At 42.6% G+C, this 72,089-nt stretch overlaps 1 long non-coding RNA gene across 1 annotated transcript; it reads left to right on the top strand.

Annotated features, from left to right (window-relative positions):
- Window positions 1–24,849: 24,849 nt before the first annotated feature.
- On the top strand, window positions 24,850–71,658 carry LOC117360837. Its single transcript, XR_004539533.1, has 3 exons — window positions 24,850–25,073; window positions 30,198–30,258; window positions 71,538–71,658. It is a non-coding gene; the product is annotated as an uncharacterized LOC117360837 (long non-coding RNA).
- Window positions 71,659–72,089: the final 431 nt, after the last annotated feature.

Below are 72,089 nucleotides of genomic sequence, written 5' to 3'. Positions count from 1 at the left end.
ACGATCGGGGTAAGAGGGAGCTCAAGCCCTCTTGCCCCCCGACTCCCCGACATGATCGGGGCAAGAGGGAGCCCAAGCCCTCTTGCCCCGCCGACTCCCGAACTCCCCGACAATATCGGGCCAGGAGGGAGCCCAAGCCCTCCTGGCCATGGAGACCCCCCCCCGCTAGTTGTTCAGGCCAGGAGGGAGCCCAAGTCCTCCTGGCCCTGGCGACCCCCACCCCGCTAGTTGTTCGGGCCAGGAGGGAGCCCAAACCCTCCTGGCCCAGCCGATCCTGCCCCCCCGACAATATCGGGCCAGGAGGGAGCCCAAACCCCCACACTACATTACAGGCAGGAGGGATCCCAAGCAGTGTTCCCTCTAAGCTGAGCAGGAGTCCTCCACCCACAGTCTCACCAATAGAGGGTGCTGTTTTACTGTCACATTTTTCAATTGTGAGGGACAGGCAAGTTCTGCAGGACTCCAGGGAACATACCTGTCCTTAGCGACTGAAAATATTCCACCCCCTAGTGGTAGCAATGCAGCTGGAGGACACCTGCTCAGCTTAGAGGGAACAGTGATCCCAGGTCCTCCTGCCCTCGACGTAAACCCCCCTCCCCCCAATGACCGCCCCCCCAAGAACCTCCGACCGCCCCCCAGCTGACCCGCGACCCCCCTGGACGACCCCCACGACACCCCCACCCCCCTTCCCCGTACCTTTGTTTAGTTGGCCAGACAGACAGGAGCCAAACCCGCCTGTCCGTCAGGCAGCCAATGACAGAATGAGGCCGGATTGGCCCATCCGTCCCAAAGCCCCGCCTACTGGTGGGGCCTAAGGCGCCTGGGCCAATCAGAATAGGCCCGGGAGCCTTAGGCCCCTCCTGGGAGCGGGGCCTGAGGCACATGGGCCCAACCCAACCATGTGCCCATGGCCAATCCGGCCTCATTCCGTCGTTGTCTGCCTGCCGGACAGGCGGGTTTGGGCTCCCTCCTGGCCCGAACAACTAGCGGGGGGGGGAGGGTCACCAGGGCCAGGAGGGCTAGGGCTCCCTCCTGGCCCAATAATGTCGGGGAGTTGGGGAGTCAGCGGGGCAAGAGGGCTTGGGCTCCCTCTTTCCCCGATCATGTCGGGGTGTCGGGAGGGCAAGAGGGCTTGAGCTCCCTCTTGCCCCAATCATGTCAGGGGTGCCGCGGTTGGCTGGGGCATGAGGGCTTGAGCTCCCTCTTGCCCCGATGTTGTGTGTGTGGGGGGGGAGTGATGCATCACGGCAGGAGAGATGCCTCATCTCCCCTACCGCGATGCCATCACTCCTCTACCCGAACTGCCGCGGGTCGCGGCAGTTCGGGTAGAAGAGTGATGGCATCGCAGTAGGGGAGATGAGGCATCTCTCCTGCCGCGATGGTTAGGTTGCCGGGCCGCTGAACTGATGGCGCCAGCGGCCATCAGCTCAGCGGCCCGTTTTTCGGCACTTAGACCTGGTTTTATTTTGTCTAAGTGAAACAGGTCTAAGTGCCGACTAAATTGTTTTGGTTATACCTGTTGTACGACTAGGTGTAGGTCGTCCCACCTCCCGCCCACTGCCCGCCCTTTCCCCTCCTCTAAACACACCTCTTTTCTCTCTGTGCGTTTAGTGGCAGGGGAAAGGCCTAAGTTGGTTTTAGATACATGTACGTCTAAAAACCAGCTTTGGTTATGGGTACTTGGACGATCAGGCTTTTTGATCGTCCAAGTAGCCACTTAGGACACTTTTTAGACTTTTTTTTTTTTATTATTATGAGCCCCATAATGTATAACACATATATTATTAGAGGTGATATAGCACATATATTATCACAGAGGTGATATAGCACATATATTATCAGAGGTGATATACATGTAAGTATACAAGCATATAAGAGAGCTTCCAATAAGCATTACATATTTTATTTAATTAAATTAAATTAAGGGTAGATGAGCAGTATAATCTTTATACATTATGGGCTCCTTTTATCAAGGCGCGCTACGGGGGTTAGCGCATCGGACATTTCATCACACACTAACCCCCGCGGCAGCCTAAAATCCTAACGCCTCGTCAATGGAGGTGTTAGGTACTAGCGCGGCATGCGGTTTAACACGCGGTATTCCGCGCGTTAAACCGCTACCGTGCCTTTGTAAAAGGACCCTTATATTCTAAAATATTATTTGTCAAAGGTCTACAGTGCAATATGATTGGACTGGGCTCCAGATTTTATGAAATGTCCTGGTGAAATGATGTTTTTCTGCAATTACACTTTCAAATTTGATAGTAATGCATACTGTGTTCCACCAGACCATGAATTCTACCTTGTATAGATTCTTCCAGCAATGCAAAATGTTTTTGATAGCTAGAAACAGTAGGATATTCAGCAGGCGAGCATTGACTTCCGAGAGGGGTTGTGTGAGACCTTTTGTCCTAAAACAATAATTTTGAAATTTAACATTTCTTTGATCTTTAGTATAGAGGAAATAGTGTTCCAAACCCTCTCCCAATATATCATAAGCTGAGAGCACTGAAATATCATGTGAAGCAGTGTACCTACTGATTTCTCACAAGACCAACATAGATTGGAAACTTTATGGGAATATTTGGCAAGCTTCTGCGGAGTCTTTGTAATTTTTGATGGAGAAAAAAATTGATTCACTTGTACCCATTCTACACCACTCAGGATTTTATAGACTTCAATCAAATCTCCCCTCAGCCATCTCTTTTCCAAGCTGAAGAGCCCTAATCTCTTTAGTCTTTCCTCGTATAAGAGGAGTTCCATCCCTTTTAATCATCTTGGTCACTTTTTTGAACCTTTTCTAATTCCGCTATTTCTTTTTTTGAGAAACTGTACAGTGACCAGAACTGAATGCAATACTCAAGGCGAAGTCACATCATGGAGTGATACAGAGACATTATAATATTTTTAGGGTTCCTTTTATTAAGGTGTGCTAGCGGTTTTAGCGTGCGCTTATCACGCACTACAATACCGCACACGCTAAACGCTAAACGCTAATGCCTCCATAGAGCTTGCGTTAGTATTTTTCATTTAGTGCGTGGTTAGCACGCACGACAAATGCTAGTGCACCTTAGTAAAAGGAGCCCTTAGTCTTATTTACTATCCCTTTTCTAACAATTCATAGCGTTTTTTGTTTGCTTTTTTGGTTGTTGGCGAACATTGGTAAAACAAAAGGATTCCAAAATGAGTCATCCTCCCTCCTGAAATTTTCTCACACCCAAAATCTCTGCATCCAATAGGCATCAAAGGAGGGAACAATCTCGAACCAGAGGATGAGCCACAATCATTGTGTTAAATCATACTGTACAGAGGAAATTTGGACTCTTATAACCTGTTGCATTATATGATTTACACTCATTCAAGCCTTCCCACCCCTATAACCCTTCTTCCCACCTCATTCGTGGAGTCAATGGAGAACATCCCAAAGCCATTACTTACCTATCTCATATCAACTTAAGTCCTTCTCTGCATTTATTTATTTACTTTTAGTATTTATGTACCACTTATAGTCTAAGTGGTTTACATTCAGGTACTCAAGTATTTTTCCCTATCTGTCCTGATGGGCTCATACTCTATCTAATGTACCTATTTAATTCTGAGTTCTTAGTAGAGTAACACAAGGTGCCATTCTACTTCAGGAGACTTTCTGGAGATCTTTGGGATCAGAGTTCACAATGACATCAGCAGAAGCAGGCAGCAGTGGAGATTCAGCAGCTCCAGAAACAGTAGTAGTCTCAAACAAGCATCCTGTGGCGGGACAGCATGAGTAACAAAAGTCATCCCAATCCATACTGCTGGCTATCTTCTTCCTCATGAGGTGGGCTGCCCTTTCAAGATAGCCTGTGCTGACATCAATAGGGGGTTCACAGCCAGTCAAAATGCATTCAGACAATGACTAAGACGTTTTCCGACTTGAGGGCTTCTTAAGATATTTCACAGTTTGGGGGAAAACACTTAGGGCTCCTTTTACAAAGATGTGGTTGAGGTCTCTATCGCGGGCCAGTGAGGTAAATGCTCTGATGCTCATATGAATTCTACCTCACTGGCCCACAGTAGAAACCTCTACCGCAGCTTTGTAAAACTCTGCGTTAATTTCTTCTGAGTGTATTTTTTTTTTTCTTTTTGGCTATTTAACGTATTTTTCCTTTTTAAGTTTTATCTTGAACTAATGTCATGCTAGGAGAAGGTTATCATGCCGCTGTACTGGGCCATAGTACGCCCTCACCTGGAATACTGCATCCAGCACTGGTCACCGTACATGAAGAAGGACACGGTACTGCTCAAAAGGGTCCAGAGAAGAGCGACTAAAATGGTTAAGGGGTTGGAGGAGTTGCCGTACAGTGAGAGATTAGAGAAGCTGGGCCTCTACTTCCTTGAAAAGAGGAGACTGAGAGGGGACATGATCGAAACGTTCAAGATAATGAAAGGAATAGACTTAGTAGATAAAGACAGGTTGGTCACCCTCTCCAAGGTAGAAAGAACGAGAGGGCACTCTATAAAGTTAAAAGGGGATAGATTCCATACAAACGTAAGGAAGTTCTTCTTCACCCAGAGAGTGGTAGAAAACTGGAATGCTCTTTCGGAGTCTGCTATAAGGGAAAACACCCTCCAGGGATTCAAGACAAGGTTGGACAAGTTCCTGCTAAACCAGAACGAACGCAGGTAGGGCTGGTTTCAGTTAGGGCACTGGTCTTTGACCTAGGGGCCACCGCGTGAGTGGACTGCTGGGTACAATGGACCACTGGTCTGACCCAGCAGCGACTGTTCTTATGTTCTTATAAAAATGAAATCAAACTCAGGAACTGCAATAAGATCAAAGTGGATTATGTATTGAAGGAGAACCTGTGTAGAGGTGGTGTGGATACAGCAGATTATCTTGTGGAGCACTTTACATTTGCCAACTCTAGAGGTCTGCAACGCTCTCTTACATTTTTTGCTTTTCTGTCAGTATAATAATAAAAAAAAATACTTCCACAGACTTTTCTCATTTCAAGCAACAATAAGAGATAAAGAGTTCAATCATTTAATTGTTAGTTCTGTATCCTATCAACACTTCAGGAAATTATTGAAGACTTAATTATATGAAACATTTTTGTAATTTACAACTTTTGGATTTCGCTGCAATTGTTCAGTCTCTTTGAATTCTAAACCACATAGAACTGGAAGGTACTGCGGTATATAAATACATTTTTATGTTATGTTATGACTACATTCAGAGACAACGCAAAATAAAACCCATCGAGTAATGAACGTACATATGGGTCACTAAGCAAAAGCTCTTTATGCATTTACAAACCTTTTCCATTTATTTCTGTCAGAGTAAAGCACAGTTAGAGGAAAATGTTTTCTTCTGAGCTATAAACAGCCAAAGCAACATAAGCTTGTGTCAGCAGCAGTCATCACCAGGAACACGCAGCCATGCAGTCACACTGCCACAACAGGATGCTACATTTTAATTTGGATTTCCCCGAACCAAGCAATGTGCTCACAAAGGTGAAAACAAAGACATATTTTTGCACAGAGCAATGCTTAATGTTTGATTTGCAGCTGTTTTAGATATGTATTTTCAAATCTAAACCAAAGAATGAAATAAATCTTTCAAAAAACTAGTTAAAAAAAAAAGAATAAAATAAATGATTCAATTTGAACTTCAGGGAATAAAAGGCTGTTCAAGAGCGGGCCAACCTATCGTCAAGCCATCTGTGTTCTCTACATATGGCCCTGCTTAATGCACAAAAGGCCCTATAACAAGTCTCTCTCTGTACGTGATCTGACCTGGCATGACTTTTCTTATGATTTTATAATGGATTTCTGGATATCTCCATAAATCAGCTTTTCACAAAAAAAAGTTCAATGTTTCTATTCTATTTGGTTCAGAGGAAAGCTACAGTCAGTGATCAGTGATCAAGCTACAGTGGTCAGTGATCTTCAGCATAAGGAGGAAAGGAAATGGGGCTTGTATACTACCTTTTTGGTGGCTTTGGCATTTCAAAGCTGACATTCAAAGTGGTGGGCACGAGAGGATTAAGTGACTTGTCCAGGGTCAGAAGGAGCAGTCCTGGGATTTGATCTCACAACCTTTGGGTGCAGAGGCAGCAGTGAGCCACAACTTCCACCTAGCAGACATATGATAAAGATGTTTAAATACTTTACGTCGCATAAATGCACATGAAGTGAGACTCTCAATTGAGCAAAAGCTCTAGAATGAGGGGGCACAAAAAGGGTAGTGAATGCTTGGAATGACCTCCCATTGGAGATGGTGGAGACGAAGATGTGTCTGAATTTGGGACAGTTTGACACAGGTACATTGGATCTCTAAGGGAGAGAAAAGAATAGTGGATGGTATGGTTGGGCAGACAGGATGGGCTATTTGGTCTTTATCTGACTTCATTATTCTATATTTCTACTCCGTATCTAGAAATCTTAAATGTAGCAGTCAATAAATGCACAAAATCAAGCCAAAGTAGAGCCAATTGATGTGTAGGGACCAAACATGGTCCATATTTCGCAGGAGTCCAGTCTTTTATAATTTCATATCAGATTGATAAAAAACTAGCATAAGATTGGTAAAAAAAAAAACCAACCCTAACATAAGAACATAAGAATAGCCTTACTGGGTCAGACCAGTAGTCCAGTAGCCATTCTCACGGTGGCCAATCCAGGTCCCTAGTACCTGGCCAAAACCCAAAGAGTAGCAACATTCCATGCTACTGATCCAGGGCAAGCAGTGGCTTCCCCCATGTCTTTTTCAATAACAGACTATGGACTTTTCCTCCAGGAAATTGTCCAAACCTTTCTTAAAACCAGCTACGCTATCCACTCTTACCACAACCTCTGGCAATACGTTTCAGAGCTTAATTATTCTCTGAGTGAAAAAATATTTCCTCCTATTGGTTTTAAAAGTATTTCTCTGTAACTTCATTGAGTGTCCCCTAGTCTTTGCAATTTTTGATAGCGTAAAAAATTGATTCACTTGTGCCCGTTCTACTCCACTCAGAATTTTGTAGACTTCAATCATATCTCCCTTCAGCTGTCTCTTTCCAAGCTGAAGAGCCTTAACCTTTTAGTCTTTCCTGTTATGAGAGGAGATCAATCCCCTTTATCATCTTAGTTGCTCTTCTTTGAACCTTTTCTAGTACCGCTATATCTTTCTTGAGATAAGAAGACCAGGATTGAATTCAATACTCTAGGTGAGGTCGCACGATGGAGCGATACAGGGGCATTATAACATTCTTAGTGTTGTTAACCATCCCTTTTTAATAATTTCTAGCATCTTGTTTGCTTTTTTGATCGCCACCGCACTTTGGGCGGAAGGTTTCATTGTATTGTCTACGATGACACCCAGATCCTTTTCTTGGGCGCTAACCCCCAAAGTGGCCCCTAGCATCCGGTAACTGTGATTTGGGTTATTCTTCCCAATGTGCATCGCGTTGCATTTGTTCACATTAAATTTCATCTGCCACTTGGACGCCCAGTCTTCCAATTTCCTAAGGTCTGCCTGCAATTTTTCATGATCCGCATGCGTTTTAACAGTTTAGTGTCATCTGCAAATTTAATCACCTCGTCGTTCCAATTTCCAGATCATTTATAAATAAGTTAATAGCATCGGTCCCAGTACAAATCCCTGTGGCACTCCACTGTTTACTCTCCTCCATTGAAAAAAACGACCATTTAACCCTACCCTCTGTTTTTTATCCAATAACCAATTCCTAATCCATAACTAAACTTTGCCACCTATCCCATGATTCTTTAATTTTCTCAGGGTGCCTCTCATGAGGAACTTTGTCAAAAGCTTTCTGAAAATCTAGATCCACTACATTAACCTTTATCCACATGTTTATTCAAATCTTCAAAGAAGTCAAGCAGATTGGTGAGACAAGATCTCCCTTGGCTGAATCCATGCTGACTGTCTCATTAAATCATGTTTGTCTACATGTTCCACAGTTTTATATTTTTATCATTGTTTCTACCATTTTGCCCGGAACTGAAGTTAGGAGACGGAGTAGTGTGGCCCCGCAGTTTGTTTTTCTGTATACAGAAAGAGGTAGATGCTGGATGAGGGGGAGAGAGGGAGTAGATGCTAGATGTCGGAGAGGGGAAGAAAGGGGGCAGATGCTGGATGTAGGGAGGAGAGAAAGGACAGACGCTGGATGAGTGGGAGAGAGGAGACAGATAATGGATGGGGGCAGGAGGAGATGCTGGATGTGGGAAGAGAAAGGGGGTAGAGGCTGGATGTGGAAGGGGAGAAAGGGGTCAGATGTTGGATGAGGAGGAGAGAGGTGACAGACACTGGAAAAGGAGAAGAAAGGGGACAGATGCTGGATGTGGGGGGGGCGGGATTGAAGAGAGGGGCCAGACATTGGATGGAAGGGGGAGGAAAGGGCAGACAATAGATGTGGCAGGAGGATAGAGGATAGAGGATGTGGCAGGAGGATAGAGGAGGCAGACATTGGATGGAAGGGGTGATAGAGGAGGGAGATGCTGGGTAAAAGGGAGAGAAAGAGAGAGGGGCAGATGCTGGATAGAAGGGAGAGAAAGAGCAGATGGATAAGACACTGGATGGAAGGAGAAGGGAGAGGAGGGGTAGATGCTGGATGGAAGTGGGAGAGAGAGAATCAAATGCTGGATGGGGAGAAAGAAAGAGGATAGTTAGTGAAAGACTGGGAAATAAGAGGAAGCAAAATAGGAGAACCAGAGTAAGAGAAAAAGATGGCAAGCTGGAGGTAGAAATCTCCTATTCAAATTACTATCTATGTTATAAGAGTTGTTGGACTTTCATACATTCATATAAAAGACTGAAAATAAAAGAAAATCATAAAGTGAAATATGAAGAAAAACAGATCTCAATACACGACTCTTGAATTTACATAATATTCATTAGAGCACAGGTCTGAAAAAAACTCCACTAACATCACAAACAAAATCATTCACCTACAGCTTCAGTCCATGTTCTTTAGTGAAAGTCTACAAGCAACTGACTTATGAATATGTAATGGCAACAGTTGTGCATTTTTCAATCTAAATGGGTGAAAAAGTGCAAAAAGCTGTAGTGAAGTCTTGCAACAGCGTTATATCAAACTAAGCAGCATACAAGTAAAAAAGTAAATTACCCTGCTTATCTTCATTATTAACTTCACAGATTTGTGCTGCTTTCAAGTAGGCTACATCAGGGGAATGGCATGAACACTAACTTCACACAGCATCCAAAATACAGCAAACTTTCAGATCACAGCTCTCAAAAATCACAAGCTGTAGGTAGACACAGTAAAAAAAAATAAAAAAGGGGGGGTGCAACTGTAAACTGTATAGTAGGAAAAAATTTAATCTGGACAGAGGCAGAAAAATAAATTGAAGAAAGCTGAGTGATAAAGGAGAGAAAAAATGACAAATTTATCAGAAATTTTGGCTAGAGGGTTAAGAGAAAGACAAGGAAAGCAGAAACCAGAGACTGGGATCAACATGATTAGAAAAAGTAAATGAGCAAACAACAATGGTAGAAAAATATAATTTTATTTTTAGTTTAGAATAATGTAGTGCTGTGTCTATGTTAATAAATGTTAATAAATAATGAAATTGGAAATAGGGCAATATCTATTGAAATCATTTTAATACATTTGTGACCCACTTTCCTCAGGTCAGAACAGGATACCATAACAGCTGTATATTGTCCTGACCTGAGGAAAGAGGCTGTGGCTTCTGAAACCTAATTGCAAAATGTATTTAGTCCAATAAAATGGTATCATCATGTTATCCAAAGTTTGTTGTTAACTTATGGAGTAATGATTGGAATATGTCAGTTATTGAAATTTACTTCTGCTACATTTTTTCTCTTTCTCCATTGTCACATTGTGGCTTCTTGGGAGTTCAGTTTAATATTTGTTTTCATATTTCTATTTTTAATACTGCATGAGGGTCTAATCTAATCTAATCTTCTATTTCTGCATCACTCATACCTAGATAGGCTCAAGGTGACTTATAGAGAGGGGTGAGGAAGGAGAAGGGGGAGGAGAGGAGGGAGAAGAGAAGAGGAAGGTAGGAGTGGGTAGGGAGAGGGGTGAAGGGGTAAAGGGGGAAGGAGAGGATACAGGTGATTAAGTGTCAAATAGATGAGTTTTCAGTTTCTTCCGGAATATGGTGTGGTTAGGTTCTGTTCTGGTCGTTTCAGTAAGGTCATTCCAAGGTTTTACACCTAGGAAGGTGAGCATGGAGTGGAAAACATATTTGTATTGATGATTTTTTTGTGGAAGGGAGATTTAGAAGTATTCTGTTGAGGGTTCTGTGGGAAGTAGACCATGCCTTGGAGAAGAGCTGGATGAGAGGAGCCGTGGAGTTTCCGTAAAGTATATGGTGAATGATGCATGAAGTTTTGAAGGTTATTCGTGATGGGATGGGCAGTGGAGTACCTAGGATATATAGCACCCGGGGCCCATCATTTTTTGACACCCCCCCCATCTATATGAAAAATATGATTCTTAGTAACAATCCACATATCGCACAACAAGAGCATACCTAGGAAAAGGCAGCATCTTAAACACTGCAGTGAGCACTAGAACACCAACACATACATTGTAAAACTAAACAAGCCAGATCCCACACAGTCAATTGATCCTGTAGTCAATGCCAACTGAAAACTCTGTTCTTTTCATACACACAGAACAGAGATACACCCTCGCCCAATATGGAATAATCACAAACTAAAAATAGAAATATGTAGACAAAAGTTAAACTGAACCGCCAAGAAACCAGACCCTGGATACAATGCAACACCACAAAAACTTTAACACATGTCATCTAATACAGTGCAAAATATAAAGACAGTAGATGTAAATTTGAAAAAACTGATACATAACAATCACCACTTTACAAATTAAAAAATAAAATAAAACAAATAATGAGAAATAAAAAAATACCATTTTATTGGACTAATCCCTGTAAGCTCGGTCCTCATCCCCAGAAACCACCTGATTCCATCCACACAAGCCTTGAATTGTTTATATTAAAGTATAAAAAGAAACAATATTCTGTACAATTGTCAATTTATAAATCAACGTCTTCTCCCCACTCTCTCTTCCCCATTTCAACAAGCAAGTAATTTTATATCATTTTCATTCTATTCATTCATAGAAATTAAAGTCTAAATAATGCCAGTCACATAACAAAACATGATTTTACAAAAATAATTTCCTGCAAGGATTACTAGATGTCTTTCAGCAGCTCCCCTCCCTCCCCCTTACCTTTGTGGCCAAGTCAAAATGATCTACCAACAATAAAATTTTAAAAACACAAAGCACGCTGTACGCAGAGAAAATGTTAATTATCATTTATATTCCGTGGGTTTTCAAAGAGGTCAAGGCAGATGACTTTATGCAATGTCACCTCAGTAACAATTATACAAAAATAGACAAATATTCCCCCTCCCTTTTTACTAAACCGCAATAGCGGTTTTTAGCACAGGGAGCTGCGCTGAATGCACCACGCTGCTCTCGATGCTCATAGGCTCCCTGCGCTAAAAAACGCTATTGCGGTTTAGTAAAAGGGGGCCATAGTGCAAAATATAGACAGCATATATAAATTCTCAAAACGGACACATTTTGATCACTAATTTGAAAAATAAAATCATTTTTCCTGCCTTTGGTAATTTCATCAGTCTCTGGTTGCACTTTATTCTTCTGACTGTGCATCCAATATTTCTTCCCTTCTTTCAGCCTCCTGTGTGCTTCCTCTCCTCCAGACCTCATTCCCTCCCCAAACTTTTTCTTTGTTTCACCCTGCCCCTTCTTTCTTTTTCTCTCTCGCTCCATACCCCCTTTCTTTCTGTATGTCTGTCTTTCTTTCTCTCTCCGTGCCCCATTTCTTTCTTTGTTTCACCCTGTCCCCTTCTTTCTTTCTCTCTCCATTCCCTCTTTCGTTCTGTTTTTCTCTCTCTCTCTCTCTCTCCCTCCGTGCCCCATTTTTCTTTGTTTTACCATGCCCCCTTTCTTTCTTTCTGGCTCCCTGTCCCCCCCTTTCTTTCTTTCTTTCTCCCTGCCCTCCACTCCCCCATACCACCACCATTGGGAAAATGCTGCCACTGCCGCCATCGGGAACAGGCCGGCGCCGAATTCTCTTCCCCGCGGGGCTGACCATCTCTCACCGCCCGACATCAATTCTAACGTCGGAGAGGACGTTCTGGGCCAGCCAGGCAGCGATTGGCTGGCCCAGAATGTCCTCTCTGATGTCAGAATTGATGCGGGCGGCGAGAGTTGGTCGGCTCCATAGGGAAAAGCAGGGAGAACTCGGCGCCGGCCTGTTCCCGATGGCGGCGGTGGCACTCAAGTGGCTAAAGAGCCGCAGTTTGCCGGCCTAGGGAAAACACTGGAGGGTGGCCAGCTGTGCACCCCCTTGGGGCGCCCCCCACCGCCACCTTGGTATGCCACTGTCTGTACCTCACTCCCTCTCTAGGACCAAAAATTTTCCATTCTTCCATTCCTGTGTACACAACCATCTCTTTCCCTCCCTTCCTCTCTCCCAAGTCCATGCCTTCTGTGTCCTAAAACGCATTCCCTCCCCCACCTCAGCACCTCTTTCCTTCCCTTCCTCTCTCCCAAGTTCATGCCTTTTGTGTCCAAAAATGCACTCCCTCCCCCCTTTTGTGTTCCGCGTTTGCCTCCTAGCCCTCATCTTAGCAACTTTCTCAGCCAAATACAACTCGAGCCGCGAGGCTCGTCTTCTGCTCCTACCTGCCCTGCCACGCACACATAGCTGACCAGAAGTCTTCCCCGATGTCAGCGCTGACGTCGGAGTGAGGGCTTAAGCAAAGACTGCCCTCCGACATCAGCGCTGACATCGGGAAAGACTTCCGGTCAGCTATGTGTGCATGGCAGGGCAGGTAGGAGCAGAAGACGAGCCTTGCGGCTCAAGTTATATTTAACCCCGCAGGTGCCCTGTCTTCCCTTTCAGCTCTCTCCTGTGCACACCCTTGGGGCATGCACCCAGAGCGGACCGCCCCCCCCCCCCCCCCCGCACCTCACTAGGTAAGCCACTGGGGATGGGTAGCCAGTGCAGTTGCCTGGTTTAGGCTATAATCGATTCATATTTTCTCAGGTTAGAGATTAATCTAACAGCGGTGTTTTGGATGAGTTGCATTTTGTGGATTAGAGTGGTGTTGATTCCCATGTAGATGGAGTTGCAGTAGTCCAGTTGTGGTAGTATCATCAGTTGTACAATTAAGGCGAAGTGGTGTGGGTGAAAGTATGGTCTGATTAATCTTAGTTGTCTCAAGGTGTAAAGGGATTTCTTTCAGAGGCTGGAGATTTGTGGTTCCATGGTAAGTGTGGAGTTTCCATGGTAAGTGTGGAGTCCAGTATGCAACCTAGGATTATGGAGGATTCTTCTACAGGGAAGGTCTGGGTTCTATGTATAGGAAGGTCTGGGTTCTATGTATATGAAAGAGACATGGTTTTCTTTTAGCATTAACTGAATCTGTAATAATCTGGCTTCTGTACCTTTCCAATAGGTTTATTGATGATCTAGTGCCCATTGCTGTGTTTGTGATGCACAGTTTTTCTAAGTAGGTGCTTGTTACATGACTTGTGGAAGTTACTGCTATTTTGGTATGATAGAATGGCTCTAAAAGCCCCAATTGATATTTATAGTGTTTTGTATTACTTCACAGTATGTCTGGTACTGGATTTTGGATTTAGATCAGATCTTTCACAAGTACGAAAATTCTTCGAAAGACCACAATTCCAGCTCATAGTTCAATCCCTTATACTAGGCCTAATGGACTACTGCAACATCCTCTACCTCCCCTACTCTGCAACAATGACTAAACAACTACAAACAATCCAAAATACAGCACTGAGACTCATCTACTCACTGAAGAAACATGACCATATTACAGAAGCATACATCGACTCACACTGGCTACCAATTCAAGAAAGAATACTATTTAAATTCTACTGCATGCTATTTAAATCGTTAAACGGAGACAGCCCAATCTACCTAAACAACCGCCTCTACCAAACTACATCACCCAGACATAGAAAAACACACCCCCTTTTCACACACCCTCCAATCAAAGAAGTCAAACGGAAAAAACTGTATGATGGACTACTAGCAACACAAACAGCAAAACTGGATAACCAAATCTCCAACCTACTGATAACCAACCCCGAATACAAGATCTTCAGAAAAGAAATAAAAACTATACTCTTCAAGAAATCACTGAATCACTCTTAACATATCAATTACCTTCCATCCTCCTGCCTTCACCCCGCCCCACAGATACTACCAGTTCTTCTCAATTTCTCTTGAATTCACTAATGATCTACTGTATCCTACCATTTATATCTCTTTTTGTAATCCGCCTTCTCAACTTCTCTTGAATTTATCAATGTTGTATTGAATTTACCAATATTGTAACCCACCATTTATAACTCTTTTGTAATCCGCCTTGAACTGCAAGGTAATGGCGGAATAGAAATCTCTAATGTAATGTAATGTAATGTAATGTAATAGCTCAAGACAAGTTACATTCAGGTACTGTCTGTAGCTATTTCCCTGTCCCTGTAGAGCTTACAATATAAGACCCCCCCTTTAAATCAAGTTACATTGGGGGTTTTATCACCAGGCTCTGTGGTAAAAACTCTGACACTCATAGGAATTCTATGGGTATCAGAGCTTTTACCACAGTGCCCGGTGATAAAAAAAAAAAACCCCCACAAAATCCCTAATATAGCTTAATAACAGGGGGGCCTAAGTTTTGTACCTAAGTCAATGGAGGGTTAAGTGACTTGTCCAAGATTTCAGGGAGCAGCAATGGCTTCCCCAGTTCTCAGCCTGCAGTTCTATTAGGTACTGCTAATACAGATAATACAATATCTATATAATCTAATCTTTGGTAATTCAACTTCTTACTAAAGTCTAGCTGAGCTGGAGCCTGATAGCTCTTTGGCAACCTACCCAAAACATGGATAGGTAATTTATTTTATGGTTGCCAGAAACCTCAAGTTTTCTGTTACAGTGCTGCTGTTTCCATGGCCAACAGGAAGATGCTGGACTGGGGAGCTAAGGCTGATTGAGAGCCAAGTGTTAAAGTACCTGCATATATTTCCAGAATACTGCAAATATATTTCTGTTTTAATATGTTGCATTGTTTTGATTTTCTTGGTATATAATTCCCTGAAGTGTATTACAGTGTGCATAATGCCATCAGTAACAGAAGAACTGGAGGAGGCAGGCGGTAGACAGTAAAGGAGACCTTTCATGCTGTGTTCAAAAGTGCCCCTATTGTGTTCCCCCCTCACCTCCCCCCCCCCAGGGTCCTCCTTCCGAGCACATCTCAACCAGAAAATCATACAAGAATTAGGCAAACCAGGTATAGCAAAAAACAAAATACAAAGATTCAACTGTTCAGCAAGAGGCTCCGTGCCAATGGGGTCATTGTTGTCCAAAAGGGTTCCCAGGTTTGTTGAAAAACCCTGCCTTGGAGAGAAGCAAAGTCCAACACATCCCTCCGTTCCCACATCAATAAGGTAATCATCCGACATCGCCAAAGAGAGTAGTCAGGAGCAGTATCTTCAAGCCAGTTCAGCAAAATACATTTCAGGGCCATCCAAGACAGTCCATTTTAGGAAAGCTGCCGCTCCCCGCACACAAGGGAAATAGTGAGGAACAGTTCCAAACAATAGTAAAGGGGAGTGACGAATGTTAATTTTCCAAATGCGCTCCACAAAAACAAAAATAGCATTCCAAAAAGTTTGGACAGCAGGGCAAGTCCAAAACATGGGACCCAAGCCCGCTTCCGGAGCTTTTTGCTGCAGCTATAAAATGGCTGGTTTTCTTTTTTTTTTTTTTGTATTAAAGGCCATAAAAAAACTCCTGCAGAAGCACTTACCACCACCTGTTAGTAGGCAGTAAAGGCTCAGGTGGTAATCCTGTGCTAACCAGATAACCTCCCCCCATAAATAGAAACATATTTAGTGTGTGGATTAGCACACACTAAATTGAGGGAAGGGGTAAAACGCGGACCTCACGGCCCTGACGGACCTCGCAGATCTAAAACCGCACGTCCTTAAAAATATGAGGTCCGTGTCCGTGCCACTTGTAGTTTCTGTCTCTTACAGACCTCTATGACATTTTAGCTCTGATGGATCTGTCTCAGCATAGGGAGGGAAAAGTATTAGGATCCATCAGCGCTAAAATGTCATAGAGGTCTGTCAGAGCCAGAGACTAGTGCTGGCGCGCCTCTAAAACGAATCCTTTAAACCGGTTTCCTAAAATCTGAGGTCCGCGCCACTTTTAGTCTCTAGCTCTGACAGACCTCTATGACATTTTAGCGCTGACGGATCCTAATACTTTTCCCTCCCTATGCTAAGACAGATCCGTCAGCGCTAAAATGTCATAGAGGTCTGTAAAAGACAGAAACTACAAGCGGCACAGAGACGGACCTCAGATTTATAAGGACGTGCGGTTTTAGATCCGCGAGGTCCGTCAGGTCCGCGTTTTACCCCTTCCCCTTAAATTGACACTTTCTGCAGGACACCTGAGCATGTCATGTCATACACCATTTTAAGTTGTGTTGGGCGTGCCTTACCCCCTGTTTTACTAAGGTGCGCTATGTGTTTTAGCGCACGTTTAGCGCACGCTAACTGCTAACGTGTCCATAGACTAACATGCACACATTAGCATTTAGCGCGTGGTTAGCACGCGCTAAAACACATTAGTGCACCATAGAAAAAGGAGCCCTTAGTGCCTAACGCAGTTTAGTACCGTGTTTCCCCGAAAATAAGACCTATCCTGAAAATAAGCCCTAGCATCATTTTCAGGATAGATCTTAATATAAGCCTTACCCCATAAGCCCTATTCCCGGGATTCGCCGGCAATTCTTCAACCTGGCCCTTTCCCCCATCCCCATCATGCAGTTGAAGGTAGGGCTCGCTCGCAGTCGGCAGGGAGGGAAGGATGGAGGGTCAGCAGGGGTTCAGCTGTGAGGTGGGGGCGGGGGGGTGCTCAAGGGTTTTGTTGCACAAGGGATGGGAGGGAGGGAAGGATGGATAGAAGATGGGAAAGGGTTCTGCTGCATAAGGGATGGGAGGGAGGGAAGGATAGAAGCTGGGCAAACTTCTGCTGCACAGGGGATGGGAGGGAGGGGAGGAAAGATGCTGCACATGTGGGGGAGAGAAAGGAAAGAGGAAGAATTGGGGTGAGAGAGAGGGAGAGATGATCATGTGCATATCCCAAAAATAAGACCTAGTGCTTTTTTAGAGGCCCCAAATGGATATAAGACACAGTCTTATTTTCAGGGAAACAGTAAAAAAGGTCCCTTATTTAATTTTTTTTAAAATAAGAGAAATCTATGGCCATGCTGAATCTAATAGAAACATAGAAAGAGCTCTTGCTTTATCCCTGCTGAACAAACTTTGAAATTCCTGGGAGTGAGCAAGCAGGAGACAAAGAGGGAAAGGGAGCTCTTATCATACGTCTGCCATTTGTAAATCCCTTTCTTAAATGGGATTCTAGGCAGTTGCTACACCTTGCCCAGATGATGGAAGAAGGGGCATATAAAGAATTTGTCAAGGCCAGGGTCAGGAACAGCTATGAAATTGGAAGGGCCATGCAAGCTAGCATCAGACTGTCCACTCACTCCAATAATGTGTAGACTACACCAGATGATGAAGTCCAAACTTAAATTTTACTGTCTCTTAGTTAATGAAAGAAGCAGCTCTCTTAAACAGTTTCAACTTATATACACAAGATATCCTTTTCTCCTCTCCTTCCAAAAAGGGTGTTATAAGAATAAAACTCAGAATTTCAAAAACAGCACAGTACATATCAGATGTCAACATGTTCATTCCGATGCAATAATTCTTTACAAAAAATACCTTTGCTGTGGAAACCTGACGCCAGTAGCCTTGTTCTCTGTGCATAGTTCTTAATAATTACTCCCCTATGCCAAAGATGTAGGTTCCAGTAGGGATAGAATATGAGCTACGTGGATGGTACTGCTGCCCAACCTGAGACTTCCTCTTTCTTTTCATGAAGCTCCACGGGGTGTGGGGTCATTGATGGTAGCTCTGGCATTTGTTTTGGTTTTTTTTTTTAGTTCAATAATTTTATTGAATATTATAAGAATTATAAACAGAAAGCAGCTCAAACACATAGAATCATAATAAAAATCATGTATCAAATATTCGTATCTACAATCGTTTGAATAAAACTAGATTAATGAAAAGGATCCAGAGTATCTGGAACTGCTTAGAAAAGGAACAGAAGAAGACAGAGAAATAGGAGGGATAAGAGAAAGAGAGAGAAAGAAAAAGGAAGAGAGAGAGAAAGAGAAATAGAGAGAGGCATTTGTAATTTTGTTCTGGAAGTGTTCTGCTAGTAGGGTGGCTGGGGGAGTATTGTTCGTGGTCACGTAGGGTTTTGTGTTAATAGCCATTGTGCAGAGCAATGTTGTATTGTCAGAAATTGTTTGCTTAATAATGAGAAGGGAATCAGAGCATCATTACTATATAGTTGCTGTACATACCAAATGCCGGCTTTTTGCCATTTTTTCCAACACATAAATTTACCTTTATGCTTAATTTTCGGATTGTTTCAGGCTCGCTCCTGGCCTGATTGTAATCGTGTGTGGGGGGGGGTTGCGGCTCGCCGGGGCAGGAGGGCTTAGGCTCCCTCCGGCCATGATGTTGAAGGGGGGTCGCGGCTCGACAGGGTAGGAGAGCTTGGGCTCCTCCTGCCCAGATCATTGTGTGTGTGGCGAGGTTATGCATCGTGGCAGGAGAGATTGGATATCTCCGCTGCCGCGATGCGATCACCCCTCTACCCGAACTGCCATAAACCGTAGCAGGAGAGATTGGGCATCTCTCCTGCCGCAGGTCGCAGCAGTTCAGGTAGAGGGGTAATCGCATCACGGCAGGGGAGATGAGCCATCTCTCCTGCTGCGATGGTTGCGGTGGGGGGGGTAGGTTGCCGGGCCGCTGAGCTGATCGCTCCAGCCGAGATCAGCTCAGTGAGCCCTTTTCGGCACTTATACCTGTTTTGACTTGGTCTAAGTCAAAACGTATAAGTGCCGACTAGGATACCTACCTAAAGTTTTGGTTATACCTGCTGTACGCCTAGGTCTAGGTTGGCCCACCTCCTGCCCTTTCCCCTAGACTAAAAATTCCTCTTTTCGCTCTATGCGTTTAGAGGCAGGGGAAAGGCCTAAGCTGGTTTTAGATATATCTAAAACCAGCTTTGGTTATGGGTACTTGGACGATCAGGCTTTTTGATCGTCCAAGTACCCATTTAGGCCACTTTTTAGATTTTTTTTATTATTATTATGAGTCCCTTAGTGTTTTGTTGTTCCAAATGAAATCAGAAAGTTTTTTTGTAAGAAATTGACAGAAAGACTTATTACAAAGAGAAGGTAGCATAGATAAAATATAAGTAATGTGGGAAGCAAGAGTCATTTTTATGGAAGATATTCTACCCCACCATGACAAATATAGGGGGGATCATTTGGTAATAATCTGATTTACTAAATTCTTAATTTTTGAGGTATTTAGTTCAATAATATGTGATGAATCTTTAAGTATGAGAATGCCTAAATGCCTATAGATAACCATTTAAATTTGAAGTGGGATAGTTCAGAGAAACTTATGAGATTATTTAGTGGAAAAATTAATGATTTCTTTCAATTAACAGAATAGCATGATAAAGAGGAATATTTTATAACCAATTTAATGAAAACTGGTAGAGAGTGAAGTGGATTGCGTATAAAAAGGAGAACATCATCCACATAGGCCTCAAGCTTTACTTGTCTGGAACCAAATTGAATGCCCTGATCTTGTTTACATTGATGTATCGAGGATAGAAAGGATTCTAGAGCTAAATTAAATAAAAGTGGTGAGAGGGGGCAGCCTTGACGGGTTCCTCTGCCAAGATGGAACTTTTTATTAAGGGAATTGTTAACTAGGATTTTTGGAAAGGGTTGACAATATAGAGTTTTAATCCAGTTTATAAAATAATCTCTAAAATTATACCATTTCAGAACCCGCAGCAGAAATGGCCATTCTACGCAATCGAAAGCTTTCTCAACATCGATGGCAAATACTACTATGGGCTCCGAGATGTCCTTGGCTATATTGTTGATGTAATGGAATAATTTCATAGTTTCTCCTATATTTATCTGTTTTTAATTAAGCCAACCTGATCTTTAGAAATTAATGAGCCAATTGTTACATTTTGCCAGTTTGATAGGATTTTTTCCATAATGTTGTAATCTAAATTTAGTAATGATATGGGTCTATAATTTTTAACAAGGGTGGAGTCTCTGTCAGGGTTTGAGAAAACAATTATGGTAGCTTCATCAAAATTATTTTGTTTTTCAGGACATTTATGGATATAACTGTAATAGTACAAGAGGTGGAGAGCTAGTAAAGTATTAAAATTTTTTTGAAAAATTCACTGGTAATGCTATCTGGTCCAAGGGCTTTATTGTTAGCTAGTCTAGATATGGCAGACAAAATTTCAGGAATTGAAATAGGTAAATCTAATTCTTGTTTAAATTTGTCTTTGGGAGTAAGATATTATCTAAGTAGGAAATAATATCAGACTCAGATGAGTTAGATTCAGAATGATAGAGATTACAATGAAATTTTTCAAATTGAGCTGAGATTAAATCTGGGTTTGTCAGAGTTTGTCCTGTATTACTTTGTATAGACCTAATAGTGAATTTCTTTTTTTTTCTTTTTTCTTTAAGATATTTAGCAAGAGATTTCCCCATTAAATTATCCCCCATATAATGGCCAGAGGCATGAACAAAGAGATCTTGCCTGGCTTTATATAAAATGAGAGAATTATATTTGTATTTGAGTTTCAAAATCTGATAATATGTTGCAGAATGTTGGGAGGGGTCAGCCATATGTTGTAGTTCTAATGTTTAATAGAGCGTTCTAATGCTTTCTCTTTTTGATGATTTCTCCTCATAAAGCAGCTTTATATGCTTCCCATATTATGAAGGGGCAACTTCCTTATCTGCAGAGTTAATTTGAAAAAATTCAGTTGTGAAGTCTTTAATTTTAGTAGTAATTTCTTCATCTGTTAAAATGTGATTATTCAGTCTCCAAGAATAATCCAAGATTTGGAAGAAGAGATAACGCAGAAGTATAAGGATTTGAAGGCATAATTTGTGAGTGCTGTTGGGTGAATAATAGAATTAGTCAATATTGGAGTTAATTTGGAAGACATATGAAAGAAATCTATTCATGAATAAGTGTTATGTGGGGTGAAAAGTAAGAATATTATTTTCCTTTCAGGTGCATCAGTCTCCATGGATCTATATGTGAGAAGTTATTAATGATTGTGAACTTCGAGATGTGTCTTGGATTTTGAGGAAGGAAGATTTATCTAAGAAGAGATTTCGGGTCTGGTTAGGTCTGGTTAAAGTCGCCTCCAATGATTCATGGAATATTCATATAGTCTAATAGCAAGGTCTGAAGCTCTCTAAAAAAAAAAAAACCTCTGGATGATCAAATACTGGACCATATATATTCAGAAGAATATATTCAGTGAAGTGCAACACAATATGAACTAAACACCATCTTCCCTCTGCATCAGTTTTATGTGAAATGATAGAAATTGACATAATAGAGGTGGGGGTTGTTTTTGTTTTTTTTTAAATTTCAATAAGCTTTATTGTTTTCAGTAAAAAGACAAGAAAAAACATTGAATATCAAAACATGTCACAACAGAGCATCAGGTTAAAGAATTTTGATATTGTACACATACATATTGGAACTCATAAGGAGCTTTGCAGCTGTGTTTTGTAACCATCTACCGGTGTTAATGTAAATGAGATATACATAGTCAAAATCATGAGAACATACCAAGGTTATGTAACAGAAACAGTGGAGAAGTAAGTTAGTAAAGGAGACCAAATACGATGGTAACTTTAGAATACATTACGTCTTTAAACATTAATTTTTTCATATTTAGCGAGTAAGCAAAAAGAGTTCCACCATATATTATATTCTACATTGGCCAAATTTTTCCAATTGTAAAGAACATTCTGAAGCGCTAATGCAGTTAAAATATGAAAGAGCTGAGCTTCAGGATAACTGCATAGTTGGGAGGATCCATAATCACCAAGAAGTATTAGGGAAAAATCAATATCAGTGTTGAGAAATGTGTGCTCATAAGTGAACACCCCCCTCCCCCAAACCACACACACCTAGAGGGGCATAGTAAAAAACAAACAAACGTCTAAGTCCCCTTTTGGCCTAAGGCCTTAAATGCTGAAAGTAGCAGCAGGGAAAATGTCCATTCTCAAAAAAAAAAAGTCCAAAATAAGGTTTTTTTTGAGAATGGCCTACCACTATGTTCAGCAGTTTAAACACCAAAATCACCACTACATCTAAACTTACAACACATTATCGACCCAAAAAATAGCCTAAGTCCCAAACGCCCAAAACAAGACCTTTTAAGCGAAGGAGGGGCCAGTCCTTCACCTAAAAACTGGATTCTGTAGCCGGCGTCTGTGAAAAACAACACCGGTTACAGAATCCACCCCCCCCCCCCACACCGCCCGCAACGATTGCAGCAGGGAAGATGGCTCATCTCCCCTGCTGCGATCACTCCCATCCCTGAGCTGCTGTGACTCGCAGCAGGATAGTTGCCCAATCTCTCCTGCCGTGGTTTGTGGCAGTTCGGGGAGAGGGGTGATCACGATCGCAGCAGGAGAGATGCCCAATCTCTCTTGAAACGATCACGATCCCCCACCCCCGAACCAATACCAGCAGGAGGGAGCCCAACCCCTCCTGCCGAGACGCGATCCTCCCACCCCCGAAACAATACCGGCTACTTCTCTATTCTTATTTTGTTGTCTTATCATATACATATATTCTTTTACATTTCTTTCTGATGTCACCAAGTTTGTCCCTCTTGTTGAATGCGACCTCTTGTTTTTGATTGGGTCTGTCTATTTACTTCTCAGAAGTTCCAGGCAGCTCTCTGACTGCTGATAATTGGATAAAGGGCAGCTGTGACTCTTTGCCCCTTTCTTCCTTTGCAGATTGATTGGTTGGTAGGAGGAGCATAGTGTCCCATGTTCCTTCTCTTTGGACTGGATCAGCGGGTGGGCAGGGCCTTCCGGAACTCTTCTGAGTATTTATGGACACTCGATTTCACTCTAGTATGAGCCGCACTGGAGAGGAGCAGCGTTTGATTTAACTTTTGGTGGGAGACGTCCCTGAATTTGCCCCTGATGAAGGACACGAAACAGGGCTCTATAGGGCGATCAGTTGGCACTCCCGAACAACAGACCTTCTTATCAGATGGACTTTGGCGGCTTTTGAGATAAGTTCTTGTAGATGGCAGTTTAAGTTTATTGGCCAAATGTGATTTCCTGCTTTCATGAGGCTCATCAAATAGTGATTTTTGCACTTTTTTGTGCAGTTTGAAATTCTGGAACGATGTGATTTTGCATTTGACACTTTGGGCACTTTATTATCATTATTATCAATTTTTGCACTTCTGAATTTATATTATATTTATTATATTTTTATATATTTATTATTAAAAAAAAAAGCTTATTAAGCTAGAGGATGGCTTTATATGATGTTTGTGGATAACCTTGCATGCACTTTAGGGTGCTTTATGCTTGACTAGCCCTGGTGAACTTCAGACTTTCTGTTAAGTTCCCATGAACTGATTGCTATCCTCTACTATTTATTAAATCTTTAGAATCTATTGGTGTATTTACCTAACATTAATTAAGCAGTGCAAATATGAAAGTCCCGTAGGTTCAAGACAGTTCTAATAATTGAGTGTAGGTCTCTTTTTTTCCAGTTCAGGTATGATTCAACCATCCTTTTCCCCTAATTTAAAGGGAACTAGGCTTTACTATACCTGCTATATGGTAGCTGGTCGGGGATTTTTAGGCCAGCTTTGTAGTAAATAAGTAGCAATGGGGATAAGACTTGGTGGAAGAGAAAGAAAACCAGAAATTATACAAAGCATGAAACTGTAATTGTGAGTTCTTGCATCAGCCGCAAAGCTGTAAAAGTCTCTAGGAAAGTGAAGGAAAGCACAGATTAATTCACACTTGACTGGGGAAGAGTCCACTCTTTCGTCCTTTCTTGGGCAGAAAGTCCTATGTTTCCAGTATCTAAAGGGTGAAAATGCTGTGAAAAATCTACAATAATAACTCAAATATGTTACTAGAAAGGATTACTGAAGTACAAAAGTCTCACTAGGAGAAACATTTGTTCTGAAGAATCTTTGATGTTGTTTCAAGTATACCTAGTGCTTTCTACACGTTTTGGCTAATTAAAAAGCCCATACAGCTCTGGTTAAAATCTGTTCAAAATTTTAGAGCACCTGTTATGACAGAATGCCCACAGACTTGAGAGTTTGGAGCCAAGACACCTGCTACCTTATGTCTCACAGTATGTTCAGTTTTATACTTGCAGCAAAAAAAAAAAAAAGAAAAAGAAAAAGAAAAAAGTGAATACTTTTTGATATATAAAATTTTTAAAATTTTTCTGTTTGAATCATTTTGGTGTGTTGTTGAACATGAGTTAGGTATAGAGTGTGATATGCAGGCTATGCCAGCTAGGGTTGATCCTAGCCCTAAGCCAGGGGCTGGAACATATGACCCTCTGTCTCAGCAGTTTAAACCTCAAGGTGGTTCTTTTCCTGACATTTTTTCCCATTCCACCAGAGGGAGCCGGGGAGTAGAATTACAGGCTTCCCCTCCCCCTCTCCTGCCCAAGGCTTCCAACCGGAAATGTGTTCCAGCTGGGGAGATTGGGCGGGGCTGTAAACTCCTGAACCTAAAGTCTGAGCAGTTAGTAAGGGAGAGGGAGGGTTGTAGGAGAGGAAACCAGTCCCAGGAACAGTTCCCTCTGGCTAGCTCAGGACTAAGAGCTCTGCAGAACCCCGAATGGCCGGAAGGCATGGAGCTTGGAGAAGCCGATGCAGTGCTGTCTCCCAGTTGCTCTGAGGATCCCCAGGATATGGAATTGGGGGTGGAACCAGTCCTGGAAGGACAACCGATGGACATAACCGTTGCCAAAGCAGTGCCCGGTCGACCTAACTAAGAGGTACAGCTATTTCAGTGAACTTTGGGATACTGAATTGTTTTGAATCTTTCTGGCTTTGTGTTTGTTTGGCCAGTGTGGTGGGGGGAATTTTTGCCCCACGTTTGAGGTGGGATTGCGGGCTCTTTAATGTGGCATATACCAGCACGTGGAGCACACCACCTGGCCAGCCTTACTACCGGCTGACATAGTGCAGTGTTGAGACACTGTTCCGCTTGGGACATATTTTGTGTTCTAAGAAAAGCAAAAAGACTGTTTGTATTTTTTCTGCGTAGTGCAGCCAAGGACTTTAAAGTTAAGACTCCTGAATGCAGAGTCTTCCCTTTTCCTTTCTTTTGGGAGCTGTTTGGATTTATGATTTTTCAATATGGGACTAGAACATTATGCTGTTTTCTTTCTGGTTTGAAAGGCTCCTTGACTTAGTGGAAGGATTCGGAACCAAGTGTGTTGGCCCCTTCCTATAGTGGAACTTAATAAATCCAGTCCGGATTTTCCTTTTGACTCCTCTGGTTTTTTTTTCCTTTTTCTTTTTGTTGGGGAAATCCTGAATGTGTATATCCTGACATTTCTTGTGTATCCTACCTTAGGTCACAAGAGCATAATTATCGTCCCTGCATTCCTGGGCCCCTTGCCTAAGGGTGCGGACGACAAGAGGCACCAGGTTAAAACAGAGAGTGTGAGCTACCTTTAAGATGTGTTGCGTTACTCTTAACCCAGGTTTCCAGTAACTAGGTCTCATTGCGTGAAATGGAACTTGTGCTAAAACAGCACAAGTTACTAGTGTAATAATCCGTTTTAATGGTAGCCCACATTGATAACTATGCTCCTAAATCCACAGCATGTACAGTAAGTATGTGAAAACAGTGTTAAAATGTTTTGCGATATTTGTCCTGTTTCTGTGTGCTAAACTACACGTTAGTGAATTTCAAATAGATTTTTGGGAGGGACCATGGTATGGGTGGAAACCGGGCATGGACACGTTAGTCAGCTAATATGTTATACTTAACATACAAGAAACTGCAGATGTGGATGTTCTGAAAGATGATTTATTATTCACTCTTCACAATAAAATCATAAAAATACAAAGAATAAAACCAAGTTAGTAGTCCACATGTAATTGTCCTACCGGACTCTACACAGTCCGTGTATCAGTAAACACGCCTTCCTCAGGGGTCCAGTTGGTAAGGGATCACATTAAAAAATGTAGACTAAAACCAAACTGCTTGTCTTTGAGCAGATAGCCAAAGTGGCGTTTGAACAAAATCACAATCACTGTGGAATATTGGGTCTTCTTTTTGTTTTTGTCGTGTTGTATACTTAACATACATTAACTGGCTGATACAGAGATAACGTGGGAGAACTTAGCATCTCCTAAACAGGAGGTGGTACATCCTCTCAAGTGCCCACGGGTCCAAGGAGATGATTTCAAGCAAATGATATAGGGTTGAGAAATAGGTCAACTTGTTGGCAATTTCATGTTTGCTGTGCCATCCCATCTGTTATTAGATCTAGGCTGATGAAATGAAATATGATGGAAGATCTTTCTACTACATACATTCTCTTTTGGTTCAAACACAAGTAGCTACCACTATCATCTTCTCTGCGGGAATGTATTTTTTAATATTTTCAAATCTCTCTTGTTTTATTGATATTTTTTTCATTCATTTTCTCCACCCTTTGCTCTTTGTGACTTCATGTTTTCCTCCCTAGACTGAATGCAAATTTTAACTTTTATCCAAGCTAAAGCCCACTTTTTCAAGGCTGTTTTCAACACCTAACTACCACTCACCATAAAATTACTTATGTCCATCCTATCATTCTTTCTGCAAGAAACTCCCCAACATCTATTTGTCCTGTCTATCTGTCCAAATAAGATTGTAACTAGCTCTTCATAGCAGGGTCTGTCTATTACATGTCGAATGTTCAACACTGCATACACCTTTTAGCACTATAGAAATGATAAATAGTACTTAAGAAAATGAGAATAGCCTTACTAGGTCAGACCAATGGTCCATCTAGCCCAGTATATTGTCTTCGTAGAGGCAAATCCAAGTCACAAGTACCTGGCAAAAACCCAAATAGTAGCAGCATTCTATGCTACTGTCCCATGTCTGTCTCAACAACAGACTACGGACTTTTCCTCCAGGAATTTGTCCAAACTTTTTTTTTAAACAGCTACATTAACTGCTGTCACCACTGTCTGGCAACAAGTTCCACAGCTTAACTATTCTCTGAGTGAAAAACTATTTCCTACTATTGGTTTTAAAAGTATTACTTGGTAACTTCATTGAGTGTCCCCTAGTCTTCGTAACTCTTGATGGAGTAAAAAAAAATCAATCCACTTGACACCACTCAGGATTTTGTAGACTTCAATCATATCTCCCCTCAGCCATCTCTTTTCCAAGCTGAAGAGCCCTAACCTTTTTAGTCTTTCCCCTTTATCAAATGAAGTTTAATATGGATAAGTGTAAGGTGATGCATGTCGGTAACAAAAATCTTGTACACAAATACAGGATGTCTGATGCAGTACTCGGAGATACCCCCCCAGGAAAGAGTCTTGGGAGTACTGGTCAACAAGTCAATAAAGCCGTCCGCGCAATATGTGGCGGCAGTGAAAAGGGCGAACAGAATGCTTGGAATGATTAAGAAGGGGATCACGAACAGATCGGAGAAGGTTATCATGCTGCTGTACCAGGCCATGATGCGACCCCACCTGGAATACTGCACTTCCAGCACTGGTCCCCGTACTTGAAGAACGACACAGAAATACTCGAAAGGGTCAAAAGAAGAGCGTCTAAAATGGTTAAGGGGCTGGAGGAGTTGTCATACAGCGAGAGATTAGAGAAACTGGGCCTCTTCTCCCTTGAAAAGAGGAGCCGGAGAGGGGACATGATTGAAACATTCAAGATAATGAAGGGAATAGACTTAGTAGATAAAGACAGGTTGTCCACCCTCTCCAAGGTAGCGAGAACGAGAGGGCACTCTCTAAAGTTAAAATGGGATAGATTCTGTAAAAACGTAAAGAAGTTCTTTTTCACCCAGAGAGTGGTGGAAAACTGGAACGCTCTTCCGGAGGCTGTCATAGGAGAAAACACCCTCCAGGGATTCATGACAAAGTTAGGCAAGTTCCTGCTAGACCAGAAAGCACGCAGGTAAGGCTAGACTCAGTTAGAGCTCTAGTCCTTAACCTAAGGGCCGCCACGGGAGCAGACTGCTGGGCACGATAGACCACTGGTCTGACCCAGTGCCACTATATCTTTTTGAGATAAGGAGACCAGAACTGAACACAATACTTAAGGTGAGGTTGCACCATTGAGTGATACAGAGGCATTATAGCATTCTTAGTCTTGTTAACTATCCCTTTTCTAATAATTTCTAACATCCTGTTTGCCTTCTTGGCATAGCAGAAGTAGTAGTACTTAAGAAACCTTTGCCAACTTATGCCACTCCATTACCACTTGACCCATTTGGTCATCTTTCCTCCCTTCCTGCCCGGTCCTTAGCACAGTGATTCCCAAACCTGTCCTGATGGAACCCCAGCCAGTCAAGTTTTCAGGATATCCACAATGAATATTCATGAGAATGATTTGCATAAACTTCCTCCTTGCTATGCATATCTATATCATGCATATTCATTGTGGATATCCTGAAAACCAGACTGGCTAGAGCTCCCCAAGGATATAAAGGCATTAAAATTTTTCCATTCTTTTCCTAATAATTATATAATAATATATTTTTGACTAGCTTTCAAAGACAATGCCTTCTACAATTAAATAAGAAAATAGTGCTTTCTATCTTCTGTCTTTCAATGAAGGCTCTGGGCAAAGTATTCAAAAGCAAGGAATTAACACTCCAATTGAAGATCAGACTTGTCCACATGTTCATTTTCTCAGTGGTCAATTATGGATGCGAAAGCTGGTCACCATGGAAACAAGACAAAAAGAAGATTGACTCATTTGAGCTTTGGTGTTGGAGAAGGATTTTATACGTACCATGGACCATCAGAAGAACTAACAAATCGATTCTGGAAGAGATCAAACCGGCTATGTCACTCGAAGCCCAAATGATGAAGTTACGACTGTCTTATTTTGATCACACTGTCAGAAGAGAAAGATCATTGGAGATCATGTTTGGGAAGATCAAAGAAACCAGGCGAAGAGGGCGACCTGCAATTAGATGTCTGGACACATTGAAAATAATCATGGGGATGAAGCTGGAAGACCTTACCGGACTAGCACAAAACTGATTTCTTTTTAGATCTGCAATTCATCAAGTCTCTAGGATTCGAGCATGAGTCGATGGCACTAACTAACCTTCTGTCCAAAGCCCAATTCAGATTCTCACTAGGAAACCCTTTGTACTCAATTGTAAATGGGCTTCTACCTGATGCTTAAAAAGAAGTGAACCATTTAGAAAGTTGACTTAAATTTTCAACTACTTAGGTCCTATTAAGCCATCTGCAAAAAGACTTTTAGGAAAGTCACATATACAGTTCTGATATGAACAGTCTCCAAAGTCAAATCTCATCAAATTACGTGAAGCTACTGCAGTCACAGTTCCTCATTGAATACCTTTTGCAGAGCATCTACACTATCCTCTCTTCATACTTTTACTGCACATTATGGTTAGACCAAGCTTCAGCAAAGGAGAGTGCCTTTGATCAAGCAGTTCTGGATAATAAGTCCCTGTGAGCTAGCAAATGTTAGCTGTGGGATGCTCCAAAGACTGACAAAACTGAAGCTTGTCCTGCTTATCAATGGAAAAAGAAATGTTGCTTATCTGTCCCTCCTCTCTGAGAGTTGCTTCCAATGGGCTTTGAAACCAACTGAGGAACAGAAGACCGATGTGTGTGAGATGGGCCACATATGCTCAGAATCTTTCATAGGGGAAAACACCCTCCATAGGGGAAAACACCCTCCAGGGATTCAAGACAAAGTTAGACAAGTTCCTGCTGAACCAGAACGTATGCAGGTAATGCTGTCTCAGTTAGGGCACTGGTCTTTGACCTAAGGGCCGCCGCAGGAGCAGACTGCTGGGCAGTCCCACTGGTCTGACCCAGCAGTGGCAATTCTTATGTTCTTATGAAGTTCTAAGCTTATGGAGAGCATTTCTGTTCTTATCTTTCAGATGATATCACACATTTGTGTGCCTTATAAATCCTGCTGTCTATAGAAAACATCTGTTATGGGTGAGTAATATTGCTTTTTAAAATTAGTGACTCAGGAATTCCAGTTTATGAATGAATAATTGTAAAAGGTCAACATGTATTCACGGTGCTTCTGCAGTGAATTGTAGTTTTACGGATAGAAAGGCTGAATACATGTACGCTGATTTCAGATGCATAAAAGTATGCAAATGCATTAATGTTCCAGTATTTCAAAAATGCTATTGATCCCACTGTACCTCGCAGGAGCACTGTAGGTATCTTTGCAGTATCCTTTCTGTGTAGCTTATGTAGGGTTTGCTCTTCCAATTCAATCACTGGGTCTTATGTTCTACAGGAACAGTTCTATACCTGAGCGCCACAAATTTGGCATTCGATGCAATACACTCACACCCAAATTCCGTATATAATGTCATAAGTTGTGCATGGAAATCAGTACACACAGTGAGTTTGCACACACAATTTAATTAAGAGCAATCAACGCTGATAATTGGCAATTAAAACTTCATTAATTTGTACTAATGACAATGTACTGTAGCTGCACTATCCGATTAGGGCAGACATGTCCATTTTCTGTACCAAACACACACCCTCAAAAATATTACAAAAATATTTTAGTTCGTAGTTTGCGTGTGCACATTCAGAATTACCATGGGATGCCTCAGCATGTCCTATGGAATGCCATTTTAAGATACAGACAGCATGGCTTCGTGGTTACCACAGCTTAGCAGAAGGAACCCTAAGTGAGTTGCACACATCAGTTATAGAATAGAGATTTGCAACTTACTAGGACTTACACAACCAAGTGTACCACTAATATGCATAAGTGCTAGTTTTCTATAATTTTACTATTGAAATGGAGCTTTCATTTAGATAGCAAAGATATGGAATGAGAAGGAAAGTATTTTCTACAGAAATATAGGGGCTCATTTTCAAAATATTTAAAGTATCATAGAAACCTATGGTACTTTGTGTGGTTAAGTGCTTTGAAAATGACCCTCATAACAAGGATAATTTTATAGAGTTGCTTAGTTGCAGGCAGCAAGAAGGCGTGAAAATGGCATTTTTCATTTGGACTCTTTTTTCTAAAATGGTTCAAAAAGATGCACCAAGCACATTTTTGAAAAAAAACCAAGATGAACGTTTTGTAGTTTTGAAAATGGACATGTCTGATACTGGATTTTTGGGTGCCTTCTGCAAAATGCCCAAACCCGAATTTGGACATCCTATCAAAAATGCTCCTCCACGTGTGTGTACATGGTTGGAGTTTGGGAAGAGCATGAACAGACCACATAAGTACATGCATGAATTCCAGGCAGGGCCAGCGTTAGGGGAAGGCAAACAGGGCAGCTGCCCTGGGCCCCATAGCTTCCGGGGGCCCCATGGTACAGGCATCTCTTCCCCTTGTCGGGGCATCTACCTCCCTTCCCCTCACCTTCACAGCGCTTTTCCAAACCAAAGTTCTCTCTTAGAGGAGCCCTGATATGACAGCCGTTCTCACTAGTTGCACACAGCTGTCCCGAAGCTTCTCCTCTGACACGATCCGGTGGAAATAGGAAGTTGCATTAGAGGAGAAACTTTGGGGCAGCCACATATAACTGGTGAGAATGGCTGTCGCACCAGGACCGCTCTGAGAGAGAAAACTTTGGTTTGGAGAAGCGTCCATGAAGGTGAGGGGAAGGGAGGGAGATGGCCCAGTAAGGGGAAGAGGTTGAGTGGTGCTTTAGGTTTATTGTGTGGAGAAAGGGGGACAGATGCTGAATGGAATTGTGGGGGGGGGGGGTGAGAGAGGTAAGGAAATGCTGGAAGGAAGTGGAGAAGAGAGAGAGAGGGGAGCAGATACTGAATAGAAGTGGCAAGGAAAGAGAAAAAAGGGCACATGCTGGATTGGAGGAAGAGGCTAGATAATAGAAGGAGTGAGGGAAAGAGGTGGCAAGCTGTAGGTAGACATAATGAAAAGAAGGAAATTGAGAACTGGATAGTAAGAAAGAATTTAATCTAGACAGAGGCAGAAAGTAAATTGAGAGGGAAGACCAGGGAAGAAAAGGAAGGGGAAGAGATAGGACAGCGAGATGCTAGAGCATGGGGGAAAGGAGAGGACATAGATACCAGATCTATATGCCAGATCTGTTGAGAGGAAAGGAAGAAGAAGACAGATACCAAATCTGAGGGGAGAAAAGGAGGAGGAGAGCGATGCTAAAATCCACTAGGGGGGATAGGGAGGGAGGGAGAGATGGAAGGGAAGAAGAGAGAGGCCACACAATGGGGGGATCAGAGGGAAGAAGATGGATGCCAGAGCAATGGGGGGGAGGGAGAGATGGAAGGGAGAGGCAGACAGTTTCTAGAAGAGCATAGAAAGAGAGCAGATGCCACATAAAAGAGACAGAGAGAGGGCAGACAGTGGATGGAAGGAAGAGAATGATGAGAAGATGAGGAAAGCAAAAAACCAGACAAGAAAGGTAAAAAAAAAATTATATTATTTACTTTGCTTTTTGCTTTAGGATAAAGTAATATTGTAGCTGTGTAAATAGAAAATGGAAATAAAGTGACCTTTTATATTGGACTAATTTTAATACATTTTTGAATAATTCAGAGACCAAAATAGGTTCCATAACCAGCACCTTTAATAAGTGTCCTGATATAGAATTACCCTCAAAATGGTAAAAACCTTCAGTGCATATGACCCTATGCCATAGTTTGAATACTTGCCAAAGTTTTCTACACTAACCCTAGTTTACTCTCTGGTTTATTAATGGGTTTACTAAAACAGTGAAGCTTGGCATTGATATGGCTGTTCCTTGAGACAATGAGTTTAAGACATGACGATGGTCTGCCAAGATCCTAGTGTAAGCTAGACTTCTGGAATTCCATAATTCCTCAAGTGTAAAGTGAACCATGTATTTAGTGAACCAAGCTAGAAAGGAATGATAAAAGAATCCAGCAGGAAGCATTTGCCAGCACCCCAACATTTCACAACACAAAGCCAATGAAGTCCATATGTAGTGTTTTTCTAATTGGATTCCCTGACATTTACAGTTACAAAGGTTTCTCAGCTCTGAAGCAATCTCTGTCTGCTTTATTTTCAATATTTGCCAGGTAAAAAGCAATCCTTATCTCAGGTTAGTGACCTTCTCTGTTCCCTGCTGCATATGCTTTGTGCACAGTGGTACTGTGATCATTTAGTAAAACACATTGTAGAGCATGGTTTTATGACTGGCAATAGTTTCCTGCTCTACAGTATGGCACATGCCCATGGAGAGAGATATAATGGAGCTGTGAAAGCAATGAAATACTGTACCCATCTAGTGCATACCCATCTACTTATTAAATGAAAGCAATTCATGCAGGGAATCGTGAGCAAGGGAATCCATGTGTCATATGGCCAAACTCTATGAGTTGGCAATTCTGTATATTTCTGCATGGAAATGAGATGAGCAAAATGTGTTAAATTATTTTTACTGCATTTCCTTTGAGTGTACAACATGTCTTTTTTATCTCCATATGATTTTCAAAATATTCAGAGGAAAACAAAAATAAAGACAAATACAAAATTTGGACAGGATGGGGTATTTTCATTTGGCAAACAGACTGCTTGCTGGAACATATGCGCAGTAATAATAGATGATGCTCGTCAGTAACCGGCCACATTAACTAAACCACAATTAAAACAAGGCTGTTTTAGTCATGCTGGGGCACAGGACAGAAATTAGGAGGGGACCCCTCTTCTACCTGCCTGTCTCCCAATTTCCCCACCCACCTTTAAATGACATCACACACAAAATACAGACAGATCTTCACCAAATACAGAACAATGGATCCCAAATTATAAATAGAAATATGAATACTAAAAGTGACCTGGAAACTCCAAAAAATTAAACTCGGCAAGTACTTCATTTGTACTGAACACAATCAGTGGCATAACCATGAGAGGAGGCTGGGCCTCTCAATTTGAGCTTTCAAAATGAACCTCTCCCTTACTGTAGCTGGTGGAGCTCCCCAAACCTCACTAGCTGATGACCACCTCCTCTGATCCAGATCCAGTGTTCTGCAGCTAGCAGCAGTATTACTAACGTGACCATTTATTTTTTTCATCAAAAGGGGACATCTATTAATTGTCAATCCCGCCCCAATCCCACTCTAGCCCCGCCCCAATCCTACCCTAGCCACGCCTTAGCCTCCCCCAATCCCACCCCTAATTTCTTCCATTCATTTTTCATGTACACATCTTATTAATTCATAATAGTAACCATAAAATTTTTAAAAAACTACAAAGCTCACTATATGCAGAGAAAATGTTAATTATCATTTATATTTGGGGGTTTCAAAGATGTCAAGGTATTTGACTTTAAAATATGCAATGTCACCTCAGTAACTATAGAAAAATAGACAAGTATAGTGTAAAATATAGATAGCAGATATAAATTCTCAAAACTGACATATTTTGATCACTAAATTGAAAATAAAATCATTTTTTTTACCTTTGCTGTCTGGTGATTTCATGAGTCTCTGGTTGCATTTCCTTCTGACTGTGCATCTTTTCTTTCATTTCTTTCTTTCTTTCTGTAGTCGGGCCCAAGAAATGTCCCTTTCTATTCCCTCCCTCTTTCCTTCCCATGTCCTTAGTGCCTCCAGTGCCTCCTTCCCATTTCTTTGGTGCCCCCATTGCCTCCTTCCCATGTTTTTAGTGCTCCCAGTGCCTCCTTCCCATGTCCTTAGTGCCCCCAGTGCCTCCTTCCCATGTCTTTAGTGCCCCCAGTGCTTCCTTCCCATATCCTTAGTGCCCCCAGTGCCTCTTTACTATGTCTTTAGTGCCCCCAGTACCTCCTTCCCATGTCTTTAGTGCCCCCAGTGCCTCCTTCCTATGCCCCTCTCACTGCCTTCCAGACTTTGCCCCATCCCCCCCCCGAAGCCAGCCTGCCTGACTGTCTACCTCTCTCCCTGGCCAAAGCCAGCCTGCTTTGTCTACCTCCTTCCCTCCCTGCTGCGCCAAAAAAAAAAAAAGCCTCTCTCTTTCCTTCCCCCCGGCCCGCTGCTATCTTACCGCCCTGCTGCTGCTGCTAAAGACACAAAGTCTTCTTTCCGACGTCAATTCTGACATCGGAAGGAACGTTCTCTCCCCATGGTCCAACATTTTGCTCCCTCTCTTTTCTGTTCTTCTTCCCACCTCCCTTGATGCTGAACAACAGGATAGAGGGAATGTTCTATCTCTCTCTCTCCCTTCCACCCCCAGACCTAACATTCCTTCTATCCCCAGGTCCATCATCTCTGCCTTTCTCTTTCCAACTATCCTACCCTACCCTCTCATATCTCTCCCTACCTCTGCACCACCCCCAGTGTCACAATCTCTCCTTTTTCTTACCAAAAGTCCTCCCTTCAAGTATTTCTTTTCCCTTCCTCCACACTACCCTACGTCCAACTTCTCTCCCTTTCTCTTCTCTCCCTTCAGAACATTGCCCACCATCTCTCTCTCCCCCTCTGTTTCCAGCCCCCATAAGCTCTTTCCCTTCACCTCCCCCTATGCCCAGTCTGACATTTCTTTTAACTTTCTACTTTAAAAAAAACAACCCACAACTAGCCTAAGGGGTTTCTTCGGCCCAGCATGTCCTCCCCCTTCTATCTGTGCCAGTCCAACATCACTTGCACCTTTGGTCTGGTTTTCAGATCTGGAAATGAAACTCCCGGTTTCTGCCTGGGTGGACTGTGGCAGAAGTAAAGTGGGGAGGGGAGCTACAGCCAGCATTTTAAAATCGCTGCCATGTCTGGTGGTCCCCTACAACAAAAATTGATTTCTCAGCAAGACAGAAGGTAAGGAAAACATCAGACTGGCATGGATTGAAGGAGGAAGATATGCCGGTCCACAGGGGGGTCTCCCGCCCTCCCCTAATGCTGACCCTAGGTTAATATCAATGTTTTCATCTCTAAGTTTCATAAATTTTTTTAAAACAAAAATATTGACATTTGTTTCCCTCTTCATTGATCTGCTTTGTTCTTCATGTCAGAAGTAGGGGCTTGGAGCCCACTGACATGATCTTGATTTTTATGTAATGTAATGTAATTTATTTCTTATATACCGCTACATCCGTTAGGTTCTAAGCGGTTTGAAGAAAATATACATTAAGATTATAAATGAGAAGTAAGAAGGTACTTAAAAAAATTCCCTTACTGTCCCGAAGGCTCACAATCTAACTAAAGTACCTGGAAATTAATAAAGAAGAGAAAATAAAGATGGTTGAAAAAAGAAAAATTCTATGTGAACTTATAGGATGGAAATTAAACTGACAGTGAAGAACTGTATGAAAAATACATATGGAATGCAGTTAGAGAGGGTAGGTTACAATCTATTTATGGTATTTGTTTAATTGGAAGGTGTTAAGGTGGGTAATTTGGGGGAAGATTATCTGAAGGTAGGTGAATCTTCTGGAGGTAAAAGAGGAGGGGTTAAGATATTTGGATGAATTTTTTGAAAAGCAGGGTTTTGATTTCTTTTCTGAATGTTTTGAAGTTGTCTGATATTGTTATAAGATTGGAGATGGAATGGTTGATTTTTGCTGCTTGTGTTGCCAGAAGGTTGTCAAACATTTTCTTGCGTTGTATGTGTAGCAGAAACATCTATTTTAGGCTTATTTTCAATGAGCCAGAGTAGACATCATATCAAGCTACATCAAAGCTACACAATACTTTCATTTAATTAATTTATTGGTTTCTTTTTCCATCTTTCCAAAAAAAATAGGTCATGAAGGAGTACAGGTTATATCAAACAATCTTAAGACACACACACACACTAGATTCTGTATAGTTTAGAAATATAGAAACATGATAGCAGATAAAGGCCAGATTGCCCATCTAGTCTGCCCATCTGCAGTAACCATTATCTCTTTCTCTCTCCAAGAGATCCCATGTGCCTATCCCAGGCCCTCTTATTCAGACACAGTCTCTGTCTCCACCACCTCTTCTGGGAGACTGTTCCATGCATCTACCACCCTTTCTGTAAAAAAGTATTTCCTTAGATTATTCCGGAGCCTATCACCTCTTAACTTCATCTTATGCCCTTGTATTGCAGAGTTTCCTTTCAAATGAAAGAGACTCAACTCATGCGCATTTGCATTATGTAGATATTTAAATGTCTCTATCATATCTCCCCTCTCCCGTCTTTCCTCCAAAGTATACAGATTGAGATCTATAAGTCTGTCCCCATAAACCTTTTGGTGAAGACCACATACCATTTTAGTAGCTTTCCTCTGGACCCACTCCATCATTTTTATATCTTTTTGAAGGTGCAACCTCCAAAATTGTACACAATATTCTAAATGAAGTCTCACCAAAGTCTTATACAGGGGCATCAATATCTCCTTTTTCCTACTAGCCATACCGCTCCCTATGCAACCTAGCATTCTTCTAGCTTTCACCATCACCTTTTCAACCAGTTTGGCCACCTTAATATCATCACATACAATCATACCCAAGTCCCGCTCTTCTGTTGTGCACATAAGCTCTTCACTCCCTAATCTCGGGTTTTAGCGTTAAATTTTAGCTGCCAGATTTCAGACCATTCTTCAAGCTTCACCAGGTCTTTCTTCATGTTATTCACACCATCGAGCGTGTCTACTCTATTGCAGATTTTTGTATCATTCGCAAAGAGGCAAATCTTACCCGACAACCCTTCAGCAATATCGTTTACAAAACTGTTAAAAAGAACAGGTCCAAGAACAGAACCTTGAGGTAGAGAGTTGCACGGGGACAGAAATCCCACCCATCCCTTTCTTCAGAGTGATCTCCATTGATCACTACCCACTGTCACCTTCCACTCAACCAGTTCCTGACCCAGCCCGTCACTGTCAAAGGCTTTGCTAAAATCTAAATACAGTACATCTAGCGCACATCCTTTATCCAATTCTCTGGTCACCCAGTCAAAGAAATTGATCAAATTTGTCTGACAAGACCTACCTCTAGTGAATCCATGTTGCCTCCAGTCCTGTAATCCACAGGATTCTAGAAACGACTATTCTCTGTTTTAAAAGTGTTTCCATTAATTTGCTTACCACAAAAGTCAGACTTACTGGCCTATAATTCCCTACTTCTTCCTTACTTCCACTTTTGTGGAAAGGGACTACATCCACCCTTCACCAGTCCTCCTGTACAACTCCCGACTCTAGAGACTTGTTGAAAAGGTCAGTCAGCGGAGCTACCAGAACTTCCCTAAGTTCCTTCAGCACCCTAGGATGTACACCATCTGGCCCCATTGCTTTGCCTTCCTTTATTTTAGATAGCTCCTCACAAACCCAACCCTCTGAAAATTGATCAGGGTCTATTACTCCTCAATCCCTATTTACGTTTGTCTTCTGCGGTCCCACTCCCGGCGCTTCTGCCGTGAACACAGAACAGAAATATCTGTTAAGCAATTCAGCCTTTTCTTTATCAGCTTTGAGTCTCTTTATCACCTTTGAGTATCACAATGCCACTTTTGCACTTCTTCCTATCACTAATATATCTAAAAAAAATGTCTTGTCTCCCCATTTTACCGTGCTATTTTTTCTTCCATTTGTATCTTTGCTTTCCTGATTACAAAAGCAGCCTCCAGTGGTGTACCAAGAGAGGTGGGGGGGGGGGGGCGGTCCGCCCCGAGTACAGCCTTAGGGGGGTGCACAGCCGGCCCGGTCCCTATTGCGCTCCCACCCTCCCAGTGAGAGCAGCAACCCTCCCTCCAGTAGCGTCGGCTGCTTCGCGGCTTTCTCCTCCCTCTGCCGTGTCACTGATGATGTCATCAGTGATGCTTCACCGGCAGGAGAAAGCCCCGAAACAGCCGATGCTACTGGAGGGAGGTTTGCTGCTCTCACTGGGAGGTTCGGAAAGGTTCACTTGGGGGGGAGAGATAGGAGGGTCAGCGAGGGTTCGGCTGGGAGGGGGGAGAAGCGTCTGCCTCGATGCTCCAAGGCCTTGTGCCATTACCTTCTTCGGGCAGCAGCAGCTTTTACAATTTGCTGCTGTTGCCGGCTTCAGGCCTTCCTCTCTGCCGGGTCCTGCCTACTTCCTGTTTTCATGAAGACGGGACCCCCACAGAGAGGAAGGCCTGAAGCGGGCAACAGCAGTGAATTGTGAATGCTGCTGCTGCCCAATGAAGTTCAGGACACCAGGCCTTGGGTGACAGAAGGAGGAAAGGGAGCAGAGGGAGAGAGAATTGGGAGAGTGTTGCTGTACCCAACTGGAGGGAATGAAAGGAGATGCCAGGGCTTGGAGGGAAGAAGAGACGCCAGGACATGGAGGGAATGAGGAAGGTATGCCAGATCAAGGGAAAAGGAAGGGGGAAAGGAAGGAGGAGTTGTCAGAGCATGGAGCCGGAGGGAGAAATAGAAGAAAAGGAAAGGAGAGAGATGCCGGGAATCAAGGAAGGGATGATGCCAGACCGTGAGGTGAGAAGGAAAGAAAGTAGAAGAGAGAGATGCCAGAGCATAGGGGAGGGGTGGTGACAGAGGGAGAAAAACAGAGAGGTGACAGATCATGTACAAAGGAGAGAAGGGGCACGGGATAGATAGTTTATGGAAGGAGCATAGAAAGAGGGAAGATGCCATATGGAAGAGAGAGAGAGAGAGAGGATAGAAAGAGCACTGGATAGAAAGAGCACAGAGGGCAGTGAATGGAAGGGACGAGATAGAGGGTGAAAAGTAGATGGAAGGGGTAGAGAGAGGGAAACAGACACTGAATGGAAGTGTGGGGGAGAGGAAGGACAGCTGCTGAATGGAAGTGTGAGGGAAAGGGGGAGCAGATGCTGGAAGGAAGTGGGGAGGAGAAAGAAAAAAAGGGCACATGCAGGATTGAGGGAAGAGGATAGAGTTAGTTACTGGAAGGGGTGAGGGAAAGAGGTGGCAAGTTATAGGTAGACACAGTGAAAGAGGGAAATTGAGGACTGAATAGTAAAAAATAATTTAGACAGACAGAAAATAAATTGAGAAGGAAGACCAGGGAAGAACAGGAGGAATGGAGCGGAGAGAGAGATGCCAGAGCAGGGGGAAGGAGAGGAGACAAATACCAGACCAGTGGGGGTGAAAGGAGAGATGGAACGGGGAGGCATACAGTTTCTGGAAGGGGCATAGAAGGAGGGAAGATGCCATATAGGGGCAGAGAGATGGCAGACAGTGGATAGAAGGAAGAGAGTAGCAAGAAGATGAGGAAAGCAGAAACTAGAGAAGACAAAGGTAGAACAAAAATTTTCTATTTATTTATTGCTTTAGGATACATGTGTCACTGTTTCTGTGGTATTGCATTGTATGCAGAGTCCAGCTTCTTGCTGGTTCAATTTAACCTTTGTCTATGTATTTCTATTTTATCCCTCCTTTTACAAAACTGTGGAGCGTTTTTTAGCGCCACCCATGGTGGAAGCAGCTCTGATGCTCAGAATTCTATGAGCGTCAGAGCTGTTACTACCGTGGCTAAAATCCACACTACAGTTTTGTAAAAGGGGGAGGGGTAGGTTTTTGATGACATTCCATACTAGGTGAAGGTGTTTTCTGTGTTCTGTGTGTTCGAAAGGCAGGGTTTTCTGTTAAGATTGACTGCAGGATTGATCTGTACTAGTCTGGATTGTTTAGTTTTACAATGGGTGTATTGCTGTTGTACTTCTCACTGCAGTATGTAAGTTGCTGCCATTTCCTAGGTACTCATGTGTGACGTGTGGCTTGTTACTAAAAATCATGTTTTTTGTACAGATGGGGTGCCAAAAAATGATGGGCCCTGGGTGTCACACATGCTAGGTACGCCACTGCCAGCCTCTCTTAACTTTTCCAGATATTTTTGCCTGTCTTCCTCTTTCTGCGATCTTTTGTAGTTTATGAAAGCTAACCTTTTATTCCTTACCTTCTCAGCTACTACTTTTGAAAACCAAAGTGGCCTTCTTTTCCTCTTACTTTTACTTACTTGCCTCACAAAAAGTTTTGTCGCCCTTACAATCGCTCCTTTCTGTTTTGCCCACCACATTTCCACTCCTTCTAGATGTTCCCATCCAGACAATAATTCCTTGATGTAAACCCCAATCTGAACAAAGTTAGGTTTTTTTAAAAAAGTCTAGAACCTTTGCTTTTGAATGAGCCCTCTCTATACCCATCTTAATATTAAACTGCCCCATGCAGTGATCACTGGAGGCCAGATGATCACCCACTGTAACATCAGAAACACTTTTCCCGTTTGTAAGCACTAAGTCCAGTATGGCCCCATCCCGTGTGGGTTCCATTACCAACTGCAGGAACAGTACTTCTTGTAGAGAATCCAGAATCTCCCTACTTCTAGAAGACCCTGCAATAGGGAATCCCCAATCCTGCAATAGGGAAACCCCAAACCACTGCAATAGGGAAACCTATTAGCAAGACTTCTCCTTTTTTAGATATATTCTGAATGTCTACTATTAAATCTCTGTCCACTTCTTCCATCTGTGAAGGAGGTCTGTATATCACACCAATGTAAATATATTCACCATTCCCTCTTTCCAAATTGATCCACAGTGCCTCTTCCTTGCCCTGCAGATCCTGCAATTGTGTGCAAGTTGTGTGTACAAGTTAATTGCTCTTAACAAGCTAATCAGCGCTGATAATTGGAGGGTCTAGATAGGTTCCTAAAAGATAAGGGGATTGAGGGGTACAGATAGAAATAGAGGTAGGTTATAGGAATAGTCAGAAACCACTTCCCAGGTCATGGGCCTGATGGGCCGCCGCGGGAGCGGACCGATGGGCACGATGGACCTCTGGTCTGACCCAGTGGAGGCAATTTCTTATGTTCTTAATTAACATCTATGCAATATATGCTAATTGGCACTAATTAGAAGTTAAATGCTCAACTTTCTAAGCACATTCTATAAAGTGGTGTGCGTAAATTCTGGTGCATGAATTTCAAAAGAGGCATGGCCAGGGGAGAAGCATGGGAGGTCATAGGCATTCCTAAAAGTTAGGCACAATCAGTGTCATAGTAAGAGGGGGCGGGGAGGGCGGTCCACCCCTGGCACTGTCTTGGAGAGGGCCAGTTCTCCTTTCCGCCCCCTCACTCCTTCCCCGCCCCCCACTGCCGCGCATGCGTGCCACTTCCCTTCCCCCGCACCTCTGTAATGTCCTGGCGTGTGCAGAAACCCCCAAGCTGCTGTCGCGCCAGCATCGGCTCTTCCTCTAACATCGCTTCCTGGACCTGCGCCTGGGAAATGACAGAGGGAGAGCTAGCGCGACAGCAGCTTGGGGATTGCTGTTTGTGCCAGGAATATTACAGAGTAACGGGGGAAGGGAAGTGGCGCACGTGCAGCAGAAGAGGGCAAAGAAGGAGTATATGGAGGTGGGGGGTGCATAAGATGGCATGGGAGGGGCACCACTGCCCTGGGCGCCTCTCACCCTCGCTACGCCACTGGGCTTACTGTTATAGAAAATGCTTGATCCGTGTACAACTTAGGCACAGGTATTTAGGCCTGGTTTTCATTGGCCTAAATGGGCATGCTTAAATGTTAGTCCTAAGTTGGGCGCTAAGCATAATTCTATATAAGGTGTGTGCCTTTTATAGAATCATACTGAGCATCTTGCCGAATTATTTGGCAAAATGTCTAACACTATATACTCTGCTAAGGATGCTGAGGTCAAAGAATTGTTGGCTGTTAGACACATCAAAGGGGAATGTTTTACAATATGTACGGACCAAAAATTCATGTTTCTCTATAGCTGGACAATTTATGTGGAATGCATTGTCTGGTACTTTACATTACATTACATTATCATTTATATACCGCATAACCTATATAGTTCACAGTACTAAGATTCTGAGACAGTCTCAGGAACAACAAAAACCATATTAGTTGGTCATAATTAGGTTACAGAAATTTCCTGAAATGTTTTGTAGAAATCTATTGCAATATAGAAAGTTGTTCAAGGCCCATTTGTTTATTCAAGTTTTTCTGGGCTAATGTTCTGCTTCTTGAGTTCATTTTTACTTTCTGAATATCATCTTTTTTGCAGGTTATTAGATTTGTGCTGCTTGATTGAAGTAAAGTAGTAGATGATTGAAGTAAAGTAGTGGATGAGTGGCTGAGATGTAATTTATGGGTTGAGATGGTATAATCTTATGATTTCTGCTTATGTAGAGGATCTTTATGTTGTGCAAGTCTTGACATATGTATGTAATATTGCGAGCGGCCTTGGATAAAGGCGGATTAAAAATGTTTTTAAATAAAAATAAATAAATAAACACTGGTCTGGTTGGGGCCAACTTTTTTGGCACTATATATAGAATTTGGAGGTAAAGGAATAACAGAATCTTTGCCATTTAATGCAGGTTAAATGACAAAATCATAGTAACATAGTAAATGAATGCAGATTACCACTTGCACAGTTCATCCAGTCTTACCAGCAAGGCAGCCAGAGCCACACCTGTCTTTCTGTGCATGTTACATTCCTTCATGATTAAGCATTGGCGTCATTAACAGGGCAGATGGCAATTCGCCAACAAACCATATAGGCAGTTGTACATCAAGCAATCTTGTTGTTTGTCCTTAATGCACATTCTGACTGTGCAATGCAAGATTTTTAATTTTCTCTTTATTTATTTCTTGCTTGGGATTTACTAACTGCTTTATAAAGAGATTCACTGCAGGCAGTATACAGTGGTGGAGCCTCACATAAAACGTATAATTTTGTTAACAGCATAAAAACAGTGAAAGGATTAAACATAAGCATAAATACAATCACTGAGATAAACTTAGGGGTCCTTTTATTAAGGTACGCTAACTGATTTAGCGCATGCTAAATGCTAAGATATCCATTATATTCCTATGAACATCTTAGCATTTAGTGCACGCTAATCTTTAGCACATGCTAAATTGGTTAGTGCACCTTAATAAAAGGACCCCTTAGAGATGACAAATTGGATCCTATAAATAGGAATAAGATGTTACGTTTCAGAACTATAACAGCATACTGTGGAAATATGATGTGACAGCTGACTACAAATGATATCATGACTGTCAGTTTCAGTTAGTGGCCCCCACCAATGTATGGTGGTAGGGGTTAAGTGAAATGCGCACTGACAGACGCCAGGTCCCAGGTTCAGTTCCCTCACAGATGACTCACCAGAAAGTAGAATAAAGAAGGCATAGCCAGAGGTGTTTGCATAAAGAATATATTATAGAAATAGTCTTATAGAAAAGTAATATTTATAAGCATTACAATTAAGCAGAGAGCATTACACTTAAGCAGAGAGCATTACACTTAAGCTGAGAGCAAAGCAGTCTCACTGCCTTACAGAGTCCAGAAGGAAGCATGAAGTTGCAGGGAAAGGCAGAGAGAAAGAGAAAAGGAGGATGGTCTAAGCTTTGTGTTCCATAGATAAAGGGAAGGATAGACAGAGAGAGGGAGAGCCAGAGTGCCAAGCCAAGAGCCAAGAGATAGCTAGATAGAAAGAGAGAGAGAGGGCCAAGACCCCTCTCCTGATAGCTTGGTTTTTATACCTTGGAATCTTATTCTGACTAGAGAAAATATTGTATCTCCCAGTATCTTTCTGTTTAGAACTTGCAAACTGTTTGAGACAATGGTCAATTTAATTGACAAAGGAGAGTGTGACCTCTGCAAGCATGGTGATGGGATTAAGTCTCTGGCTTGATCTGTGCACCATTGTCCTAAGCACCCTCTTAATCAGACATTAACACCTTTTAGCTAGTCATGATTCAATCAGGGAAACTTAAAACATATCAGGGATACTTAACACAATCTCCCTGCACTAAGGGTCTATCTGCCTTCCCATGCCATGGTCAGATTGATATAATTTCCCATAAGCCTCTAGGCTGACAATGACATCCACTATGAAAATAACATTAATATAACATAGATGAAATGAGTTGGTATTAATTTTTCTATCTGAGGATATTGTGCTACTGATGTACAGCCTGATGTTTCTTGGAGCCATTTGAAAGAGGCCAGTGGTTGCTACATGATTCTTCCAATGCTTGGATTCCTCCCATTAACTCCCACAATCAGCTCCCTCCCTATCCACAGTTCTTCAGACTCATACCCCCTAATCTCCTGAATCATATGTGTCTATACCCCTCCCCCTCCTGCAGAACAGACCCCATTTTTCCTGAGATCTGCAACTTGCCCAAGTCCCAGTGCTTATTTAACTCTCAGGGGCATTGGGGATCTAGGTGAGCCTTCAAATTGTAAACAAAAGATATCAATTTAATCACATCATTGCCAGCTCAAAGTGTCTGCCTTTATTTGCATGTCAGCATACAGAGGGACACTACAGGCAAAGTCCCCATGCAATCTCTAAAAACATGGGGCCCATATTGAGAATGTAATCCTGGATATTCAAAGCCAGTGTCATAATTGGCCACCTGCACTGACTAATGTGACAAACCCAAGCCCATTTTGGGTCCTTTCTATGACAAACCCAAGTCCGGTCCGGTTTTTGCCACGGGGATTAGGAAGAAATACAATATTCCCCTTTGTAAAAGAGCCGATCAGGTAGTGTCCCCCGACTTTGGACTTAGCTGACTACTGCTCAGACCTGGAAGTAGAATCAGATGAGGCAGAGCCGGAATGGTTGAAGCAGAAAACCTGCACAGGGTTTAAACCTGTCCCCAAGTCTGCTAGGGGATTACTTCCTTTCCAGCAACCAGTTCAGGCAAGGGTTAAAGCTTGAAACGATCCTGCACTTAGGCAGATGGAACAAGCCTGTGTGTGGAAGGCCCCTCTCCCATCTAGGCTGAGTGGGAGGGTCCCTCCACAGCTTAAAATGAGTCCGTTTAGAACCCTAAGGGGGAAAGCAGCCTGGAGGCATACCAGAGAGAACCATCCACTCTTTCTGAACCCCAAGGAGACAGGTTCTGCAGACTGGCAGATGATGGACACAGAGGAGCTTACTGCTGACCCTGAGAGTGAGGAAGGAACCCCAGGGGAACCCATGGAACACAAGAGAGTCTGGTTGTGCCCATAGACGTTGACATGCAGTAAGGAATATGTAAATTGCCTGTGTTCACAGTAGTGAAGCCCTCAGTGATACCAATGTTTGTTTGAAGGGGTTCTGTATGTCTCAACCTTCAGATAGTGAACTTTGAACCATTGCTAGAAAGCTTTATTTATGAGGCTAGCAAACATTTTTCCCTGCTAGCTGCTAAGCTGAGCCGAGAGTGTTCTTTCACACAGCTGTGCATAATTGATTACTTGAACTGCACAGCAGGGAGCTGTGCTGAGAGCCCTGCACGTTCCCGGGCTAGGGATAAGCAGAAAGAAGACTTCTTCACAGCCTGAGATGTGCTGAGTGTGCCTTTTGAAACCTGTACAAATGAAGAATCCGTATTGCAGAGCAACAGTTTGTGAGAGGAAATGTTAAGCTGGGGAAACCATGTGACATGCTGGCCAGGTTTCTCATTGCTCAGTTTGTTTTATTTTATGGGATTTACCGACCTTTGAACTGATACAGCTGCTGGAGCTGAAGCAGCTCAGTTAATGTTTCTAAAACAAAACTGCCCTGGTGAAAAGGATTGTATAAAGTTTTGCTAAGAAAGTCCAGAGGCAAGAGACTGTATGTTAAGGTGGGACACACCTAAAAACCTGGACACTGGATTTGGAAACTTTTGCCTTGTTTGAGCAGCTTGTGTTTGCCTCATAGTATTGAGGTCTTGTTTGGAAACCTGCTGAGCTGAAGCCTATTTCTTTTGTTGAATGAAATCAGTGATCATAATAAAACCCTTTTAATTTGCTATATCTTGCCTTGCATGCCTTATTAGGCTGGTAGGAAGCCAGTAGGGTCCCTTGGTAGTAGGGGACATGCCAGGCCAGAGTATTGTGTCACGATCCTGGGGCTCGCAACGCAGCACCAGAGCGCGGTTGTGACACTATTCAGGTTAAGGTTCACCACCGTGGACTTAGCCAGCCAAGTTGATATTCAGTGGCTGAAGATAGACCTGATTTTTAGGTGAGTCTATCTAGCCTAGCCTTAGTTGGTAAGCCACTGAATATTGGCCGTGACATATCTAGTCATGAGCCTTTCTGGGAAATGGGCTATCCAGTGAGAGATAGTTGTCTATCTTCTACTAAATATCAGTAGATAGCAAGCTATATGCTATTTGAACAGCCAGGAGCCATTCTTGGCCAGACAAATAGCATTGAATATTACCAGATGGAGTCAAAAGCAGTGGCAATGGGGGGGGCAGTCCTCCATGGGTGCACGCCCCAAGGGGGTGCACAGCCGGCCACCCTCCCTATTCTGCCACAGCTGCTTTCCTTAACCAGAAGCAGCAGCAGCAGCAGTAAACTTTAAATCAGGGGTGTCCGCTGCCCAGCTTGTGCTCCCTCCTGTGCCTCCCTCTGGCAGGTGTTTAGCTTCTGGCTATCTCCCCTGCTGCAGTGGTTTATCTGCTCAAAGCCAAGGGCGTCGTCTCCTCACATGATCCACGGCTGCATCAGAAGCGTTCCCTCTGATGTCACGACGTCAGAGAGAAGGCTTCCGACGCAGCCGCAGATCGCGCAAGGTGTCAATGCCCACAGCTTTGAATACAAAACCGGCTGCAGTAAGGAACTGGCAAGAAAAGCTGCTGCTGCACAAGGAAGTGAAGTGAAGTGTGGAGGGGAGAGAAATGCTGCTGCTGCTGCACAGCGAGGGAAGAAGAGAAATGCTGCTGCTGCTGCACAGGGAAGGGGGGAAAGAGAAATGCTGCTGCTGCTGCTAAAGCACCCAATTGGGGAGAGAGAGGGAAGGAGGGAGAAGGAAGACAAGGGAGAGGAATGAGAGATGCCAAGTCCATGAGAGGGAGGGAAAGGAAAGGAGATACTAGACCATGGATGGGGAAGGAGAGATGCCAGGGCATGGGGGAGGGAAGGAGAAATATGCCAGACCAGGAGAAAGAAAGGAAAAGAAAGGAAGAAGAGGAGATGCCAGATAATGGAGGGGGAGGGGGAGTTGGATGGAGAGAGATACCAGGGCATGGGGAGGGAAGGGAAACTAAGGAGACAAATGCCAGACCAGAGGGAAAGGAGGGAAAGAACCAGAGCATGGAGGGAGAGAGATGCCAAGGCATGGGGGGAGGGAAGGGAAGGAGATAGAGATGCCATACCATGGTGTGGAGTAGGAAGGAACGAAGGAAAGGAGAAGAGAGAGATGCCAAAGCATAGGGGAGGGGAGAGGAGACAGAAAAATGGAGAGGGGTGAAGCTGAAATGAATCATGTACAAAGGAGAGAAGGGGCACAGGATATACAGTTTATTAAAGGGATATAGAAAGAGGGAAGATGCCATTTGGAAGAGAGAGGGCAGAAGCTGAATAGAAGGGGCAAAGAGAGGGCAGATGTTGCATGGAAGGGAACGAGGACAAACACTGTATACAAAAAAGAGAGCGAAGAGAAGCAGAAATGAAAAAAGGCAGAAAGATTTTTTTGGGTTGCTTTACCTAGAATCAAGTAGTATTGATAAAAGTTTATAAATAGGAAATGGAAATAAGGCAATTTTTTGGACTAAACACCTTTCCTCAGGTCTGGACAGGATATCATAACAGCAGTATACTGTACTGTTCTGAAGAAAAATTTGGCCTCTGAAAGCTAATTGAAAAATGGATTAGTCTAATACAATGGTATTTTCTTATTTATCATTATTTGTTTTATTTCTATTTGTTAATTTGTAAAGTGGTGATTGTTATGTATCATTTTTTTTCAAATTTACATCTACTGTCTTAATATTTTGCACAGTATTAGGAGACGTATCACTGATTCTGTAGTGTTGTGGTATTGCATTGTATGCAGAGTCTGGTTTCTTGGCGGTTCAGTTTAACTTTTGTCTACAGATTTCTATTTTTAGTTTGTGATTATTCCATATTGGGCAAAGGTGTATCTCTGTTCTGTGGGTATGAAAAGGATATGGTTTTCTGTTGGCATTGACTGTACAGGATCAATTGACTGCGCAGGATCTGGCTTGTTTAGTTTTGCAATGTAAGTGTTGGTGTTCTAGTGCTCACTGCAGTGTTTACGATGCTGCCTTTTCCTAGGTACATTCTTGAGCGATATGTGGATTGCTACTAAAAATCATATTTTTCATATAGATGAGGGGGGTGTAAAAAAATGATGGTCCCCGGGTATCACATATGCTAGGTACACCACTGGTCAAAAGATAAGTTTTGTACATTTCAGACAAAAATAGACTATACTCTCTGCAATTAATACAAGCACCCATGTTATCTATTTTTCATTTTAGGATGTGATACAATGCGGAAGGCAATTCTTCTCATTATATACTGTATATGGTTTTCTCCCTTTCTACAATTATCATTGACTTTGAGTTTGGTTCTTTGATGACTTCAACTGAGAAAAATTTCTCTATGAGTAATTTATCTATTTATTCAAGCACCTCTAGCTCACAAATTAACCCTTGCTTTATCTATGAAAAATAGGCCTAAATTCACAGTTTTGCCCCTGTATTCAACCAGATAGTGAAGCAGTGTTTACATAGGTATCATTTGACTATTTTCCTTTTGGCACTGCATATTGTGAACATGCTTTGCCTTCATATGATATTGTATTAAAATTTGATTATTTCATAGCAGTTAGATTTGAATCAGGAAAACATTTACTGCAATCCTATTTTCTTCATTGAGGGCTAATCACTACTGTTACTTTCAATTAACATTAAACAGATACATTTATATAGGTTACATGCATGGCTAAATGGGCAATGCTATAAATTAGATTCTACAGTATTTATACATGCATTATCTCCCAAATCTATATATGGTGCCCATAATTGCATGCCCAATTTGGAGCATGCATGCATGCACCCAAGTTACACATGCTCCTTTTCTCTTCTTTTAACTGCTGTTGCAGCTTCTGCATGCCTTTCTTGGTCTTCAGAGATGATGTCAAGAAGTACTGTATACATGAGAGATCCACAGTCTACCTTAAGGGCCACAACAACCACAGCTCACCTTAACAGGAGCATAGCTGCAGGAAGAACCTAAAATAGAAGGCAAGCTCCGTGGGAGGAAATTAAAACTCTAGGCCCTGAGTGAGGAAGATTGGATCAGACTATGAGGAGGGACTACCAATAGAATCATTTTTAAATTTGCTTGAATCTGTTTTAAATCTCTAACTGGCTTGGCTCCAACTTATCTTTTTTCTCACTTTGAGCTGGCCCAAATCACCAAATGTATCCGTAATTATCATTTATTTGCATTTCCCATTTTGAAATCTTGTCTCTAAGATATTCTTAGATAGGACATTTTCGTTTCAAACCAGTAAATTGAATACTTGGCTAAGTGAATCAATCTCAAAAGCTCCTCTCTCTCAATCATTTAGGAAATCAGTAAAGACATCTTTTTGACAAATTTTTTACCCCATAATTTTCTTTTTGTCATTTTTTGTTTCTTGTTATTTTATAATGTACTCTGTACCTTCTATTGATTGTACTTCACTGGTTGCCAGTTGTCTCTTTATTGTGAACCACTTAGAACTTGCTTTGGTAATTGCAATATACAAAAATAAAGTTATTATTATTATTATAAGTCCACAGTACTTATTTGTAATACTGTACTGATATTGTGCTGTTTGAAGCCTGCAAAGTTAAGCCACAGTGTTTTCTTGTTTTGGAAATACTGTAAATAGTGTGGCAGCCATGTTAATCCACTCCTAAAGCTAATATGCAGAAATAAAAAGAAATAAAGTAAAACAATAAATATAAATATAAAAGTTATTAAAAAGGTAATTCTATTGGAGGGTACCCACTATAGGCCCTAGTTATGACAATTATTTTAAGTCTATTCTGTAGGTGCCTACATTTTTTATAGCACACTTGGCTGAAAATGCACATAGATTATGGTATGGTCAGTTATACCAGTCCTATAGCAGTATGGACATCAATGATTGCAGTCTATAATCTACAAGTGTATATGAGCACACCCACCAGCAATGTACATATCATCAAAAGATATGCATACTTTTCTACTATTTGGTATTTTATAAGAGGTCATTTACCAACATAAATAACTAGAATAACACCTTCTTGCCAGCTAAAACTGTGTTTTGAACCTGGACTGTGCCTTTCTGCCCTCTCAAGGTGCTTTACTGCAGGCCCAGAATATCAGGGCACTTGTACTCTCTTCCACAAACGGCTAAGCAATTTTTATGGGTTACATTTATTTATTAGGATTTATTTATTTATTTTATAATTTATATTCCACATATCCTACAATTCTATGCAGATTACAAATTATTCAGGTACTCGAGCATTTTTCCCTATCTGTCCCGGTGGGCTCCCACTCTATCTAATGCAGTATTCTTCAACCACTGGTCCATGGACCGGTGCCGGTCCAAAGAAATTTCCTGCCGGTCCACAGGGCCGGCATGTAAATCAGGCTCAAAACTGTGCTCTTCAACTGCCGGTCCACGGTGCGATCGATGCGTTGTTAATAAGATTATATTGTGTATATATATGAAAAATGAATGGAAAAAATAGTGTTACGATTAGGACTATGGGGGCAGGGTCTGGGGTGGAGATTGGGTAGAGATGGGCAGGGTCTGGCCCATGACTTAGCCCGATGCCGGTCCACAAAATAATTATTTTATTTCTGCCAGTCCACAGGTGTAAAAAGGTTTAAGAACACTGATCTAATGTACCTGGAGCAATGGGGATAAAGTGACTTGCCCAGGGTCAGAAGGAGCAGTGTGGGATTTGAACCCACAACCTCAGGGTGCCAAAGCTGTAGCTCTAACCACTGTACCACACACTCCCACTCATTATATCACTGGTGCAGAAAATGCTTCCATGTTCCATGCAAACATACCGGGATATAATCTTTTTAGGAAGGACAGAGATGGTCAAAAAGGTGGAGGAGTAGCTCTCTATGTAAAGATCAATATCCAAGCGACCGAAATTTCTCTGAAAAGAGAAGATGGAACTTCTATCTATGTGGGTGTAGTCTACAGACCTCTGACTCAATCGCAGCAAATTGATAAGGATCTGATTGTGGATATCCAAAAGTTTGGAAGGAAAGAGGAGGTTCTGCTGTTGGGAGATTTCAACCTGCCGGATACAGACTGGAATGTTCCGTCTGCAGAATTGGAAAGAAGTAGGGAGATTGTGGATGCCTTTCAAGAGGCTCTGCTCAGGCAAATGGTGTCGGAACCCACAAGGGAAAAAGCGATATTGGATCTGGTCCTCACAAATGGAGAGAGTATCTCTAATGTTCGAATGGGTGCTCACCTGGGAAGTAGTGATCATCAAACGGTTTGGTTTGATATAACGGCTAAAGTGGAGAGCGGCCGCACGATACTTAAAGTCCTAGATTTCAAACGTATGGACTTTAATGCTATGGGAGAGTACCTGAAGAAAGAGCTGTTAGGATGGGAGGACATAAGAGAAGTGGAAAGACAGTGGTCTAAGCTGAAAGGAGCGATAAAAATGGCTACGGACCTTTATGTGAAGAAAATCAATAAAAACAAGAGAAAAAGGAAGCCGATAGGTTCTCCAACCTAGTGGCTGAGAAAATAAAGGCGAAAGAGTTGGCGTTCATGAAATATAAAAAAAACCAAGAAGAGGAGAGCAGAAAGGACTACAGGGTGAAACTGAAAGAAGCCAAGAGAGAGATACGTCTGGCGAAAGCACAGGCGGAAGAACAAATGGCTAAAAATGTAAAAAAGGGAGACAAAAATTTTTTCAGATATATTAGTGAAAGGAGGAAGATGAAAAATGGAATTGCTAGGCTAAAAGATGTTGGGAACCAATATGTGGAAAGTGATGAGGAGAAAGCGAATGTGCTAAACAAATACTTCTGTTCTGTGTTCACAGAAGAAAATCCTGGAGAAGGACCGAGATTGTCTAGCAAAGTTACACGAGAAAATGGAGTAGATTCTGCGCCGTTCACGGAGGAGGGTGTTTATGAGCAACTTGAAAAACTGAAGGTGGACAAAGCGATGGGACCAGATGGGATCCATCCCAGGATACTAAGGGAGCTCAGAGAGGTTCTGGAGAGTCCTATTAAAGACTTGTTCAACAAATCTCTGGAGACGGGAGTGATTCCTGGGGATTGGAGGAGAGCGGATGTGGTCCCTATTCATAAAAGTGGTCACAGAGATGAAGCAGGAAACTACAGGCCGGTGAGCCTCACTTCAGTTGTTGGAAAAATAATGGAAGTGTTGCTGAAAGAAAGGATAGTGTACTTCCTTGAATCTAATGGGTTACAGGATCCAAGGCAACATGGCTTTACAAAAGGTAAATCGTGCCAAACGAACCTGATTGAATTTTTTGATTGGGTGACCAGAGAACTGGATCGAGGACATATGCTAGATGTAATTTACTTGGATTTCAGCAAAGCCTTTGATACAGTTCCTCATAGGAGGCTGTTGAACAAACTTGAAGGGCTGAAGTTAGGACCCAAAGTGGTGAACTGGGTCAGAAACTGGCTGTCGAACAGACGCCAGAGGGTGGTGGTTAATGGAAGTCGCTCGAAGGAAGGAAAGGTGAGTAGTGGAGTCCCTCAGGGATCAGTGCTGGAGCCAATCCTGTTCAATATGTTTGTGAGTGACATTGCTGAAGGGATAGAAGGAAAAGTGTGCCTTTTTGCAGATGATACCAAGGTTTGTAACAGAGTAGACACCGAAGAGGGAGTGGAAAATATGAAAAAGGATCTGCAAAAGTTAGAGGAATGGTCTAATGCCTGGCAACTAAAATTCAATGCAAAGAAATGCAGAGTAATGCATTTGGGGATTAATAATAGGAAGGAACCGTATATGCTGGGAGGAGAGAAGCTGATATGCAAGGAGGGGAGAGGGACCTTGGGGTGATAGTGTCCGAAGATCTAAAGGTGAAAAAACAGTGTGACAAGGCAGTGGCCGCTGCCAGAAGGATGCTGGGCTGTATAAAGAGAGGCGTAGTCAGTAGAAGGGAGAAGGTGTTGATGCCCCTGTACAGGTCATTGGTAAAGCCCCACTTGGAGTATTGTGTTCAATTTTGGAGACCGTATCTGGCGAAGGACGTAAGAAGACTTGAGGCAGTCCAGAGGAAGGCAACGAAAATGATAGGAGGCTTGCGCCAGAAGACGTATGAGGAGAGACTGGAAGTCCTGAATATGTATACCCTAGAGGAAAGGAGAGACAGGGGAGATATGATTCAGACGTTCAAATACTTGAAGGGTATTAACGTAGAACAAAATATTTTTCAGAGAAAGGAAAATGGTAAAACCAGAGGACATAATTTGAGGTTGAGGGGTGGTAGATTCAAAGGCAATGTTAGGAAATTCTACTTTACGGAGAGGGTGGTGGATGCCTGGAATGCGCTCCCGAGAGAGGTGGTGGAGAGTAAAACTGTGACTGAGTTCAAAGAAGCATGGGATGAACACAAAGAATCTAGAATCAGAAAATAAGATTAAATATTGAACTAAGGCCAGTACTGGGCAGACTTGCACGGTCTGTGTCTGTATATGGCCGTTTGGTGGAGGATGGGCTGGGGAGGGCTTCAATGGCTGGGAGGGTGTAGATGGGCTAGAGTAAGTCTTAACAGAGATTTCAGCAGTTGGAACCCAAGCTTTGGATTCTTGCCCAGAAATAGCTAAGAAGAAAAAATTAAAAAATTTAAATTGAATCAGGTTGGGCAGACTGGATAGACCATTCGGGTCTTTATCTGCCGTCATCTACTATGTTACTATGTTCTAGATATTCCCAGTCAAAGTCTCTAAAATTTATGAAAGAAAGAACCTTAGGGGTCTCTATATATTTAAGAATGCATTTCAAAGTGGTCTGTGGGGATACAATAACTAGGTGGGCCTGTGGTATTGCATGGAACAATGATCAGCATTATATATAGGTTATATACAGTAGGTATATAGAATTATACTAAAACTAAACTAAACCTTAAATTTATAGACCGTGTCAACTTTGAGAATAAAGCTTGACTCAATTTATAAAAATTAATGTAAAAGATAGAAAAGAAAAGCAGATTTACAATTTGGTGAATAACCAGGTTTTTAAATGTTTACGGAAGATTTGAAGAGCATCCGAGTCTCTCAGCCACAAAGGAATATTATTCCATAATTCAGTTAATTTGAATGAGAAGGACTTACACAATTTGCTAGAAGAAACAATACCTTTCATAGAGGGGAATGATAATTTAAGTTTATGCATAGATCTAACCAATCCTTGTTTGTTGGTAATCCAGGATAAAAGAACTAGTAGAGGGCAAATACCAAATAGGATTTTGAAAGCAAGACAAGCACATTTAAACTGTATTCTGGTGAATACTGGAAGCCAGTGTAGTTTAGCAAACAGTGGGAATACATGTTCAAATTTGCCTTTGCCGAAGAATAACTTGGCCGTAGTGTTTTGAATTACCTAGAAATTCAATGCTGGGGTGTGTCCGAGCTTCAGCATTTAATTTCTGGGTATATGGAACTGGTGAAAACACAGGGCTGGATTCTATAAATGGCACTGGTATCACAATATATAGGTACCACAATAGCCAGGAGGGATGACTACTCCCTCCTACCTGCAGGCCCCCCCCAAACCTATGACCCACCCCAACCACAAATACTCCCAGCCACCCCCTAAAACCCAACCCCCTCAAACACTGATACTCCTGACTCCCTCACCCAACATCTTATTCTGTATTATTCGACTTTTGGATTATCCAACAACCTGTTGGTCCCGTTTATGTTGGATAATTGAGACTTTACTGTACTTTCTCTTTCCCTAGTGGACTCACAGTCTAAGTTTTGTACCAAAATAAACCATCAATATGGATATTTCAAAGCACAAGTTAAGAGTTTAAGTCTTTCAAATACTGGCCTTCCTACTTTTTTATTCATCCAGCTCTGTGTATTGAAATCCTTTGAAAGAGACAGAGATAATTTGTGTGCTGAGTCATTGAGGACTGAGGGCCTGATTCTATAAATGGCACCTAACTCCTAGGCACTATTTGGTGCAGTTGTCAATCAACCACTATGTATCGTTTATAGAATTACGCTTAGCAGAGCTTAATTCGGACACCAGTAGGTGTCATAATGTTAGGCACCAGTATATTAGACCAGAGATTTTCTGGCCTAATTTAGTGGCACCTATTTCAGATACCTACCGAGGTCTAAGTCACACCATGCCTATTCTCCGCCCCTATATATGCCTACTTTTCATGTTGGTGCAGGTAGGTTTAGGTGTAGGTAGGCACCGCATCAAGTTCTGCGTAGAACTCATAACACAGACCAACATTTTTTTGGTTCCTTGGGTTTTTTGACCTGTACCTGGGGTTATTTGGGGTGCTGATTCAGAAAATTGCATTGGATAGACTGCATCAGCTCTAGTTTCTTAGACATGGTTGAATTTATTAATATTTTACCGCTATTTAAAAGATCTCTTCTGCAGAATCGGGATGTCATAACAAGCTTTCTTTTTTGAATGGGAAGGCATAAGCCCACACTCTACCAGATACAGTCTCTTATCAACTTTGCATGCTGGGTCATACCCATGGGCAGAATTTTCATACACAGAATGGCAGTGGCAATGACAGGCATCAGGCGTGTGACTTCCGTGAGCGGGAAAAGCTCAGTGTTGCCACAGATGGCACCAAAGAAAATGTGCTTGCCTTCCGTGTGCGGCAAAAGACCAACCGCTCCGGTGTCTTGTCCCATCTCACACCCGGAGCTCCCCGAACAATAATTAACTCCCGAGGCAAAAAGAGTCTGGCTGTTTCCAGCACTCAAACACGGCTTCACAAGCACTGCAGCACCAAAAGTCATAGCAGTCCAAAATAAATTTATTCACACACACGATGCAGAAAACCCACAGTCCAAAGTGCACTACACAGACCAAAAGTTTCACAACCAAAACATACTCAAAACAAACTGTTGTCAGGGCTTGCAGATGCCAGCAAATGCCAGTTGCTCAGCAATAGTAGGGCAGAAATGCTATATTGCAATTGTCTTCTTTTTCAAGTAAGGGAAAGAAGAAAAATAGTCAGACCAACAGAGACCCTCTATCACTGGAGGGAGGGTGAGGCAGGGTCCTGGGGGGCCCAGGTGTAACCCCCAAAGCTAGCACCATTCAGCTGGCCACCCCTGTCTCACTGAAGAGAAAACCTCAACAGGAGAAATAGAATTGTAGTCTCACTGAAGAGAAAACTCTCAACAGGAGAAATCAGCACCCCAAATAACCCCAGGCACAAGTCAAAAAACCCAAGGAACCAAAAAAATGTTGGTGGTTGGTGAAGGGAGACTTACTTCTGTGCTCTGCTGCCCAGCCTTGTCTCTGGTCTGGGTCAGCAGAAGGCGAATTCTCACACAGTGCGATCAGTGGCAAGAGAATATTCTGTTTTCAGTGAGAGTATCTCCTCCTCTCTTCCAGGGTCCCTGAATAGTAAGGATATTCTCCTTGGTCTGTTTTATTGTTATTTGTATATCTGTACAGCGCTGCATGTGGCTGGTAGCGCTATCAAAATTATTACTAGTAGTACTAGTAGGAGATTTCAATTGGAGGCGTTTCTGCCGGCACAGCAAGGTGACTTGGCGGAACTTCTACTTTTCCTGCAGGTCTGTCTTTATTCATAGAGCGGCAGGGACTTCAGGTTTTCTCAGCCTATCGAACAGAATTTTCAAACTGCTGTCTGCTCAGGACGCGTGTTAGACACCCCTCCAAACTGACAAGAAGAGCTGCGCTTGTGACCCTAAGCAAGTCAATTTGAATGACATAGCCCATGAAAAAGGCAGTTTACAAGTTCCCCTTACCAAATTGGTCCCTGTCCGCATTACTAGCTCTATTTTTGACTCCAAGCTACGAGGCAGACAGATCTCAGGGTGGTTCTTCCACACGAAGGTGGGAAATCTGCGTATTCCCAGGGACCGGGGCGACAAATCATAGTCTCAGATTTGCCGCCTTCTTCTTCAGTCACTCAAACCGAGAGAATGGTATTATGTTCAGGTTCTAGGCTCCATGGTGGCAACGCTGAAAGTGGGGCCTTCGGCTCGCTTTAACATGAGAACGATACAGCAGTTGCTTCTGTTCCGGTAGTCCCCGGAATATCAAGGCTGCAATAGTAGTCTCTAGTGGAATCCTCATGCATAGCTCAGCATGAGATGCTGGCACAGTGAGATCAATCTGTTCAAATTCATCGCTATTCTGTCTTATAGTCACCAAGAATGCCAGTCTGTTGGATTAGGGGGCTCAGTGTCTCCAATCTTCAATGCAAGGAGTCTGGTCTCTTCAGGAGGCTCAGTCCTTGATCAGTCTTCTGCACTTGTGGATAATCGGGCGTTTCAGGACTATACAAGGGGGGCTATTTTAACAGTGTCACGATGGTGGCATTTTTCAGTAGCCAGAGCGGTACGCCCAGTCTTTGGTTGCCCTGTGAGGCAATGCACCTCCTTCGGTAGGTGGTAGCTCATCTTTCTCTTCTCTCGGAGGATCACATTCCGGGACAGGAAAAATATTTAGATATAATTCTTCAGCAAGAATCTTCGTCTCTTCAGAAATTGGGAACTGTCCGCTCAGTCGTTCAAGCTCATTGTGTACATGTCAGATCTATTAGCACTCCAACTTATATTCTTGTCTCGAAATGCACAGCTTTCTCAGTTTTTTTCTAGCTGCAGAGAGCGGGAGGCATAAGGGGGTAGACACGTTGGCTTATTACTGGCTTCTGAGTCGTCTTCTTTACCTGTTTCCCTTGAGATGATAGTTGGATGTGTGTTTCATCTCATGATTCGCTTTTCAGGTATGGTGATTTGGGTACCTCTGGATTTTCTACTCCGTCTATGCTATGCGGATCTGAACCATTTGTTGGTGGGCGAGCCGTTGTGGTTTCCAGAACCTATGTATTTGCTCATCCAGGGGTCGATTAGCAGGGAATTTCATCCAACTTTAGTGTTACAGCCTAGATATTGAAAAATCATGGCTAAGGCGTAAGTGGTTATTCTTTCCTTTTTGAATGAAGTGTAGCCAGCGGCGTGGAGGGGCATAATAAAAAAAAATCATCTAAGTCCCCTTTTGGCCTAAGTCCCTAAATGTTCAACCCAGAAGCAGGGAAAGTGTCCATAACCAAAACAAACGTCCATGTTTTGATTATGGCCTTTCTCTGCCTAAACGCCCAATCTCCACTACGTCTAAAAGTATACCCACACCATGTCTACACTTTTTAGCCATAATGAAACAAAAATAAACGCCTAAGCCCCAAACGTCCAACAGAAGGGCTTTTAGGCAAAGGAGGAGCCAGTCCTTCACCTAAAAGCTGGATTCTGTAACCGGTGTCTGTCAAAAACAACACCAGTTACAGAATCTCCCCCCCCCAACGATCCAGACAGGAGGGTGCCCAAGCCCTCCTGCCATGTCAAACCCCCCCCCCCGACAACATCGGGGCAAGAGGGAGCCCAAGCCCTCTTGCCCCGCGGCAGCCGCGACCCCCCTGACTCGATCGGGGCAAGAGGGAGCCCAAGCCCTCTTGCCCTGCAGCAGCTGCGATCCCTCCGACTTGATTGGGGCAAGAGGGAGCCCAAGCCCTCTTGCCCTGCAGCAACCGCGACCCCCCGACTCGATCGGGCCGGGAGGGAGCCCAAGCCCTCCTGGCCCAGGCGACCCCCCTACCCCCACCTCCCCACTACATGACGGGCAGGAGGGATCACAGGCCCTCTTGCCCTCGACGAACCCCCCGCCCCCCAACATCCGCGGGTCATGGCAGTTCGGGTAGAGGAGTGATGGCATCGAAGTAGGGGAGATGAGACATCTCTCCTGCCAAGATGGTTAGGTTGCCAGGCCGCTGAACTGATGGCGCCAGCGGCGCCTCTTTTCTCTCTATGCATTTAGAGGCAGGGGAAAGGCCTAAGCTGGTTTTAGATACATCTAAAAACCAGCTTTGGTTATGGGTACTTGGACGATCAGGCTTTTTGATTGTCCAAGTAGCCATTTAGGACACTTTTTAGACTTTTTTTTTTTTATTATTACCCCCTTAGTGTATAATTCCCTTAAGCTTCAAGGGATATCCATTGATTTTTACAGGGGCCAGGTGTCTCACTCTTCGCTTGCTTATCAGTCAGATGTAGTTCACTTTCTCTAAGGACTACACCATTTTCCTCAACCTGTTTAGAAATCCTGTCTGGACTAGAGTCTTAACATAGTTCTTAAGAGTTTACAAAAGACACCGTTTGAACCTTAATCTAATCACACTCTAAGGATGTGAAGTTAAAAATGGTATTTCTTGTACCCTTAGCTTCAGCTCGGCTGGTTTTCTGTCTTGCAGGACTTCTGTAGGGTCCCTTTTTATGTATTACAAATTCTGCGGTGTTAGTTCGGACAGTACCATAATTTTTTACTAAGATGGTATCAACCTTTCATGTTGACCAGTCTCTTTTCCTTCCTCCTTTCTGGGAGAACTGGGAAAGACGTGATTCTCTTCACTGCGCTTCCTGGATGTGCGTAGAATTCTTCTACTCTATCTACTGGTTACTAATGACATTCGCTGTTTCCATCACCTCTTTGTCTTATTCATGGGATGCAACAAAGGTATGGCAGCGTCCAAGGCTTCCATCACTTAATGGGTCAAAGAGACCATTACTTCTGCTTACTTCATAGCAGGAAACCAGTTGCTCGATGAATTTAATGCTCATTCAGCCAGAGCGATGGCTACTTCCTGGAATCAGTACTGAGGTTTTTTCCTTAGAGGTGATTTGTTGTGAACCTACTTGGTCTTCTAAGAATACCTTTTCTAAGCATTTCCAGTTCCATGTGACAGTACGTACAGAGACTACTTTTGGTTCTTCGGTCATTGCAGAGGTGGCGTTCGCTTCCCACCCAGATTGAGGATTGCTTTGGTAAATCCCACTAGTCTCTGGATTCATCTGCTGCTGTTGCTAAGGAAGGAAAAATTATGTTCTTACCTGTTAATTTTCTTTCCTTTAGATGCAGCAGATGAATCCAGAGCCCCACCCTTTCTGGATATTTCTGTCAGTTTAGGTTTTGAGATTTTTGGAAGTTTGGGTATGACTCTCGGTTTATATTTTGCGAGTTTCGGAAGTTGTGCTCTAGTTGGTTGTTGTATTCTGTATTATTATCTGTGAACTTTGTTATGGGAAATAAATATTTTACATGCTAAGCATATTACTGGTTGCGGATGCTTAGGCAAGGAGCAATACTGAAGAGTGCCAGCCAATAGGACCACCTGTTAATCAGTTTCTCTATATCCACCTGCTGGTAGATGTGTGCTATCCAACTAGTCTCTGCATTCATCTGCTGCATCTAAGGAAAGAAAATTAACAGGTAAGAACATAATTTTTCCATCTCTTAATTTGTGAACCACACTGAACCGCAAGGTTGCTGTGGTATATAAGAAATCATGTTATGTTATGTTTTTTCCTAGGGAAGACCCTTCGTAAAGGTTGGGCCAGGCAGATCCCAACTCTGCCGGACACCCGCTTGCCAGTTACCCACAACGTATTACAGCTCTTCTCGAATGCCTTGGGGGCTATATGCTCAACAGAATCGAAACGGAGCTCTTCAGAGCAGCTTTATCCCTGGCCTTCTTTGCTGCCCTGTGTATCTACGAGCTGACTTCAATCTAGACAGTACTAACGGGTGGGCTGTGCCTTGACGATGTAAACGTCCAAGGTGGAGCAGTATCCATTCGCATTGCCAGGTCCAAGACAGACCAGAAAGGCAGAGGGCAGATGATCACCTTGCACCGAGTTTCTGACCTGTCAACATGCCCCATCGATAACCTCCAGAATTTTATGGTGGCCCGCCCAAAGGGGAGTCATGTCTTGCTGATCCACCAGGATGTGAGCCCACTCACAAAGTTTCAATTTACTGTGGTATTCCGTAGGGCACTGAGGTGGGGCAGTGTCCTGAGTGCTTCAGCATGCATTCATTCCGCATTAGAGCTGCCACGTCCACTGTCCATAATGGCCTACCAGGGGCAGAAATTCGAGGACTGGGTCACTGGAAGTCATGTGCTTACCACAGCTATATCAGGCCCCTCTCTCAGGAAGCCGCTTCTAACCAGTAATATCATCTCTTCCAGGAATGCGCAGAATATGGATCATCGGGTAAGCACACGTCTTGAGAGCACGGGACAGACTACTCAAACGTCCTACCAGTGCAAACCTGGGATTTGACCCAGGAACTGTGGACATCCTCTGGATAGGAGCTCATGAGATGAGATGGCACCAACTCCTCCCATACGTTTACAAGTTGCTGGGAGACAAACCTCAACAACATGCACTAATCTTACACCTGAGGGACCATGACATCAGAGGATCTTCTTGCAACCAGTTCATCTCTGATGCTAAGAAATACATATTTAAACTAGCTCTTCTCCTTGAAGACATGTGGATCCTCTGGTCTGACATCATTCCCTGCCCAGAGCCTGGTGCCTCCTGACTATGGATATGGGGGTGGTGGGGGTGGTAAAGAAGATGAATCACCAGATTGGCTGATGGACTGAAGGCCTGGGGGGGAAAGAAAGATCTGGCACAAGTGGGACCCCACCATCATCCCTGATCATTATCTTTCAGATTGGACACTTCTTTCACACATAGCTACCAACCAAATTATTAATGACTTCCAAGAGGCCTTGGAAAAAGTATTCTAGGGTAGAGGGCTGTCAGTGAAAAAGGTGTTTATGGGGACCTGAAGCGAATGTCTCAGGTTGTGGCGGATGCACCTGAGCCCTAAAAATTCCGGCCAAATATTGAGACTGGACTCTCGCAGTGAGAGCATACTACACCTACAGGTGGACTAATGAAGTAATGCAATGGCCTCGCTGGAAAAGAGGATGGCAAGTCATGGAAGGGACTGAAGGGCATGCTCCCTCGCTGGAGGTTAAGGCAGGAAGCAAGTCCTGGAGAGGGCTTATGGCTCAGGTGCTACCTAGAGTGTTATTTCATGCATATCATTAATAAAATTGTGGTCTTTATTCCAAGAACTGTCTGTGATTTTATTCATAATGCCAGGAGCTGGGCAGATGAGGAGGTGCAGCCTACCTATATTGCTGATTAAGCTAATTTAAATAATTAAACTAGGCACCTAGATCAGCTAGGTGCACCGATTTAGGAGCCTAACTTTAGGTGTCTTTTATATAATCAGGGCCTAAGCGTGCATTGCTGAATTAAAAAAAATTTTTTTTTTTGGAAAGGGGCTTGCAATGGGTGGGGAATTAGGGTGCCTGCGTTAATCAGCCAGTGGGTTCTATCAGCAAATTCTAACCGGTTTACACAGAGTTAATGTGGGAGCATTTGGCACCTCCTAAACAGAAGGTGGTAGCAGGGAAATTCTATAACCAGCACCTAAACTTATGCATTGGTAGGCGCCCTACCAATGCCTAAGTTAATTGAAAAATGCTGTCAGAATTGGCAAAAAACAGCAGTGTTGAAGCACCTGAGGCCTAAATAAAAGGTGGCTGGCCAAACCCATGACCCCCCCCTCAAATGCTGATATTCCTGACAACCACCTAAGCCCCAACACCCCCCCTCCTCCCATACCTTTGGCTGTAAGGCCAACCAGAGGGATGCCTACACCCTCCGGCTGGTAGGCCTGCCTCTTTACAATGGTGGGCCTTCCCCTTCCTAAAGCATCTTGATATGCACCGGGGAGGAGCCTAGGCCTCCTTCCCAGTGCATTCTGGGATACACTAGGAATGACCTGACTCTGATTGGCCAGATACCAGCTCAGCTGATCAGGGATAACTTTCCCTGCCTAATCAGTTTATGGCTGCTGCGGCCTGACTTTAGGATCCTGCGGTGGCATAGATAGGCAGCTGAAATGTAGGCCAGGGATTTCCAGGCCTACATTTCGGCCGCCTATCTTGGCTGAATTTAGGCACGATTCTGTATCTGGCACTGTCATTTGATTGACACATGATCAGCAGCCGCTTTTTAGGCAGCCATCGACATTTTAGGCAACGGTTACAGAATCCGGCCTTAAGTGCTGCCGTGTTTGTTTTTGCGGGTCTCACACACTAATAGAAAAATTAGCACAGGACCTGCTAAAATAAAAAATAAAAATCCCTATTTTTCTGGCACCATTAAAAATGGGCTTAGCATACAGGAAAGTCCTGCGTTAAGATGCGCTAAGCACATTTTGTAATGCATTTTAGTAAAATGGCCTGTAATGAGCTCTGCCTCTTGATTAGCATCTAACTGATCATTATTTTCTTGGAATGTATTTCATCTGTAATTCACAGAAAACTGTCTGCCTTAGCATCGGTTCAGTGAAATCATACATAATTTTTCCACATAGGCACCTGTCTCACAGTATATAAATGCATTTCTTTTTTTATAGCAGTACCTGAATGCTATTAGCGCAATATAACCTTAGACCGGTATTCAGCAAAATAAGATACAATATGTTAAAAGAACAGCCCACCTAGGTCACAGAACAGCAGTCTTACGGATGTGGAATATACTGCTTTTCTTTCAGATCAAGGAACCTGTAGCCCAAATACAACCAGAGCATTTGCGTTCATTTGAACAACTCAGATAATTATGGAGGACTAATTAATTCAAAATCTGTTTAATCAACACTGTACCAAAGCTACAGCATTTTCTCCCTTAGGCATCAGCAAAGGCTTTTCAACTGCTTTCCGGCTGCAGTTTATCACTGAAGGAAATCTATAAGCAATATATATATATACTGTATATATTTTTTTTTTTAAAGGAAAAACGGTTTTTCCGAAAGCTAATAATTCCAACAGCTTATTTGAAAAAACCCTTTCGTTTGATACCAATTAATACATTCAGACTAAATTTTAACAATTTATGCAAAAAAAAGTGTCAAAATATTCCATTTAGGGGAAAATGAACAAGAATATCTCATTTTAATAAGGAAGTTGAATAATTTATACTAAGGACAAAAGTCTTTTCATTCCTGTATGATGCTTGTTGAAGGTTCTTATGTTACTGTTACACCCTTCCCCCCCCCCCCCAAATAGCCAGTCTAGTTAGTCAATTCAAGCACCATGTTGCAAAAAGCACCTTCAGCAATCTTCAGGGGCCAAATCCTTGGTGTAAATCAGGTTGTCTTGGAATGAAATATGAAGTATTTTCATAGGAATATTCCTTGTTATGTGTGATTAGACAGAAAAGAAATCTAGCTGCTATACCGTCTTTGCTTATTGGTTTTCTTTTTTTTTTTTTTTGCATCGACATTCTAATCCAATCTAATACAGGATTTATGGATCACTCTTATACCAATAATGGTTCAAGGTGATTTACAATAAGATACCCGTAATAAACAGCAGGGAACTTACAAAAATAAAATATGCTAAGGCATAAGCCCTTATACCAGCCATAGAGCTAGTGTGTCAGTGCCTAAGTGCTGGAAATATCTGTGGAACTTATAGTATCCTTTAAGTTATTCATGTAAGTTTGAGCCCCAGCCATGTATACACCTCCTTTCGGAAACAAGTGTTATGAGTGTCGGAGCTTTTACTGCCGTGGTCGGCGATAAAAATGCCTAACGTGGCTTCATAAAAGGTGTGTGTGTGGGGGGGGGGGGGGATAAGTTAGACTGGTAAGTCTGACGTTGGTGCTGGGCAAAATAGTAGATGTGACTCGCTTGATTACTCTTTCCAAAAATACTAGGACTAGGGGGAATGCAATGAAGCTACTAAGTACCATAATAGATTTAAAATAAAATAGAGAAAATATTTCTTCACTTAACATGTACGGTAATTAACATAGAAACATGATGGCAGATAAAGGCCAAATGGCCCATCTAGTCTGTCCATCCGCAGTAACCATTATCTCTTTCTCTGTCTGAGATATCCCAAGTACCTATCCCAGGCCCTCTTGAATTCAGACACAGTCTCTGTCTCCACTACCTCTTCTGGGAGACTGTTCCAAGCATCTACCACCCTTTCTGCAAAAAAGTATTTCCTTAGATTACTCCAGAACCTATCACCTCTTAACTTCATCCTATGCCCTCATTGCAGTTTCTTTTCAAATGATAGAGACTAGATTCATGTACATTTACATTATGTAGATATTTAAACATCTCAATCATATCTTCCCTCTCCCGCCTTTCCTCCAAAGTATACAGATTGAGATCTTTAAGTCTGTCCCCATACGCCTTATGATGAAAACCACATACCATTTTAGTAGCCTTCCTCTGGACTCCATCCTTTTTATATCTTTTTGAAGGTGCAGCCTCCAGAATTGTACACAATATTCTAAATGAGGTCTCACCAAAGTCTTATTTGCCAGAGAATGTGAGGGCTTAGCAGGGTTTAAAAATCTGGAGACTGCACCTTCAAAAAAGATATAAACAGGATGAAGTCAGCCCAGAAAAGCCTATTAAAATGGTCATTGATCAACACCATAAAGTGTACGAGGACAGATTTAAAGATCTCAATATGTATACTTTGAAGGTAATGCAGGATAGGGGGTGATATGATAGAGACATTTAAATACCTACATGGCAGAAATGCACATGAGGTGAGTCTCTTTCAATTGGAAAAAAAAAAAAAAGCTCTGGAATGATGGGGTATAGGATGAAGGTGAAAGGGGATAGACTAAGAAATACAGAAAATACAGGTTGTGAATACGTGAAATAGGCTCCCGGTGAAGGTGGTGGAGCTTAAAAATGTATCTGAAATTAAGAAAGCTTGGGATAAGTACATTGGATCTCTAAGAGAGAGGAGGGGATACTAGATGGCATGGATAGGCAGGCCATATGGTCTTTATCTGCTTTCATTTTCCTAATTTTCTACATTTCTAATCTTTAATGGAAAGTGACCTCTTGGCTGACTTTGATCTGATTAGCCACTTCAAACTCTTTCAAAGATTTTTTGAGCTATTTATTTTTAGTACTGCATTCTCCTGACTCAAATCATTGACTACTCACTTATAATCCATTATTCTAACTCCTCTTCTAACAGCATACCATTTGCCCTCTGATGTCCAAGATTCTGTCCCTGATCCTACTATATATACTTGAATGTTTTTATTGTTCCCCCTTGCCCTAATTATTCAGTCCCTTGGGTTTATATTCATCTATGCAGGCAATATTCAGATCCTTTCCCCTTCAATTCACATTCACCTTTGCTACAATTTTGGTACAACTAGATAGAAATCCAAATTGATTCCTTGAAAATGAATGCCATCACATTGCCTTACCATGGTTCACATTGTACGCCCTCTATCCCCTCTATTAAGAGAACTCCATTCCCCTTCAGGGACTTAATAAAAGTCCTAGGGATTACATTAGACAGTGGTCTAACCTTTCATAATCACATTTCATATGTTTTCTCTGGCTCTTTCTTAATCTTTAAGATCTGCACATTTCGTTCCTTGCTCAGATCTCCTCTCTCCATACTATTCGGTTTGCTGTCATAATCTCTAAACTAGATTATTGTAACTCTATATTTTGGTCTGCAGTCTATTCAGCTCCAGAGACTATAGCTTATACAAAGCATATCTCAGCTATTAAACTTCTTTTTGGTTGTAGGAAGTCTGACCACGTCTCTCCTCTTTTCCATGCAGAGTGCTGGCTTCCTGTGATCTACAGAATTCCTTTTAAAGTCAACAGATTCAGGCTGGCTATCCCTTCTTCTTGCCTGACTTTCTTATTTCCTATCGCTCATGAAGAATGCTTCATTACTCAAAGCAACAATTGATGTCATTTCACCATATTTGCCTGAATATTACTAGTTAGTTCTGTTTCAGGATCTCGGTTCCAACTCTCTGGAACACCCTTTCATATTGCATCAGATCAGAATCTTCATTCAGCAAATGTAAATCTTCCCTTAACGTTCTACCAGAATCCTTAGCTGCCTAACCTCTTTATTTTCTCCTGCTTGTTTCTTCTGCATTGGCAAGAACCAGGATTGTGAATATACATATTTGCAGTGGCGTACCAAGGGGGGGCCGGGGAGGTCCACCCCAGGTGCAAGCCCTGAGGGGGTGCTCCCGGTCTTGGCGTCCAGTTCCCCCCATCCCCAATGTCTGGATTTTCCCCCCGGCCCCCCGCACCATTTGCGGTGCAGAAGCAGCCTGCAGCGGGATCGCGATGCCAGCGATCCCTGTGCTGCTTCCTCTGCCGCGGTCCCACGGTCCCGCCCCTCTGACATCAGAGGAGGGGCGGGACCGCGGCAGAGGAAGCAGCACCGAAACAGCGCAGGGATCGCTGGCATTGCGATCCTGCTGCGGGCTGCTTCTCTACCGTAGGTGGTGCAGGGAGGCCAGGGGGGCAAGCGGACCTAATTCACCCTTCAGTGTGACTTGAATCTGCTGGAGGCTTCAGGGTTAGGACTAGAAGCAGTGCTAAGAACTGAGCTAAACACTGGCATAATAGTTTTCCCTGTTTTGTGAGCCGGTGTAGAGTCCGGTGAAGCTATTAGCTCTAAGGAGAGAGCTGTGCTGAAAATAGAAGAAAACTGAACTTTACTTTTCTTTGGGCTATTTGGTTTTGGCCTTATGAATAAGAACCAATGCCTATTGTTTGATGCCATTCCTGACTTTATTTATTGGCAATTAAAAGTGATATTTTGATTTGAATCACAGCAGCAGTGGGTTTATTTTTGGTTCCTGTTTTTTCTTTGGTTAGTCTGGTCCTGCAGGGCGACTCCAGTTCGGGTCACACGCTATTTGGATTTTTCCTTTGCAACCACAGGGGGCGCTCTAGAGTCCCGTTCAGTTCCCCATGTACTTCTGATGTCATGATAATTCAGACATAATTTATGTTATGTTATGTTATGTTATGTTTGGAATAATGGTTACATATATGAGGTTCAATAAAATAAAATTTTCACTCCCTGTTTCTATTATGACCATTTATTCCGTTTCATGGTTATTACCAAAAATATTTTTTTACATGGGGGGGTGTCAAAAAATGATGGGCCCCGGGTGCCACATACCCTAGGTACGCCACTGCCTATTTGTGCTTTTCCTTTCCAATTTACACCTCTTCAATATTGTATCCTTTCCTCCTGGTTTGTCCCTTTGGTATTCATACAAAAGAATAATGTCAGCAGTTTCTTCAGGCCTTGCACCTCTATAAACTGTAAGCTTGTGCATTATTCTGTAATGGTAACCATAATAATTGTAAAGCCTACATTTCTGAATAATGCAGCAGTCTCTATGCTAGCCTGTGCCTACATCTTGTTCTTTTCCGATTTAGTTTTATGTGCTTCTCTACTCTTTCTAAGTTCTTTTCTTTATGTGCTCTCTTTGTTAGCCAACAAGTTGATCTATCTTTGAACCCAAATTCACATCATGTTATATAACACATCTGCAACTGCTGTGTGTGTTGGATCTTACTAACTTGCAAACAATTAATTTAATTTTCTTTGCTAATTTTTAACATTATGGGGATAATTCTATAAGTAGGCACCTGAATGCCAAATAGTGAGCTCCTGTTCTATAACAGCAGCTGGTCACCCAGATTGCATTATAGAATAACAACACAACCTAATATCAGAATGCCTAAAATTGAGGTGGCTGCAGTTATACCAGGCGTAGGCCTAACATAACTGTGTATGCCTAAGTGCAGTAAAAAACTTGACTACCTGGTGGTGGACTCCTGCCCCGCCGCTGATTCCAGTCTTAAGGACTATGTTTTCAAGCTAAGTCTTATGTTTTTTGATACCTAGGAGCTGGCTGGGGGGATCACTTTATATTGATTAGGATTATTCATTGATTTGAGCACAAGGGAGGGGTCCGGTGATGGTGTGCATGTGGAGGTCAGTGGACCTTTATCGTTTTGTGTAAAGCGCTGGAGAAGTCTCTCCCTTCGCTTACCTTTCACACTGAGGACTCTTCTTACATATTATACTTATTATATTTAGTATTCAGTGCTTTTGACAGGGCGGGTCACTCTGAGAGTCTATTAGACTTTTTCTGCTTTTTGTTGTATCTTTTAAGTATCTGCTGCAGTATTTTTTGGGTCTGGATTGTAAGTGCAGTAAAGGTGCATAGAACTTATTCTATAAGTGGTGCATGTAACTGGCAGCGCTGCCTGTGCACCTACCATTTTCTGCCCATGTAAACGCCCTCTTGCATGTATGTACTTTGCTATTTATTCAAACCCTGACATAATAGTGCTTAGCTGTATACACATACTCATGAAAGTGCCAGTATTTTATTTATTTATGCACACATGTGGCACATAACAGTAAATGTGAACAGTCAGTCAGAGAATTGCCCTTTATGTGACCAGATTCTTCAAATAACATAATGACATGAAAAATTAATTCAGAGTACATCACGTATTTCAATAATTCTAAATCTTTAAGATTGTAATTAGAGTTCCATGGGTAACTTGGATGGATTACAATTTTAGATCAAGACTTCAGCATCATGGAAAGGTTTTTTCAGGGTATGTTTGTGAGTAAGCCAACCATATGTTACACCAAGAAAAAGGCATGCTAATTACTGAATTACAATTAAATCAGTAAGAAAAGGGAATGTGGCAGATCCATTAAACAGCACTAATACAGTACTTTTTCTACTGCATTGTGGGAATATTATCTCATCAATCCAGAAGTATAAACACCTTTTAGATGATGAAATTTAGAGCAATTATATAAGAACCTAGATTTTAATTACTATTGGTATACACATGATCAGTAAATATTGCTGTCCTATTTCTTCCTGTCTTTCTTCCTGTCCCCATTTGAAAGTCTACCTCTGACCATCCCTGATCTATCCCAAAGCTATGTTTGGGGACAAAGGGACAGGCGATCATGGAGAATGGTCTCTCTCCCTGCTTCCCTGCCCGCCGCCACAAAAACTGCAGGAAAGGCATGTCCAGACACCGGCCCAGAAGCCTTTTCCCTGACGTCAATTCTGAGCCTGCCAGGCAGTGATTAGCTGGCCTGGAACTTCCTTTCCAACATCAGAATTGACATCGGGGAGAAGGCCTCTGGGCCGGTGCCTGGACATGCCTTTCCTGCGGTTGTTGCGGCGGCTGCGGACCAGGTGCATATTTTAAAAGTCATCTGCCTTGACATCTTTGAAAAAAAAACACCAAAACTCGTAAATGATAATTAACGTTTTCTCTGTGTGCTTTGTGGTTTTTTTTAAAAAAAATTTATGGTTACCATTAGGAATTAATAAGATATTGTGTGTACATGAAAAATGAATGGAAGAAATTGGGTCTGGGGTGGGGCTGGGCAGGATTGGGGACGGGACTGAAAATTAATAGATGTCCCGTTTTGATGAAAAAAAAAATAAATGGTCACGTTAGTTATACTGGCAGACTGATGTTCCATGTAGCCCAGTCTCCTGCTTCCAACAGTGGCCAATCTGCCATGTACTTATGAGTACATGGCAGAATCTCAAATAGTAGCACTTCAGGACTCTTCAAAATCTTGAGCAACTGTTTGATGTGCTAACTTTCTTTGCTTTCTTTCCTAGCTCTACTAGAGAATGAGACAGGGACAAAGTTTGCTCCTGTCCTTGCAAGCTCTGTTCCTATTGGCTCCATCTCCATTCCTGCCTCGTACCCGTGAGCTCTGTCCCCAACCCCACTCCATCCCCGTGGATTCTGTCCTCATTTGTACAAGCCTTGAACACTTATGATTTTATATTTAAATCTTTTTATTAAACTATTAAAAGGGACAATATTCTATACAACATTTTATGAACCACAAAGAGAGCCTTTCATTTCTACATGATTTTGTTAAAGCTTTCCCAAAGCTTCAGTTGTCCATGTTTTCACATCATCTGGAAAGGTAATTGGATTGCCTTTTAGACATGGGTGTAGAATGAGTCTAAACTGTGTAGAGGATGAACTGGAAGATTAGGGCCAGGTTCTGTAATTGTGGCCCCCTTACAGAATCACACCTAAACTTAGGCATCTGTAATGTAGGCCAGGGTTTTAAAGGCCTACATTATAGGTGACTAAGGGCTAGATTCACTAAGCAAATGGATCGTGTACCGATCGGTTTGTGACCTCTTTGCAACCAG

The sequence above is a fragment of the Geotrypetes seraphini genome, chromosome 5 (genome assembly GCF_902459505.1).
Source record: "Geotrypetes seraphini chromosome 5, aGeoSer1.1, whole genome shotgun sequence".
Lineage (NCBI taxonomy): Eukaryota > Metazoa > Chordata > Amphibia > Gymnophiona > Dermophiidae > Geotrypetes > Geotrypetes seraphini.
This window is presented reverse-complemented; position numbering and strand designations above follow the sequence as displayed.